Below are 71,683 nucleotides of genomic sequence, written 5' to 3'. Positions count from 1 at the left end.
TATATATATATATATATATATATATATATATATATATATAGCGCAATGATCCAATGCAACGGTTGTATTATAATGCACATTTCTAGAAAACCATGTTTGTGGTATTTGTATGACCCCAAATTTTATACACACTCTCTCTTCATCTCAATAATTAATCCCAAAAAAAATTTACAATTTGAACCCTAGATACGGTCAAAATGAGTCCCCACCAAAAACGAATCTAAACCATTCATTTTGTGAATTTCAAGTTCTTAGCCTTTATAAACTTAAAATCATTGTTTCCTTTTTAAAAATTGTTCATCTAATGATAATAAAGCCACCAAAAAAATTGGAAATGAAAAAATCCTTCTAAGGCCTAGATCTAAGCATCTCACCAAAATTAATGGCCTATGTTAATTAAGCTAAAAAAATACTTTCTAGGTTTTTTTTTCAATTTTTTCTATTTTTGTGATTGTTCATTAGAATGAAAAGAGTGTATATTTCAAATTTTGGATCAAACAAGTTTATATAAGGATGCAACCTTATAATGTAGAACTATGTATGGACCTCAAAAATCCATTGCAAAAGGTAGTTTTAATGTTGAAAAACCCTTTGATTGATTATGTCGACATCGAGATGTATGACTATGAAAAATAAAAAGATTTTAAGTCTCAGAAAGAGTGCATTTTACAACATATTATCTACACCATCCAGTTTCAATATTTTTATATGTTTATAGATCGACTTGATTTTAACCATTTTTGAAATTTAAAATTTTATAATTAGATATAAAAATAGATTTTGAGATAATCCTAAGAACATTTTATATCAAAATTATATACCATGATAACATTTGAAGGTGCTCCTTACCTCTACAGCTACATGCATATGTATGCCAACTGGACCTATATATATATATATATATATATATATATATATATATATATATATATATATAATGCTTATATAGAGCTGCAGCCCAATGAAAACAAGTAGGGCTGCAGCCCTTAGCATCGCCCATTAATTTGGACGGTGTGGATTGCTCATAAAGGTCAACCCTCTTTTGCCTTTATCTTTTTTTTTGGAGGGAAAATTACAAACCCCCCAAGTATACTATCTATGCAACTTGCCCCAGCTAACCTTTTCTCTCACTTTTTCCCCAACAACCACCTTTCCTCATAAAACCCTCCAAGATAAAAAGTTGTTATTTTTTTAATGGAAATGCTCTCCTGACAAAAAAAAAAAGTCAATTGGCAGTCTCAAGTAGCGTATTGCCGGAGCTACCAATTCAACCGCCGGAGCGATGTGGCTCAAGAAGGTGTACTACCAGAGCATGTCTTGTCTTTGTACTGCTTGAGCGCTTGTTTTCGTTGCCGGAGCGACCTATTCAACTGCCGGAGCACTATGGTTCAAGAAGGTGTACTGCTAGTCCTTGCATTGCAAAAGCGCGTGTCTTCATTGCCGGAGTGACCCTCTGCATTGCTGAAGCGCGTGTCTTCATTGCTGGAGCGAACCTCTGCATTACTGGAGCACGTGTCTTCATTGTCGGAGCGACCCTCTACATTGCTGGAGCGCATGTCTTCATTGTCGGAGCGGCCCTCTGCATTTTGTCTTCATTGCCGGAGCAACTCTCTGCATTGCTGGAGGGTGTGTCTTCATTGCCTGAACGAGTCTCCACATTGCTGGAGCGTGTGGGTAAAATGCACGGGGAGAGAGTCGTGGTTAAAAGCCATGAGGAGAGAGAGGGGGATAGTTTAGTCTCTTTTTTCTTTTTTTGGATTGGGGGTATTTGTAAGGAAAGGTGGTTGTGGAAAAAAAAAATGAAAGAAAACGTTGGCTGAGGTAAGTTGCATAGATAACATACTTGGGGGTTTTGTAATTTTCCTGTAATTTTCCCTTTTTTTTTACTCGTTATAAGTTTATTTCATCCTCATTTTCCAACTCTCTAACTTTCTATCTCCCTTAGAGCTTTGCTAAGGTTTAGATGGAGAGAATTTGGGGCGGGGGTTTGCCATTGAGGTGGGGTTTTGTGCTTTGTCCGTGGAATTTTTGAGGTGTTCAATATTTGGGGTAGGTCTTATTTTGTAGAGAAAGAAGTGATTGCGGGAGGGTTTAGATGTGGAAAAGATCTGCAAATTGAGGTGTGAGAGAAATGGATGTTTGGGAGAGGGTGAAGGTGATGATGATGGGTATCAAGTTTTGGACAGAGAGTCAAGGCTGCACTGCATTGAGACAGAGACTTGAAGGTTTTGCAAGGAATGCACAGCTAAGGAATAGGGCTTGTTCACAAATAACCTAAACAGTCTATCCCCATTAACTTCTGGTAGTATTTGTAATATTAATACCATTTGGGAGAATTCCATACAATGAATATACCTGCAAAAAGAAGGATGATAGAAATTACATAGAAAGAAGATAGTCTAATAGCCTAATCAGTTTTTCAAAAGAGCGGACATTTTCAACTTTTTTTTTTTTGTTCTCTCAATCAAAAGTAAATAGGATGCTCCAAATTTCAAGTCCCTCTCTCGAGGGCTATTGTTTCTTCCATATTCAATTGAAATTCGGATTATGCACTGGTCTTTGCATGTCCATCTCTCTAGGGCTATTGTTTCTTCGATAGTCGGTTTCTTCCACATTCAATTGAAACTCAGATTATGCAGTGGTCTTTGCAAGTTCATCTCTCCAGGGCTATTGTTTCTTCCATATTCAATTGAAAATTCAGATTATACAGTGGTTCTACCTTTTTCTCATGTCCATGTATCTTGATGTCAAGATGATCAATTTGAGGATATTTGGGCATCAAAATAACCTCTTCTAGTGAAATTTTTGAAGTGCGCTATGATTTGATTGTTTAGAGCCTCACACTTATATAAACTTTTTCTTTTTTTAAATTCCTCAAAATATAAAGAACATCTATATAAACTTCCCAGTGTCTACTACAAAACAAAACCTAACAACAGCACTTGTTTAGCATAATTTAATAGTGCTATAATGGTGTCACCATAAAAATATACGGCCTTATCATACCAATAAGCAAATAGATGCATCCACCTTGTGCACAACAGCCCTTGTTTAGCATAATTTAATAGTATGCTACAATGGTGTTACCATACAAAATACATGGTCTTATCATATTCTATAAGTAAATAGATGCATCCACCTTGTGCCATAGTGATCAGCCAACTTCACTTGAGAAGAAGGCATTTCTACAAAATTATATGAACACATGCGCACACAATACACACACAACACAGATGATTTGTGTGCTGTTGCTTTTCGCAAAGCAATAATGCATTCAATGGTCCGAACCGGCTGCGTTTTCGTCCTCGTGATGAGGGTGGGGCCCTCAACAGTGGGCAAGAACAGCACAGAGTCATTAGTGGAAAGAAGTTTTCATTGATTATAAGATGGGGACACTCCACTTACCAATGTTCGGAAGTGGGTATAGTTAAGGGCAATCTCAGACAAACCAACCTCACCCACATACCGCCTCCTTTAGCAATCAAATTGTGTAATATGTAAGCAATTACTTTATGCGGGGGCCAAATGATCCATGCGTGCCTTCACCATTTTGAATGCAAGGTACATTTCTCTGACCATCATTCACAGGATACATACATGCACACATACATACATATAGTTATACATATGTACATAAACATATATAACATTGTGTGTGCACGCACATGCCGCATGCATACAGGCACGCAAGTATGTGTCCATGTATGGATGAATGTATATATCATATGTGTGTCAGCCTGCACGCGTATCTGTATATAATAGGCTGATGCCTTATAGTGGGATGACACTTAAGCCAGACGAAGTGATGCTTTCCAGACACAAAGAAATATTTGAAATTGCCACCTCTCCTATACTAGTGACTTTTGTCATTACCTCCAAATCTTGACCTCTTGGTTCATTGTAGCCTCACCTTTTCCCTTTCATGAGAACTCCAATTTCTGACCTCACCTTTTCAGTCCATCAAGGCCTCAATAAGAGACCCACTTTCAGTGCATTTCATATATCTCAATGACTCATATGGCATGGACTGGAGCACTTGATCCATTGCCTTATCGCATGCAATCATGAAACTTGCAGAAAAGCCACCACAAGTGGTTGCTTTAAGATATCTAGAAAGATGACTTTAAGCATGGATTCCTATTTCTGAGGACCTAAAGATCCACTAGTACAGTTGGGTTTTATCACCAAGTGGTTTTCCTGTCTAATTTTACCAAGATTCCCTTTTGGCAAGAATTGTTAATCCGATGAAAAAGATTCAAACGTCACACATAAAAGGAAAGAATACCAAGATTCATACATTATTGCTTTTATCTGTACAACTGATAGTGATTCAAGAAGATATGGCACGTGTACAAAAAGAACGAAAGCAAGAGGCAAAAGGGAAAGCATACTATGGTACATTGGACTAAGAGACTCATGCTCCATTGGACTTCGAAGAGGGATAGATTACCAAAACCGGTCCTTGTTAACACTTACGTACCCAGCCATTACTTTCCCCCCAGTGCTCCTCATACCATCTATGAGAAAACACCAAGTCGAACCCAATGCTCCAATGAAGAAATCGGCTTCAGCTGCCATCAAAAAGTTAACAAATGGATAATCGGTGCTTGTTCTTCTGCCGATGCTTGCCTCATAGGTAGCCATTGTTATGTTCCCCACTTGGCGTGTCACATTAGTGTAGTGAAAATTCCACTGAGTATATGATTTCGATTTATCAATGACTTCCTGATGGGCATGTATCGAAAAACATGTAAGATAAATGTAGAAATTTTTCAGTTGGATGATGTTGAAAGTGTCATTGGGCCTCTATTTTACGAGATTTTATATTATAAAAACATTCTCAAACATCTTGAGTAACTCTAAAACTCACATTAATTGAATTAATACCCCATCAAATATACCCTGCCATTGATAGCCTCAATTTATCGACTTTGGGGTATGAATTGAAAAAATATAAGAAATTTTCTATGTGATACTGTAAAAAGTGCATTTGGTCCCTCAATCTTATAACATTTTGAATTGTAAAAGCATTCCAAACATCTAAAGTAATTCTACAAAGTACACATTAATTGAATTAGGGGACCGATCAAAATTTTCCTGTTTTTTGATGGGTGTTTTCATTCAACTAATATGAACTTGTAAGAGGTAAGCAAATATCTCACTATTTCGTCTATCCAAAAAAGAAGAAAAAAAAATGACCCCCCAATTTTTTGTGTGTTGGGTGGGCGGGGGGGGGGGGGGTTTGTGTTTTGGGAGGGAGGGGGGCAAGGGGAAGGGGGAAGAGAGAGAGAGAGACCTGCATTTCAGAGGAGAGCCATATGTCTTTTAGGTTTGGAAAGTAACTCCGGATGCGGTCTGCAAGTCTTATGTAAGCCTCAAAACCAAATACTTCCATTTCACATGCCTTGTCACCCATTCTTACATGTATGCTTAAGAGGGGTCTAGGGACCCAAGGTTTATAATTTGACCAAACATATTTTTCCATCTCAGATCGCAGTTTAGCTTCAGATACCTGCAGATATAGAACTCTTTGGTTTAATGAAATGCATAAGTAAAATAATTTTTTTGGGAGGAAACTGCATAAGTAAAAACTTATGGTTAAGTTCAAAATCAACAAGGAAACGGATACATAAGAATACAAAACACAGTGAAAAAAGCTTTGGTAATGATACATGTTCCAATTTGAATTTTTACATCCTGTTCTCCAAGTATATGATGCAGATAAGGTACACTTAACTTTCCCATGATTCTTTTGAGGTGTCAAAGCAGGTAAAGTTCCTAGGGAGTAAACAACTAACAACAGTTCCACATGACAATTAGTAGCTGTTTTTGTGGGAAATTCTCTTAAAATAGGTTTACATCCTAGACCTTGGCCCTCATTTCTTATCTCAAACTCTGTAAAATTGTGGACAAGAGCAAACTACATGTTTCGCATTCCTCTCCTCTTTCTCTCTCTCTATCTCTCTCCCCGTTCCCCCTCCCTCCCCCCCAAAATTTTGCAATCAACAAGTAATCAATCGTTCTCTATTGAACCACCTAATCAATCGTTCTCTATGGACCCACCTTTCTATCTCTCACTTGCAAATGATACTTCTAAAACCAAATGTACGAGGTATGTCAAATTAATGTTAAAAAACTCAGCAAAAGACAATCGGGACTTGGCACCTTGCCGAGCTGGGAAACCCCCAACAGTTAGGTATTGAACTACTGTAGTACTCAAGCGACAACAACTTTGCGAGTTCTAGACGGACTCGATGAGTCTATTGGAACTCACTGATTTGGGCTGTTTGAGGATGCTTTGACAAATAGTGGAGGCATTGATTCTTGCAGACCGCATAAATTGGAGGATCAGCCTCAAAATTTTAGGTAACTTTACACTAGCGCATGCATGAGAGGAGTAAATTCTTAACATTCTCATCTTACTGTTTGAGGATGTTTTGTGATGTTAATACAAACAATTTGTGAAAGGACTACAGTCCTCAGATAGAAAGTCCATGAAAATAAACTCCAAATGGTTGAAAACTTTGATAAAGCACTTGCAAGGCGAAATACAGCTGTGTGCCAAGAATCACGTGAATTGGGGATCAGGACTGGGATTATTCAGGTCCACTGTGAGGCTATATTGCCCTGAACAGCCCCAGACGATGAATTTGGCATTGTGGATCAAATAGCGTCCAATCTGAAAGTTGGTGGAAGATTTGGAAACCATATTTCAACAATGCTTCTTAGAGTTTTAGAAGGTTTGGAGGTGACTATAGAGGGGAAGTCGAGTTCGCCATGGATCCAAAGGATACACATGCATCCTCGTGGTAAACTTGACATGAGAGGCCAGATGGAACCGAAATGGCTCAAACTTGACGTGGGGGTGAAAGATGATGCTTTAGAAAGGTTTTTTGAGGAATCAGGAAGATTGGAGAGGCTTATGAAGGTCAAACCAAGTTCACCGCAAGCTATTCAGAGGTCATATGCAGTACTCTATAGTCAACTTGAAGAGGTTCTTAATTGGTTAGTGCTGGATGGTTTGCAACACGGTGTCTTAGGTTCAATTCCTACCAAGGGTAGGGGCCCTCTCTCCACTGACTTTCCCAAAAAAAAACAGTTCCAAGAGGTGAGCTAAATGTAATCCTAATGGAATCAAAATTGCCGTAGGCAGTGTTAACCTTGTGATTCAGCCTTCCATTGACAAATCATGGGAAAGACGAGGGTCAACGTCATGTTCACTGCAAGATCAGCATGTGGGCAAATCGCCCCTCGCGATGAATTTGCATCTGGGGCCTAGCTGGAATCCAAATGGAGGACAGTTAGGTGTGCAGTCTTTGAATAATAAACTAAGAATGTGAGGAAAGTTTGCACCATTCGGTTGGAGTATTGGGTGTTCACCAAGGAGTTTGCTTTGCTAAATTCTTGCGGTGAACATGCACATCTGAGATTCTTAAGTAGATGCTATGGATTGATCAAGAACCATTTGAATTTCTATTTCCAAGATCTAACAGGATTATGACCAGATGAGCCTGAAATGCTAAGTGATTGAGGTAGGAAAAAAGGTTCTGCCTTGGGATCTTGATTTGAATATTCTTTCAAGAGAAAATTACATAAAAATCTGTTATATTTTGCGTTATTACCGATATACCAAATAGTTTCCGTTACGACATGTATGTCTGTTTTTTACTTTTTATAACGCAATTTTTTAAAAAATACCACTTTACCCTATTTCGGATGTTGAACATCCAAATTAGTGGGATTTTCGAATGTTCATCATCTGAAAATAGGCCTAAAGTTAAACATTAAATTTCTTATTTTCGAATGCTGAATATCCGAAATTAAAGAATTTTAGGATGTTCAACATCCGAAAATACCCCGATAGTGTAGTTATAACATTTTCGGATGTTGAACATCCGAATTTAAGAGACTTTCGAATGTTCAACATCCGAAAACAGAGAAAACGAAGGTTTATTTAACTATCAGGGTATTTTCGGATATTGAACATCCGAAAATCTCTTAAATTCGGATGTTCAACATCCAAAAATGTTATACTTGACGTTAAACTATCAGGGTATTTTCGGATGTTGAACATCCAAAAATCTCTTAATTTCGGATGTTCAACATCCGAAAATAGAAATTTTAACATTTAACTTTCGGCCTATTTTCGGATGTTGAACATCCGAAAAAGGGTAAAATGGTCTTTTTAAAAAATTGCATTATAAAAGATAAAAAACAAACATGTAATAACATAAACTATTTGGTATATCCGTAATAACGCAAAGTATAACGGATTTTTAAGTAATTTTCCCCTGTTTCAAAAACAAAGGAAGGTCCCGATTGAGATTTCACTAATAATCATGGAATATTGTCAGAATTCAGAAGAAGAATCTATTGCAGAATACAGCAAGTATAGTAGAGATTAAATCGCCAATCCAAAAAGTTCCTGAAGTTTTGAAAACCTCTTTGGGAAAATATTTGATTCTATTATCTTGAGAAACACAATATGAATTTGGAAGCAATCAGAACCATTGGATGAACCCTTTGGACAGGAAATCAAGTGGGATCCTTCATTAAGGACTATAAACTTACTAAATGGAAAAATATTTGTTCTCTATTATCTTGAGAAATGCAATATGAATTTGGAAGCAATCAGAGCCATTGGATGAACCATTGGACAGGAATCGAGTGGGGTCCATCATAAGGACTATAAACTTACTAAATCAGGCTGATGGTGAGCTCGACAATGCCGTGATTCCAAACCTCAAGTCACGGGTTGGGCCCAAATACGCAGGAAATCCCATGGGATGGTTTTTGGAAGTTTTCATAAGGACATTATTCAGAAACATCAGTCTAGAAGAGTTAAACTTGCCAATATTAAAGATTTGGCTTGCTCATCAAGTTTCAACCTCTATATAAGGGTCAACTTTGAGAGGCAAGGATCCTTTCTGAACAACCCTAGAGAGAGAGAGTTTGAGCCATAGTTACTAGGATCTGGAGAGAGGGAAGACCCTAGAGCAGAAGCAGGAGCGTGGGATGGAGCAATGCTTGAAAATCCATAGTTGAGGAGCGTGGGATGGAGTAATGCTTGAAAAACTGTAGTTGAGGGATCGAGATCCGAAAATTTTTTGGTAAAGGTATCAAGATCCTGTCAATTTAAATTTTCTAGGATTTAATGATAAAGTATATGGGATTGGGGTTGTGCGAAGCATAGAATCAAGGCTCCAAAAGATCACTTAACTGGGGCACTCTAGTTCCGGAATGACTTCCAATACATGGACTCAAACTAAGTGTCCTTGACCTTATTTTAACTCCTTTGGATTTTTCACTTAGATGCCATTGGGCAATATGGTTGACGAGAGGGCAGAGGCCTCTTATCTTCCATGCTCTCTCCCTCTCCTCCCTTACATGTTAATGCTTAAAATTAAAATTTTTTGTATTCTGACTATCCTTGTGCTTTCTCTCCAAAAGTGGTGGGCAATGCCATCACTGCTTCGCATTCACAATCCTAGCAACTTCTCTCTCTCAAGTGGTGAAAATCTCTTCTCTCTCTCTAACCCCCCGCCCCACCCCATCCCACCAAAAACAAAAAGAAAATGAGAGGTGGACAGGACACAGTGAATTACACTCTAGGTGGGTATCAAAACAACCTCTTCTAGTGAAAGCTTTGAAGTAGGCTCGAATTTGATTGTTTAGAGCCTCGGCTCTGTATAAACTTTTCCCTTACATAAATTATAGGTTATGAAAAGATAAAGAAGCTCCCCAAGTAGGGATGTGTCAAATTGTCTATAGCTCATAGATTAGACAAGAATTGTCATTCACAACAACTAAAATATGCTGGTGACCTATGCTCCCATTGTAAATGATCGCCTCGCTCCCAATGTAGAAGAAGCTCGATTCCAAGTTCATTGAGGATCTACTAATTATACATGGATCCAAATTTTGGATAAGAGAGATGTGAATCCCATTAACCAGGGATCTAGATGCCCAAATTTCTGGATTGCGATCCCCAAAGGCAAAAAACACCTGGAATCGAGATCTCTACCTTCGAAGCAAGGTATCGAGCTTCTGGAGCTAAATCGACCACGTACTTGGGAGGTTCCAATAACTATGGCTTGAGCATGAATTTGAGGTCATGTCTCGAAGGATAGCCGCTGAAACTGATACAAAGCTTCAAAATACAGATATTTATGATATTTCTTCGAGCTCTTGAGAGCAAAAATCAGGAAATTGAAGAGCAAAGCTAGAAGAGTTCTAGAAAGAGAGTCACATTTTTTATGCCCTTGCTTCTATAAGCAAGGTATACAGGGTTTATATCGATCCTAGAGTCTCATATATGTAAATTTTCTTATTTCTTGAGTTCTCGACTGTCTTTTGTAACCACAGACAAATTTCTTATAAGCAGTTAGAACTCTTACCGACCCCATGTTTAAATGAAAACTCTAGATTGTTATATGACCTTGCGTGAGTTTGTGTGCGTTCTCTAGTTTACGTGTCTAGAGTCACATCTTTCTAAAAATTTAGTACACTTGTTTGCCTAAAACTTATATTCCTTTTTGAGTTTCAGTGCAATGGATTTGTGGCTAGGCACCGAAGGGAGACCATAACATACTCTAGTGCGTGCAGGTAAGACCATAACATACTCAAGTTCGTTTTCTAGTTTCAATGCAATGGAGTCACGGCTAGGCTTATATTATTGGGGTCATGGGGGGTGCAGGCGCCTAGAGACATAAACTGGGGGATTGGCTCTAGGATCCTACTGTGTGCCATGCATAGAGAAAGAATGCATCTTACTTAAAAGTGAAGCTGCAAATGTAGTCGCATAAACCTGGCAACTATTGATAGAATTCTCAATCTGGAAATCCAATATTTGAGATTTTGAAATGGTTACTCCTAGGAATTGCATTATTCAAGAAGAATGAATCACATTATCACCACTCATGATGATGAGCCACATGCTTCCAAGATCATGTTTGTCAGTTTCAAGCTGTGAGAGCTCGAGGGAGAAGTCCAAAACATTGGAATGAATAGTGATATTTACAAAAAAATTTAACTAGGAGTCTGTGGCCAGTAGATCTACGTCAGATTCTAGGTCAGATATGGACTTTGTGGTCCGAAAGAAATACAAGAGTATTTGAGGATAGGGAGGCCAACCCCAACACTCATGCTGCTCACACCCGGGCCATAGTGATCCATTGGGCACAGCACCACAGAAGCTTCAAAGACCTGGCAACTGCCGACCTCCTCAATGGTTGGCTCAATGTTTTGGAGACTAGGCCAGATCGCATCTCCCGTTCTTCACTGTGGAAGCCCCCAAAGGTCAACCAGATTAAGCTCAACTTCAAAAGCTGCTCCCATGGCAACACAGGCCTTGTGGGCATCAGTGGTCAATTTAGAGGCCATAGCTACAACACCATTCTCAATTATTCCGGTCACATTGGTCATGCGGACTAGAGAGGGAGCAATTCACTCCTAGACAGCATCAAGAAATACAGTCACAGGTGGAAGGGGACTCAAAAAATGTCATTGCATGGGCCTCAGGTGCCTCCACCTGCCCATGGCGGCTTCAAAGCATCTTCGAGAATATTTTCTTTCTATGCAAACATCTCCTTTTGACATACCTGGCAAAAGGCGAATGCTAGAGTGGATGTACTCCCAAAGAAGGGGGTTATTTGACCTGTCATCAGCTGAACCTAATCAGCAATTCTTCGAGTCCACAGTATTGACCATTTACCTTTTTTTCCCCCCTTTTATGCATAATTTGCTTTCTCTAGCACCATTTTTAGAATGGTGTGCTTTCTCAAGTTTTTTGTACACGACCAAAAGGTGGCCCATTGGATGCGTTCACTTTATATCATGTAACTATATGAAAATTTAATAGAAATAAATTGTCAGCAATTCAATAAAAAAAAAAAAAGAACAAGAGAAGAAAACTGAGATAGTCAGTATCCCTATGCACAATTATTTTTTTTATTTTTTTTTTACCAAATACAATTTGAACTTGGGATGTAGCGTTACAGTCGTCAACACCTTCTCCAATCAAGCACCTTCTCCAATCAAGCACAAGGACCAATCCTAAACAGGGTACATCTGCTTGTTTGGAGTTTTGGACTTTTGGGACAACTTCAAACAGGTCAAACCATGGACCTTTTTCACCATACTGGGATGTCTACCTCTAAGCCAAAGCTTAAGGCGGAACATTGACTTTTGGGACAACTTCAAACGAGTCAAACCATGGAACTTTTTCACCATACTGGGATGTCTACCTCTAAGCCAAACCTTAAGGGGGAACATTCCTTCTCTGTGTGTCTGTGGCTACATGCAGCTTTTCCATAGATGGTCCAAACACTGAGTCACTTTGAAAATTACCCGCTTCAAATTCCAAAAAACTATGACGAAAATAGAGTAGAGGGCTACAAGTTCTTCATAGTTTGAGATATACAATAAATAAAAAACTACTATTTTGACTCGATATACTTAAGATATTCATGGACATACCAAAGTAGGAAAAGATAAAATCTGCTTATTTTCCTAAGAAAGTAAGATCTTATTTTCTAGGACAGCAAGACCTCATTTTCATATTGTATGAAACAGATTTGCAAGAGCTCGTGATGTTATAGATAGACAGAAGAGTTTGGGGCTAAGTGCACAAACGTTTCAGCAATTTTAAAGAACAAAGAGCAGATTTCTTGCATCAAACATTGTCAGTTTCTCGAGATGGTTAACACTTAACAGTATACAATACATGGGCAAGAAAGCAGTAGGGAAATTCTTCTGTACGAAGCACATGGTGGACTTGCAATTATTCATGTTACAAGCCAAAAAACTAAGGGAATGCATATTATAATCAAAGAACTATATCTGTTGGGGCCATCACAGTCCAGTGAAATGATGGATGGTGATGGAGTGAGGCCCCACATTGGCTCATGCTCTTTCCTGGTGGGTCCCACTCTCTCAATCACAGTCCATTCCATCAAATGGTCGTGACCACAATTGTCTATTGTTCTGTATAATTTATAGGATTATACTAGCTCTTTGTTAGTAACAAGTTATTGTTTCCAGAACTTGAAAATCATTCTCAGTACCTTGGGCCATTCTGCAGGTAAAGTTTCAAGAACCAGTTTCGCAGCCTGAGTTCCAAAAGCCTCATGGCGAGCAATGTTGAGCAGCTCGCATGTGTACTCACTTTGAAATCTCATGAGATAACGCACTGCCTGAACAAAAGGAAATGAAGTTCCCCTTGAAATATCAACAAAGAGATCTTTATATACTTAGTGCTTATTATAAAACGTACTAGATTTTCAAATGAAAATATTAGAGCCTTCTTTCACGTGTTTAATTATGGAATAGAAATGGGAGATGCATAAAGTTTTAGGAATCAGTTGGCTCTAGCAAAAATACCTGGGCACGCCACCACCTTCTATCCATTTTGCGGTGATTCTTAACCAAATTTCCACTAATTTCTGTTGTCGGTTGCATCTCATCCCAAGGATTACCCCATACTCTGCGATGATAGAATATAATTTGATTGCATGGATTGATGAAACATAGTTTCCAAGCACAAGACTATTAGAGTACACTACAACTTGTAATTTGGAAAAAGGGTTCCAGTGGATCATCACCATCCAATGAAATGATGGATGATAATGGGCAGAGGGTGGGACCCACACTGGGGTCATGACTAACTGATTGTGGGTCCCACACTCTTCATCACCATGCAACATTTCATTGGATGGTGATGACCCAACAGAATGCTTTCTCATGGACCATTGAATTATAATACATATTTTCCCAAATGGTTTGCCTTTTTGTATTCAATGACCAAAAGATTACTGCAAGAATAGTCTAACAAGTTGCACAGAAGGTACAATAACACCACCTTGGGACCCTTCCAGCCCATATTTCCTTGGATGTGTAATTCTCTTTGCTGGTTATAGTACCATTCTTCCAAGCATCCTGCATCTTTGCAAGTTCAAAGGCCTGTTCCTGACATTCAGCCGATGTCTCAGGAAAGAAGTAACAAGACCAGTGAGAGCGTGACATACCTACAGAACAAATCCATAGTCTAAGGAGATGCAAATTAAAAGTTCATCATTATTGTTTGATGAATCATGAACAACTAGTTGAAAAATCTGTTGATATTTAGCATTAGGCAAATGTCTACTACAAGCATATGGACTATGACATACTAAGTCCAATGAGATCACAACAGTTCAATAAAACCGTGGACAGTGACTAAGAACAGACAGGAACCTGCCACAATAACATTTGTGCCCAATGGTGAGCCCAACTCTCTCTCCATCACCATACATCTTCATTATATGCTGATGACCCCAGTGGACAATGATTTCCAACTGTCCACAAGATTATAGTACAGTTTCCTTACTATATACTGAACTAGAAACATCACCAAAGAAATGCTATTACTACCGTGAAAGCTTTCATGGTCCCACTCTCTCTCCATCACCATCCATCATTCCATAAGATGGTGATGATCCCAATGACCTACGAATTTCTTTTATCCATTGGATAATAGTATACTTTCACCTAGCATATACTAAAATAGGAACATCACCTGAGAAAGCCTAATACTACCTTGACAGCCTTCATGGTCAGCTCTATTGAAATATTTCGTAACAAGAACCCTCTTTTCACCGATTGCAATAGAAAGAAGCCCAACCATTCCAGCAATTTGAGCACCGATACCAAATCCAGGCTCCCTTTCCCAATCAGCAAGGAGAAACCGTGTTTGAGGGTCTCTACAATTGCGTGGATGCTGATGCATCCACAGATCACGTTGAACTGTCCTAGTTGAAGGAAGATTATCTACATCAGAACCTTCGACCTGCAATGAACAAATAGCTAAACAATAAGGTAATAAATAAATAAAAAACAACAATAGCATTAATAATACATAATAAATAGTGCCAATCGAGTGACCCTCATTCGAAATAAAACCATCTCCCATGCGTGTTTCAATGACTCATAATAAGTGGTTTTGGGTTAATAGAAGTACCTTGCAACCTAGTTTGCAATGCGTCTCTGTTATATTTGGTAATTGAATAGTCCAGACTCCAGGCCAAAAAAAGAAGAAGCAATGTTTAAGAAAAGGGATCAGCCATTCCGATCCGAGTCGGCAGTTTTGAAAATTAAAAAATAATAATAAATAAATTAAAAACAAGTGGGAATTGGAGATTCCAAGGCTCCCAAGACCTGGATCATCCACCCATCAGTCCGGATCAGAATCGGCCAATTCCAATCTGGTTTATTTTTTTCTCCAACCATGAAAAAAGTACTATTTTATCAGCTTTTGCTTCTTCTTTTTTTCCCTTTATTTTGTATATGTTTGCTCAATTTTCTCAAGTTTCTCAATTTAGTTATACAAGTTGAGTTCATACTCAACTTCATGTATTTAATTAATACATCAATACACAAGTCATTTACATTTTTTATGACATTTTTAAGTCAATATACAACTCTCTGGGTGCTGCCGTATAGTGCTCCAAGACACCATAAGCAAAATACGCAGCAAGTCACCAATAGTTTCTCGAATAAAATGAAAAATCCTATATACGGTGATTTTGAATGGCTGCCCAAAGTTCACATGTCAAAGATGTTGCCTCACATTAGGATTAGAGTTGGTGAAGGAACAAACACATAATTAAAAGGAATATAAATGAATACGGGCGAAATTTCTAACAAAATGACAACTAAACCTAGAAATTGACTATTATAACTAAAGATCGAGGTAAGACTGATGGAACAATGCTAGAACTAGAGTGGCCCACTCTAAAAAGAAAACCATCATGAGCGAAGTCCAAATCTTCATAACTGTATAATTGCAGTAGGGGCTGGTCTAAAGGCAGCATACCGCACAAAAGACAATTAAGGCAGATCATCTGGGAAAACACCACCACTATCCACCCTAAAAGTATTCAAAGGAAGATTTAGGCCTCATGAAAAGAAAGCTGAAAGCAGGGAGTAGAAAGTACATTTAAAAGAGCTAAAATGATTAGAATGTGGGAATATCAAACCAGAAAATCAAAATCAAAATAAGAATAAAAAGGTGAGAATGTTGAGATGTTAAGAAGGACTATCACTAAAACATGTAATTTGATGTTTTACATACCATGAAAAATACAATGAGCAAGACAAGAATGAAACATTATCTGCTTGATGATTGGAATGGAGCAGATGCAGCCAGATAATTGATGATGATGGCTAGCTGTCTGGTTGTTCACTAGTTGTTACTACATAAATACAATAAGACCCCTACATAAACTAAGTGGGAATCCAAGTTCATAAGATATACAGAACTATGAATCATAAATTCAGTAAATAATGGGAGAATCACTTGCAAGAAGTAATGGATAAGATGCATGAAATTTCAACAGCATATTTTTTATTCATCCACTTCCACGACTCCATCTTGTAATGGCTTTTGATCGGCCATCCATTATACCTCCAAAACAACAAGCCTATGACTGCTTCAAACTTCCGTATTCTAACTTATTAAACAGATTTGTCACTGGCGGACAAACACACATTAAGCACACAAACCAAACACAACATACACGATGCACGAGTGCACATGCTCATGCACCAACAAATTCCACAATCCACAAGATCACCAATCCTAGTATTTGTGTATGCATGCATATCTTAAGCTAAAATGTAATGCACACACGAAGATTCATAATCATACATATTGAAACGAAATAGATGGGTCTATGAATGCCTACACATCAGCAGACGTGCATGGACATGCCCTGCATGCATATAACAAGTCACACGATACTACTCTATAAACACACAAATAAGCAATACAGAAATAATTTTTCAACAGAGACATGATCTCTTGAAGGAGTTCATGAAAAAACTTGTAAAAACATACCCACGGTGGAAATACAGGTTCAGATCCTCCATGATGCCCCAACTGCCTCCCCCCACCCAATTGTAAAGTTGGTGGGTGCAGTTCAAGACCTAAATACCCTTTCCAAAGACTCCAATGAGGAAATGTTCCATTTTCTCCATAGCTGTCAAGTTTCTTATTCTTGATTATGCTCAATTTGCAGTTCTCGATATGAGGAGCTTTGGGTATATCAGACTGGTTCAATCCCTGTTTACTCCAAAAGGTATAGTCCTTGCTTGGTGCTTGGTGTAACTGTGAGCTCCACATCGAATACAACAGAGAGAGTTTCTGATCAGTGCTTCTATCACTATCTGCCCCATTTTCCGCCTCTTTTGGCAATGAATTGCAGCCTATTGGTAAAGCAAAGCACCTTCAATTCTCCAAATCCATTAAGAAAAATCCCAAGTATTCCAACAAGTTATGTAACAGAAGAAATCAACAAAAAAGCCCTGCAATTTAGAGGTACGTAACGGAATGCCATGAAACATAAATGCGGTTACTATATTAGTCATTTTAACTGAAAAACTCCCAAGAAAATAGAAAGTTCTTTACAATGACATGCAATCAAAAAGAATATAAGTTACCCTTCAAAGAGAAAAAGTAACTAAAAAATGGAAAGAACGCCTTAAATTCATTTTGATCTATGCTGGTACTCTGCAATTCTATCTTGATATCATCTAGTGAGACCACTTATCAAATGCAATAATGGAATTCAAGTGTTTTTCATAAATTGTGAACTTCTTTTATGGGAATTGATCTTTAATTGGGTAATTGTCTGACAACTTTCATAAAGATAAAAATTATATGACAATAATTACTGGAAAATAGACAAATTTTCAATTCACAGTAGTTCACCAACTGAGAGACATGAAAGGGAAAAAAAATCTTCATATGGGCTTTCCTATTAGAGAAAACAATCTTTATGTGGGCTTTCCTATTCTTGGATAAACTGATAAAGAATGAAAGAGCTGCATGATACCAAACAATTAACATATGCAATTGAATCAAAAGATGGACCCACTTACCCATTTCCTTGGGTATCTGATTTCTCCTGAATTTAACGTCCTGTGTTGTTGCAGGAACAGAAAAAGAAAGCCCAACCTCCATGGATTTGTCACTAGTTCTGTAAGTACTTGCAGCAAGTAACAGAAAACTGACTAAGGCCCCAGATAAAAAGGCCATTACCCCTGTGCATGAACAAGAGGAGCTCATTTGCAGAGCCTTCTGAGAAAATCCTCTCAAAAGCTTCTTTTGAATGTCACCTTCCATCTCTCTCTCAAAGACCGATGATAGTTTCTTTATACATCTCCTCCACGGATTTTCTCTGTTCTGATCTTTTCTTCCGCACTGTCATGGAGCAGAGATGCTCACTCGCTTCATGCCTCTGTAGACTTCTCTCTTCGGAATGCAGTCTCTCTCAAAGTAATCATTATCTCTTCTTCTAATCCTGAGTTTTCCTATGCCTTCTTTTCTTGGACATTAAATTTACAGACCCACAAAGCTGTCTCTGTCTTCATCTGCACTTTACCCATGCTTCAAAAGCAAGTCACGAGCACAAAGATTCTCTCTCTCTCTTTCCTTCCTGGTTTCTTCCTCTCCCACGTTTGGCTCACTTCCCAACTAATCACAACGTTCTCTCTCTCTCTCGTTCTCTCTCTACTTCCAAACTAAACAAAACTCTCTCTAACAAAAAAACACGCACTCTCTCACTTCCCAACTAATAAAATAACCCTCTCTCTCTCTCTAAAACTTTCCCTCTCCTGCCAGGCTCCAGGCTAATCTCTCTCTCATCAGACTGGATATACTCCTCTTTCTGCCTCTTTAAAGCTTAAACTGAACACATGTTCTTTCTAAATATCCTCCTTCCAAAATTCGCAGATTCCCATCAAACCAAAAAACACACACTCTCTCTCTCTCTCACTAAAACTCTCTATTTACAGTAACTAAGCTCTCCCTCTCTACATCCAGATTGGATATACCCTGTTTACGCACTCTTCATTTTTAAACCGAACACATTTTCGTTTCAAGTTTTCTCTTCCAAAATTTGTCAGATGTAGAGAGAGAGAGAGTTAGAGAGAGAAAGAAAGCCATTAAAGCCCAGCAACCACACAATCATTCGCAGGTGACTGCATTCCACCTGCAAATTTCTGGAGAGAGAGAGAGAGAATATATTCCGCTGTAAGCATCTCTTACACGGACCCGTGCCCGCTGATCTAAGCCGTCAATGCGATGATTTTAATCATGATCATACGGTGGTGAATTGGAGTAAGATTGAAGAAAAGGATGGATGATAACTGGGGTGGGTATGAAAATTGTATCGGGATTTGGAGTGCCGAGAACCCCACAAAAAGCCTGCACAATCTGATATTGTGATTTTAATGAAATGTCCATTTTCTTAGTTTATATATCAAAACTGCCCTTGCACATGTTAAAAAGGCATTGTATGTTATTAAAGTGGCGCCATTATTGGGTTTTACGTAAAGAAATTTATAGGGAAATTAATAGAGGTATACATACATTTCAACTATTTAATATATTGTAGTCTTTTATTTTTTTTAAATACAATCACGAATCATAATAGTTGAAAAAGGGAACAATTAAATTGTTGGAAAGTTAGGTTTACTTTTATTAGTTTTTTTTCTTATATAAAAGGAAAAATGTTTGATGAATTGGGCGACCCAATGCCCCAGCCCTGGTTTTTGAAAGATTTGGGATTCGAAATATATTCTAAACCACTTTAGTTGAGTTTGATGGTATTCGATTAACTAAAGCGAGAGGTATAAATAAATTACAAAATAGACATCTTTAAAGATCAATTTTTTGTTTTTTAGATTTGGAAAAGTACATAATAAAATCATTTATGTTTTGGTAAAAAGTGGTCACAATTAGATGTGAAATTGGGTGGTTGCATTTATTTCATTGACCATGCTCGAAGTTCAAAAGAAATTTTTTCAAACTTTATGATGCACTCGGTCTATCAGATTTTACTTCGGATGATTGTAAACAATTATGACCTCCCTGTACCAAAGATAAATGGTCTCCGTATATACAATCACGACAGATTTATAATTATGGTGATCTATACAATAAACATATAAAGTTTTATATTCAAAAACCATATCCAATATAGACATTAGGAGGGTGAACACACTAGGACAATGTACTCGCATTTCCCAAGATCTACTTAAACCCAACTTAAAGGAAAGTAGTAAAACTTTAACTTTTAATAAATCAAATGTAAATACAAAAAAATTATCTACAAAATTATCAAGGCGGTCAAATGATCCCATTTGACATTGGGATTGAGATGGTTAGTTTCATTGCAATCAAGTGCCCCTCTAGAAAATGTGTTACCAATCTACCCGCATTTAAGATTGGGAACACTAAATAAGTAGGACATTATGGTAATTTAATCACACTTAGGTTATCTAAGTTAAACGAAAATGGTTTGATCGAGTTGCAGCACCATCAAAATAAGTAAAGCCTATGTTCATAACTCATTAAAAATCTCAAGTAAAGCATTGAAAAACCTTTACATCAATCATCTTGACTTGAACATTATAGTTGTGAAAAAAATTAAGATTTCAAGCTCTAAATATAATGTATATTATAATTATTTTTTTACACCGTCCATTTCACACTAAAAATAAGTTTTCACAAATCCACAAGATCTGTACCATTTTTAAAGTTTCAAATTTTATTTGTCGGTGTTGAAAATTGATACTATCATTGACACTTCTGTGTTTCGAAAAGGCCAATTACCTTTGAATCTATTACTACAAAAAATGAATAATAATTTTAGATATTTTTTGTTCTATTTGCAAGAGGATCTAAATTAGGATTCCTTTTTTTAAAAAAAGACGTCCTATTTTTAAAATATTTGGAGCTTGAACTCAAAGTACTATTTAATTGAGAATTTATTATTGTAAATTTGCCCATTCATGTTACTATCCCATGATGCTAAACACAAATGTAACAATCCTAAAATTTCAAAAAAAAAAAGAAAAAAAGGAGAAAATATGTTTATAAATAGGTGATGTTCTGTTTGAGTATGATGGTCCTTGGGGACCATCACTGTTTTCAAAAACTTTTGCTTTGAATTAACATTTGCTTGCCTTTACTTTTTCCTTTCCCCGCTTTTGCCTCCTGCTGCTTGCAGCTGGCAGCGTCCTTTAGCGGACGTGGTTTTCGTACGATAAACGTTCGCTTTTAACGCGACACCTCAGGTATGAGGTAGAGCGTAAGAAAATAATATAATAATACGTTATAAGAATTTAAATAGGGGATGTGAGCACTCCCACCCTAAAACAAAACTTTGAGATCTCTCTCTGGTCGAAACACAGTGAACTTCTCTCTCGAACCGAAAATTTTTATCGGAAGCTCCCTCTCAAATAATTGTGGGTAAGTGACATCGTCTTCCTGAAAAATAGTCTATTTTTAATAAATAGTGATATTTCCGTCTAGGATCTTTATTTTATCAGTTTTATGTGTAAGTGACCTTATTATCTCGAAAAATAATCCATTCTTTTTAAAAATTAAATGAAATAATTATTTCTGCTTATTATCATGAATTTTAGGCGCGATAAATTTTATGCGCACGTGACCTCATTATCTTGAAAAATAATCTTTTTAATAAAAATTGTGATATTTTATCTATGTTAGAAATTTTGAATGCTGTAAATTAGAAAAATAAATTTATTTATTTTTCTTGTCTATTGTTAGAAATAAATGTGATATTTCTGCTTTTAGTAAAATTGTGATATTTCTTTCTACTGTTTTGAATATTTAGACATTGTAAAATTCATGTGCAAATGACTGCCTTATTATTTAAAAATTGACATTTTTTCAATTGATTATAGTATAATTGTGAAATGTTTATTTGTGAATTGATATTCCATAAATTGTGATAATTCCGTATTCTTGAATTTTTATAAGAGTTTTTCTATACATATTAAATTGGCAATTATGCTAGAATGCCTTTACAAACTGCTACCTTTCTAAATTTGAGCCCAAAATATTTGATTGGATATTTTTGAAATGTTATAGAGAGTGACTGTTATTAATGGTTTAAGTGAAATTCATATTAATGGTTTCAGTGATATGTTGAGTACATGATATTGCTGCTTTCGAATGTTTAAAGAGATTTAGAAATAATTTAAGTATGCAAGTGGACTCATCCGGTTCGCCGGTGAGATATAAGTGGACCTATCTGGGACGCCGGTAGGGTTTAAGTGGACTCATCCGGTACGTCGGTGAGGTATAAGTGGACCTGCAGGGATTAAGTGGACCTATCTGGGACGCCGATAGGGATTAAGTGGACCCATCAGGACGCTGATGGGGTATATATGTGACCTACTTGGGACGCCAGTAGGGTATTTTGTGAAATCCTTTGAATTATGCATTGACGCGTTAAAGTGTTATGTGCATTTCAATTATTCAGATTATACTTAATTATGTATTTATTGAAAGTGAAACTGTTGATGCATTTCTATTAATAGATCTCATTTTGGAAAATATTGATATCTTTCAACCATGCTTATTTTTAGGATTATGATGATCACTTACTGAGTAGCCAAACTCATCAAACTATGGTAAAATTTTTCAGGATAACTGCGGCTTCATTTTGAGTGCTAGTCAAGATCAACTTTGGGAAGATATTGTAGTTTTGCTTAAACTTTCTTTATTTACTTTGTAAGACCTCGCCACTGTAAATTTATCCTATCAATAGATGTATATATGTTTTGTCTGCACATCTCAGGAATAACAGTACTGTAAATTCTTGGGGTGTGACAATTATGGTATTAGAGTAATAGGTTTAAGATCATTAGGAAATTTAAAAAAAAAAAAGAATATACTTAAAAATCACATTTATTGTGTGTACAGACCGGGATAAAGTCAAAATCCAGAATAGCTGAAGCCAATATGGAAGGAATTCATAAAGCCTTGGAAAATATGGTTGCTTTAATACAACATCAGATGGAAAACAACAATCCACCCAAGCAGTTAGTTACAAGAAATGGTGGGAGCAATATCGAACAATTTAAGAAATTAAACCCACCTTCTTTTAAGGGTGCTGTAAACCCACTGGAAGCCGAGGGATGGATTATGCAATTGGAAAAAATATTCGAGGTTATGGAATGTCCTAATGATAGGAAGGTGGCCTTGGCAGTTTTTATGTTAGAAGGTGAGGCACAACACTGATGGCGAATGGCAAAAGGAGTATTGGTCAAAGAAAATAAAACCTTGACTTGGGAAGTATTTCTAAAGGCATTTAATGAAAAGTATTTCCCAGATTTTATTCGAGACCAAAAAGAAATGGAATTTCTAGAATTAATCCAAGGAAATAAGACAGTAGCACAGTACGAGGCCAAGTTTACCGAATTGGCCAGGTTTGCACCGCATATGATTAATAATGAGGCAAGAAAGGTGAAGAAATTTGAAAGGGGTCTCAGGCCAGCTATTAGAAGCAGAATATCAGTCTTGAAATTAAGAACTTATGCTGAAATAGTGGATCGTGCCCAAATTGTCGAAAAAGATTTTGAAGATTACCAAAAGACAAAAAATCAGAACAGTCATGTTAGACCTACATCATCTAATCGACAACAGTTTGAAAGGCCAAACAAGAAGCCAAGGCCCTCGCCATTTCAAAACCCAATAGAACCATGTAGAAAATGTGGGAAAAATCATGGATCAAGCCCTTGTTATTGGAATACCAGAGCCTGTTTTAAATGTAGAAAATTGGGACATCAGATTAAATAATGTCCTAGCTTATAGACACAACAGCTTCCAAAGCAGGGAGAGATAGCTCCGAAGCCTCAGATGAAGGGAAGAGTATTTACGATTACCGAGCAAGACGCTCAGGCCTCAAAATCAGTGATCCAAGGTACTCTTACTATCTTCCAAAAAGTAGCTCATGTTTTGATTGATCCTGGATCTACTCATTCATTTGTGTCACAACACTTTACATGTCACTTAAAGGTAGAACCAGAACAATTAGAACACATTCTAGAGGTAGCCACACCGATGGGAGATTCAATTAACACCAATATAATGTACAAATCATGTGTAATAAAGATAGAAGAAAAAGAACTGTTGGTTGATTTAATACTCCTGGAAATTCAAGATTTTGATGTAATCTTAGGCATGGATTGGCTCTCTGCATACCATGCAAGTATTGATTGTTATAAGAAAATTGTTACCTTTAGTATTCCGAATCAACCAGTATTTTACTTCAATGGTGTCAAAGAAGACTCCCCATCATATTTAATCTCTTGTATTCGAGCTAATCGCCTCCTTCGAAAAGGGTGTCAAGGCTTTCTTGCCTATATCAAAGAAGATAGGAAGGAAGAAATAAATTTGGATACCACTCCGGTTATCCGAGAATTTCCCGACGTTTTTCTTGAAGAATTGCCAGGATTACCGCCTGACAGGGAAATTGAATTCTCCATTGAATTATTGCCAGGGGTAGCACCAATTTCTAAGGCACCTTACAGAATGGCTCCTGCAGAACTTAAAGAACTGAAGCAACAATTGGAAGAATTATTAGATAAAGGTTTTATCAGGCCCAGTGTGTCACCTTGGGGTGCTCCAGTACTGTTTGTCAAAAAGAGAGATGGGACTATGAGATTGTGTATTGATTATAGACAGTTGAACCAAGTGACAGTGAAAAATAAGTATCCATTACCTAGGATTGATGATTTATTTGATCAATTACAAGGATCACAAGTGTTTTAAAAAATTGATCTTAGATCTGGATACCATCAGCTTAAGATTAAAGGTGAAGATATACTCAAGACAGCTTTCAGAATAAGGTATGGCCATTATGAATTTTTAGTTATGCCTTTTGGATTAACTAATGCACCGGCTGCATTTATGGATTTGATGAATCGAATCTTTAAGCCCTTTTTGGATAAATTTATTGTGGTATTCATCGATGATATTTTAATTTATTCCAAGAATCAGAAGGAACATGAGCAGCATGTAAGAATGGTATTGCAAATATTAAGAGAAAATAAATTGTATGCTAAACTTAGTAAATGTGAGTTTTGGCTTGAACAAGTGACATTTTTAGGACATGTCATATCAAAGGAAGGTCTATCAGTTGATCCTTCAAAGGTTGAAGCCGTTGTTAATTGGAAACAACCAAGTAATGTGACTGAAGTTCGAAGCTTTTTGGGATTGGCAGGATATTACAGAAAATTTGTAGAAGGATTTTCTCGAATCGCAATCCCATTGACTCGATTGACACAGAAAAATGTCAAATTTGAGTGGACTAGTGAATGTGAGGAGAGTTTTCAAGAACTAAAAGTTCGATTAACTTCAGCACCTATTTTAACTATTCCTGAGGGGAGTGGGGGATTTGTGATTTATAGTGATGCTTCACATAAAGGTTTGGGTTGTCTATTAATGCAATATGGGAAAGTAGTGGCATATGCATCCAGACAGTTGAAAGAATATAAGAAAAAATATCCAATTCATGATTTGGAGCTAGCTGCAATAGTATTCGCTTTGAAAATATGGAGGCATTATCTATATGGTGAGCAATTCGTAATATACACGGATCATAAGAGTTTGAAATACCTTTTCTCTCAGAAGGATTTAAATATGCGGCAGATAAGATGGATGGATTTCTTAAAAGATTATGATTGTACAATCCATTATCATTCAGGAAAAGCTAACGTTGTGGCCGACGCTCTAAGTAGAAAATCTACGGGAGTCTTAGCTCATCTAATGATCCAAGAAATGCGATTGTTAGAGGAAATAGTGGATTGGCATCCAACTCCGTCCATTAATGGTGTGGTAAGTATGATTGCCAACATTAAGGCGGAACCCCAATTAATCCAACAGATTCGATTGGCGCAAAAGAAAGACTCTCAGCTTATAACAATTATAGAAGAGGTGAAGCAAGGAAAGAGAGATGAATTCTCTATATGTAGTGAAGATTTGCTAAGATTCAAAAGTCGGGTTTGTGTCCCAAATGATGAGAGTGTAAAGAAAGCTATCTTAGAAGAAGCACATCATTCTCGTTATACGATACGTCCCGGAAGTATTAAAATGTATCAGGACCTGAAGAAAACCTTTTGGTGGAATAATATAAAAAAAGAGGTAGCATTATTTGTGTCTAAATGCCTAACATGCCAGCAAGTAAAAGCTGAACATCAAAGGCCCGCTGGGTTGTTGCAGCCTTTACCGGTGCCAGAATGGAAATGGGAGCACATCTCTATGGATTTTGGCTCTCGCTTGCCTAGAACAAATTCAGGACATGATAGCATTTGGGTCATTGTGGACCGGTTAACCAAAGCTGCCCACTTTCTATCGATTCGCACGACGTACACTTTGGATCGACTGGCTCAGTTGTACATTAAGGAAATAGTGCGGTTGCATGGAGTTCCTGTCAGTATTGTATCGGACAGGGATACTCGGTTTACTTCTAAATTTTGGGCTAGACTACAGTCAGCCATGGGGACGAGACTCACCTTTAGTACTGCCTTTCACCCCCAAACTGATGGACAATCGGAGAGGACCATCCAAACCTTGGAAGATATGCTGAGGGCCTGTGTTATTGACCTTACAGGAAGCTGGGATGACCATTTACCCCTGATTGAGTTTGCTTATAATAATAGCTTCCAAGCCAGTATTCAGATGGCACCATATGAAGCCCTGTATGGAAGAAAATGCAGGTCACCCATATGTTGGGACGAGGTTGGTGAAAGAAAGCTTTTGGGGCCAGAAATTGTCCAGATAACTACAGATAAAATAGCATTAATTCGTGAAAGGCTCAGGACAGCTCAGTGTCGGCAAAAGAGTTATGCCGATAACCGAAGGAGAGATCTTGAATTTGAGGAAGGTGATCGAGTTAAAAATCTCACCAATAAAGGGCATTATGAGATTCGGCAAGAAAGGAAAGTTGAGCCCACGTTACATCGGACCATTTGAAATCCTGGAAAGAATTGGAGGTGTCGCTTATAGACTTGCCTTACCACCCGAATTGGCAAATGTCCATAATGTCTTTCATGTATCTTCACTACGAAAATATCAGCCCGACCCGTCCCATATCTTAAAATATGAACCTTTACCGATCAGGAAGGACCTATCCTTCATTGAGCAGCCAATTTTGATACTGGATAGAAGGGTGCAAGTGTTGCGTAACAAGGAGATTCCTTTAGTCCGTGTATTATGGCAGTACCATTCAAGAGAAGAGTCGACTTGGGAACGAGAAAACGAAATCAGAGAAAAATACCCCTATCTTTTCAGTAATCAGGTACACAAATTTAGAGGACTAAATTTCTTTAAGGAGGGAAGAATGTAACAATCCTAAAATTTCAAAAAAAAAAGAAAAAAAGGAGAAAATATGTTTATAAATAGGTGATGTTCTGTTTGAGTATGATGGTCCTTGGGGACCATCACTGTTTTCAAAAAATTTTGCTTTGAATTAACATTTGCTTGCCTTTACTTTTTCCTTTCCCCGCTTTTGCCTCCTGCTGCTTGCAGCTGGCAGCGTCCTTTAGCGGACGTGGTTTTCGTACGATAAACGTTCGCTTTTAACGCGACACCTCAGGTATGAGGTAGAGCGTAAGAAAATAATATAATAATACGTTATAAGAATTTAAATAGGGGATGTGAGCACTCCCACCCTAAAACAAAACTTTGAGATCTCTCTCTGGTCGAAACACAGTGAACTTCTCTCTCGAACCGAAAATTTTTATCGGAAGCTCCCTCTCAAATAATTGTGGGTAAGTGACATCGTCTTCCTGAAAAATAGTCTATTTTTAATAAATAGTGATATTTCCGTCTAGGATCTTTATTTTATCAGTTTTATGTGTAAGTGACCTTATTGTCTCGAAAAATAATCCATTCTTTTTAAAAATTAAATGAAATAATTATTTCTGCTTATTATCATGAATTTTAGGCGCGATAAATTTTATGCGCACGTGACCTCATTATCTTGAAAAATAATCTTTTTAATAAAAATTGTGATATTTTATCTATGTTAGAAATTTTGAATGCTGTAAATTAGAAAAATAAATTTATTTATTTTTCTTGTCTATTGTTAATAATAAATGTGATATTTCTGCTTTTAGTAAAATTGTGATATTTCTTTCTACTGTTTTGAATATTTAGACATTGTAAAATTCATGTGCAAATGACTGCCTTATTATTTAAAAATTGACATTTTTTCAATTGATTATAGTATAATTGTGAAATGTTTATTTGTGAATTGATATTCCATAAATTGTGATAATTCCGTATTCTTGAATTTTTATAAGAGTTTTTCTATACATATTTAATTGGCAATTATGCTAGAATGCCTTTACAAACTGTTACCTTTCTAAATTTGAGCCCAAAATATTTGATTGGTTATTTTTGAAATGTTATAGAGAGTGACTGTTATTAATGGTTTAAGTGAAATTCATATTAATGGTTTCAGTGATACGTTGAGTACATGATATTGCTGCTTTCGAATGTTTAAAGAGATTTAGAAATAATTTAAGTATGCAAGTGGACTCATCCGGTTCGCCGGTGAGATATAAGTGGACCTATCTGGGACGCCGGTAGGGTTTAAGTGGACTCATCCGGTACGCCGGTGAGGTATAAGTGGACCTGCAGGGATTAAGTGGATCTATCTGGGACGCCGATAGGGATTAAGTGGACCCATCAGGACGCTGATGGGGTATATATGTGACCTACTTGGGACGCCAGTAGGGTATTTTGTGAAATCCTTTGAATTATGCATTGACGCGTTAAAGTGTTATGTGCATTTCAATTATTCAGATTATACTTAATTATGCATTTATTGAAAGTGAAACTGTTGATGCATTTCTGTTAATAGATCTCATTTTGGAAAATATTGATATCTTTCAACCATGATTATTTTTAGGATTATGATGATCACTTACTGAGTAGCCAAACTCATCAAACTATGGTAAAATTTTTCAGGATAACTGCGGCTTCATTTTGAGTGCTAGTCAAGATCAACTTTGGGAAGATATTGTAGTTTTGCTTAAACTTTCTTTATTTACTTTGTAAGACCTCGCCATTGTAAATTTATCCTATCAATAGATGTATATATGTTTTGTCTGTCACATCTCAGGAATAACAGTACTGTAAATTCTTGGGGTGTGACAACAAATCAACTCCAATGGTTCTTAGTATTAAAATAAGGGATTGTATACAATGAGAGCATTTACCTTTGATACAAGGAGGTCACATTTCCTTACAACCATTTGATGTGAAATTTGATAGCTTGGATGTGTCATGAAGTTTGAGAAAATTTATTTTGAAGTTTGAGCATGGTATTGGAATAATTGTAGCCACCCAATTTCACATCCAATTGTCAAGATTAATGTGACCACCTTGTATCAAAGGTAAATGGTCTCATTACATACTTTCCCTTAAAATAAACCCAACTTGGGTACAATGGATAAGAATGTCAACTGTGGTGAGATCAATTCTCATCGGAAAAATCACTCTTGAAACCCTAACATTTGCAAAGGGATTGTATATTATGAGACCATTGACACGTTCTCAACCACCCGATTTCAAATTTAATTATCGGTGATGATTGTGACCTCCTCATTATGAGAAATCTAATAAATAAATATTTTTTTGTATATAGAATTGTGTACAAGGTCCCCAACTTATAGGGTGATAAATCGTGTATGACTGAATGCACCTTCGTAATGTGGTTACACAGAAAATGAAAGAAGATATTACACAGTAAATATATACAAGTTTCTATTAATTCACACTCCCCCTCAAACTCGAGATGGTTTGGTTGAAATCGTGGAGAGTTTGGAGAGAAACTGAGAGTATTGAGCTGCAGTATGTGTTTTGGTGAAGAAGTCACCCAGTTGCTCAGAGGAGGCAATACATGGAAGAGAAAGTGCACATGCCAAGAATTCTTGCCGGACAAGGTGACAGTCAACTTCAATATGCTTGGTGCATTCACGGAACTCTGAATTTTTTGAAATGTAAATGTCACTCTTATTATCACAATAAAGTGGTGTGGGAGTAGCAACAATAACACCTATATCCGCAAGTAACCATCGAAGCCAAACAATTCCAGTTGTAGTTTGTGTCATAGCTCTATATTCGGCTTCTGTTGTCGATAGGGCAATACGTTTTTGTTTCTTACGTTTCGAGGACAAAAGTGAGTCACACAAAAAAATGCAAAATCTTGTAGTTGATTTGCGATCACTTGGGGTTCCCTGCAAAATCCGAGTTTGTATATGCCCACAGTTCAAGTGAGGAAGAAGAGGAGAAAAACAAAACCTAGTGTCGAGTATCCCTGACATGACGAATGATGCGTAATACTGCAGCTAAATGAATAGACCGAGGGGCACTCAAGAATTGGCTAACTAGATGTACAACTTATCGAGACGAGAAATTGTCAAGTATAACAATTTCCCAACCAACTGACAGTAAAAGGTTGGATCTAGAAGTAATTCACCATCTGTTGCTTGAAGTTTGACAATCAATTCAGTTGGAGTGTCAACTCTCTTAGTATCATCCATGAGGCGGGAGACAAATTCAAAGGCATACTTGTGTTGAGATAATAGATAACCATGGGGAGAATGAACAACTTCTAAGCCAAAAATGTAGCACAAGAACCCCAAGTCTTTCATTTCAAATATTTAATTGAGTTTTTGTTTGATCTTTTGAGTAGTGCCTTGATCATCATCAGATATTATTATATCATCTGCATAAAGTAACAAATGTGCCCTCAGGAGAAGTATCAGACACAAATAGGGTTGGATCATGATGGCTCTATCGAAAACCTGCTGACACGACTACATTACAAAAATTTTCAAATCAAGCACGAGACACTTGTTTGAGTCCATATAGAGCATATCGAAGCCTACATACCATATTCTAAGAATCTATAACTCCAGGAGGTAACTATATACTTCCTCGTCAAGATCATCATTGATAAATGCATTTTGGATATCTAACTTATATAAAGGCCATTTGTCGTAGAAAATGCGATTGTCTACAAGGACATTATTTATCTCCTTATGGGATTGTATGCAATGAGACCATTTACCTTTCGTATAGGCATCCCACAATTACTTACCATCATTCAATGTGAAATATGATAACTTATGTGTCAAATTTGATGGCTTGGGGTGAGTCATGAAAATCAAAGTGTTTTATTATTTTTTTGGAACTTTGTGTCTATTCAATGTCAATCTTACAACTATCTATTTTGAAATTTAAGAGACAAAAATGATTGTGACCTCTATGTACAAAATATAAATAGTTTATTTGTAAACAATCCTGTATGAATCTCACAAAAAAGCATCTTAAAAAGCTTTTGATATTATCATTATTTTATGGTTTAAGTACTTTGTAAAGTTGCTGTTGTACTTCAAATCCCACAAAAAGTGTAGTTCGAAAAACATGTAAACCATATACTTGAAAAGAGGCGTGCACTTCGTATAGAACCGAGGCTCTAACTAATCAAGGTAGAGCACACCTTCAATAGTATAGAGAAATGTGGTTTTAATATCGAAAATCTTTGTGATAGCCGTAAAATATAATTTCATATCTAATTATAATATTTAAAACTTCAAAAATGATCGAGCATATCTATGAAAACTTGAAAATCTTAAAAATTAAAGGTCCAAAAATATATCACAAGATGCACTATTTCCAAAACTTGAAATTCATTTATTTGTCCTGTCCATGTATCTTGATGTCGAGATGATCAATTTGACGATATTTGAACATCAAAACAACCTCTTCTAATGAAATTTTTGAGATACGCTCTAATTTGATTGTCTAGAGCCTCGGCTTGGCTCCATATAAACTTTTTCTTGAAAAGATTCATCTCTCCACCTTGATGGTTATGAATCTAAAAAAGAAAAGAACGAGAATTCTATTAAACCATAAAAATACTTCATCTTGCAATACATTTTTTAGACCTTTTATTTCATTATCTACACAACTGGACAATTTTTAGAGCTTCAAATTCTACACTCACGAGTAGAAATGGATTTGCATGTCATTACAACTTTTTAAGCATCAGATATGGTTTTATCTAGTCTAGTTTGAGATGCAGCCTTATTGAATTTCATAAAACCACAGTCTCAACAAAACCCCATCCATATTTTATTTAATTTAGGATTAACAAGGAAGTGTAACCACGCTCAATAAGGGATTAATAAACACCAAACCTCTAGGAGGGCTTACAAAAAATAGATGGTGGAGATTAGACATGACCTTGACCAATAAAATAGAACTCACAAATTTTTTTCTTTTTCCTTTTTTTGATTGGAATGGAAACATGCACATTGTTTGCCTTCCTAGTCGAATCTCGATCGTCCAACACTTGTTGGATGGTCGATTGTCAATCGAGAGCATAACTACCATACACTCCCTATTACCCAATGTTCAAACGTGAGAGTTCAATCCCCTAACCTCAACTCTTTATCCACCCTAGAATGTTGAGATAATACCTCAACTCTTTATCCACCCTAGAATGCTGAGGTAATACGCATGCGGGAAGTTTTAAAAAGGGAACATATAAAAAAAGGGTTGAAATCTTTTGCTAGGGGTCAAAATATTATAAATAACACTTGAAGGTGTATACTTTTAAATATTTATAAAAATAAAGCTTTAAAATAAAATTGAAATTTCTTTAAATTGCCAATATTTGGTGTTGGGAAGCCTAAGCAATTAGAGGTAATTTGATAATTTTACTCTAAAGTGATCTTAAACAAATGATATTTGGGGTTAAAATTACCAAATTACCTTTATTTATTCTAGCTTCCCAACATCGAGCACGAGCAATTTAGAAGTATTGCAACTTTTTTTGAGAATCTACCCGATTGATATAAAAATTTTAGAGCATATCCTCAAATGTAGTCGGTAATCTTTTGACATAGTGATATTGTAAAAGGTTTCAACCTCTTATTCGATATTTTCCCGTTTAAACATCTAGATTTGGGTTTTGCATAGTAGATGAATAAAAAGATATTTACAAAAATAAAAAATAAAAAGAAAAATAATTCTTTGGGGTATCTTGCCCTAGGCCATTCAATGGAGAGATATGTATCCCATCTATTGAATCTAATCAGCGGATCTTGATCTTCGTTTTATACGAACAATGTCAATCAAAGTAAGACACACCTTGAAATAGTGTTGAAAGATGTCATCTCACTACTGGAAATCTTTGTGATGGCCTGAAAATTTATTTTCATCTCTAATTATAAAATCTAAAGCATAAAGAATAACGAAGATTGACCAAATCTATGAACACTTGATAATCTTGAAAATTGACAATCCAAAAAATGTATAAGATACACTACTTTAAAGTCTTGAAATCTAATATTTCTTATGTTCATATATATTAAGGTCGAAAATATTGATTCAATTATTTTTTAGCATCGAAACTTCTTCTAGTGAATTTTTGAGGTGTGCCGTAATTTGATTGTTTAAGGCCTCGCCTTTATATAAACTTTTTCCCCCATGCGAAGTTTTTTTGACACCAACATTGTCTTGTGGTCTTTATTAATTTTGTAATGCTAGTTTAGGAATTTCTCAAGGACAAGAAGGCTATTTTAGGTACTAAAGTATTAGGGATGAATTATAAAGGTAGTAGGCACACTTTCCAACTCTCTACAGCTGGCCTTATTGTCACTTCATGTCGTTCCCATGTTCCCCATAGGACCACAAGCTCTTTTCTGAAGCAAAAAAAACCAAAGTGTTATTTTTATACTGAGACCACAAACCAAAAATGCCAGAAATATCCTCACATTTGGATAATATATTCCTAGTTCCTTTTCTATAAAGAGTTAAAGACAAGGTAAGTAAATAATATTATTCTCTTCCTTAACTATAATAAGCCCAGTGGTATTTCTTAAAATGCAACCCATGAAATTTGAAACTTTGTGGGTCGTGAATCTCCACAAAAATCATTTTTTTTCTCATATAAGATACCAAATGTTTCCAAAATAAAATAAGTACTTAGTACTCATATTTAGAAACATTACATGGCAACTATACTTTGTTCTTCAGGTTTTTGCGTTTTTAGTTTGGGACTCTCTAAGGAGATACTGGAGAGTTCCTCCCTCGCTCAAAACTTCGACTTACGAGAATTTTTTTAATCGAAAATTTTAGGAAACACGTAAGAATTACTAGATGATTATTTTAAATGAAAAAATAAAAATAAAAAATTTAAATTTTGTTTCACTTAGATCTAGCCATTAAAAAATTGGATAGTTTCTAACACATAGACAGTTTATTTCAAAAAAAAAAATTTGCAGAGATTATTCTATAGATTGTAAAGATTAGAATCCCAAAAATTTAAGGTCTAAAAAAAATCTAGAGCATGTGTTTTGTCTGAGGGAGGAAATGGATAGTACCCTCATTGGGAGGAAGAGATCTTCTAACGACTAGCTAGACTAGGGCCCTTAGTGTGTCGGGTTTGGGCAAGGCCCAACAGTGCCCGAAACTGGTGTCACAATCATGTAAGATAGGCCTGGCCCATGCTCACAAAATTAAATTTTGGGCCCGGCACGTACAAGGTCTGAACCCAGCCTGAACCCGAGAAAATTGGGCCCGACTAAACCGGGCCCTTTAAAAATACAGGAAATTTTTTATATTAAAATATTATAGAAAGTCTTGGGGGCATGGGCCTGGTTCAGGCTATCGAAGGCTTGGTCTGAAAATATAAAGGGCCTACCAAAACCTAGGTAGAAACCGAGCCTGGCCCCGATTGGACCCCTCCTGAACCCAACCCCAACTGGGCAGGCCCGAAAGTCTGCGGTCTGACCCGACCCGTTAAACACCCCTATAGGATGCTTTCCAAGCTAATTCTAGGAACGTACGAGAAGAAGAGATCCATTGATGTCCTTCAAGGAGAAATGTAGCCGTTGAGGTTGGAAGAGAGGATTATGGGCCAAGCTATAGGGTGTGGCCATCACCAAATGCTTTGCCTTGATGCATCACTGGTGATTTCAATGTCCCCGAGAGCTGTAACATTAGGATACAAGAGGAGGAGGACTGTGGGTGTCGAGGGATCGAGAACTTCATCTCTAGCCACGAGTTGATTGATATACTTTCGATCGAGCCTAGTTTTACTTGGTCTAATCATAGCTCAGAAAAGATGATTATGTCTAATCTCCACAAAGTCCTGGTCTCCTTGGTTTGGGCTTCCCAATTTCTGGGGGCTGCTGCAATGCTGATCATATGTTAGTTATGTTTGACATAGATGTCCATATTCTGGCCCCTCAACCCTTAAATTCAAGTTTACTTTTCTAGAAGACACGAGTCTACCCGGGGTAATTCAAAGATAGTGTTCTTCCCTCCAAATAGAAGGACGGTGTGGCTACAAACCAAACAGAATGCTTGAAGTCCTCAAAGAAAAGCTTAGAATAGGGAACAACGAGCACTTTGGAAGCTTGCCAGCCAAGCTCTTAGAAATCTCCAAGAACATGCTCGATGCGGAGGTGATCAGGGCAACAGGTGCCGCAATGTGATATCTAAAATTTTCTCACCAAGACAAAAAATGAAAACATATCACACAAATCTGTAGAAACTTACAACACCTCAATGATATCTAACAGCATGCGAGGCATCTTTCCTCTAGGAGTAGAACGAAACGGTCAAAATGAGAGTGTCGCTATAAGACTGCTTCAGAGTAGAAGTAGAAGAAATATTTTGGTCGCAGAGATCAAGAATCAAATGGCTGAAAGAAATACGAAGTTTTTCTGAAATCAACTCCATATGTAAATTTAATAACATATACATTTCGAAACTCTCAAGAGGCTAGCTATGAGATTGGGCAGCTACAGAAGTGGTTGTCATTCGATATTTCCAGCAGTAAATCAAAGCAGAGGGGAGCACCAAACCATGCATAGACACCGTCCCTTTTACAATGCTCTATCATTGGAAAGTGTGAATTATCTTGAAAATTTGTTTGATTTGGAGGAGATTAAGTGTGCTATCTTCAGCCTGATCATACATTAATACATGACAAGTCGCCAATAACGTGGTCTTCCATGAGTTTGTAAACTGTTAAGGAGTTCTTGATGATGTTCCAAGTGTTTCATCAAAAGGCTAGAGTAAATGCTGCAATGAATGCTTCTGTCGTTGTTCTCGTGGCAAAAGAAGGAACTCCTCGAGTACATTGATGATATCAAACCAGTCAGCCTATTTGCAAAGACACAAAATACTAGCCAAATTTTTAGCTAAATTCTGCTTCTTGAGGTTATAACCCAACCAAAGCGTCATTCATAAAAGGAGAGGCATATCTTGAATAGGCCCAAATAGGACACGAGTACATCCATTCCATGTAAATACATAAAAAAAACCAGGGGTTATTTGTCAATGAGATATACAAAAGGCATATGTTGCAGTACATTCGGGCCGCTTATAAGAAATCATGAAGTTCATAGAATTGGAGAGTAAATGGTGCTACTGATCTTGGAATTTTTGTCAATGATACACTTATGAATATTAATTAGTCATAGTCTAAAGGGTTTCTTCAAGGTCTCCGAGGGAATATGACAAGGGGACCAGTCATCCGCTTCTTGTTCTCTATTGTTCTGAAGTCTCAGTAAGATAGTTTACGCAGCGCTTGATAGAGGGTTGTTGTCAGGTTGCTTGAGGAGTTTTTGGATCACCTTAAAATTGAAAATTTCTTGATCATGGTCAAAATACGGGATGCAAATTTGACTCGCAGAAAAATGAAAACACCAGTTAAGTTTTAGAAACCATGTTTAACCAAACAAGGGACCCTACAATCACTAGGAACTGAGACAGTTTATCAAACAAGGTGTTTTGTATATCCAAGTCTACCCCAAGGGCTATTTATCAATTAAAAAGTCTATCCCATGGGCTGGGATACCTCGAGTGCACTAATTTTTTATGTCCTTGAAGTAAACTGTATCCTTAGGGCACACTTTCACAATAGGGTATGTTAGGATCCTAGAGATCCTTGCATTCGTTGTTTGATTGAACTTGAGATTCTGGTAATCAGCCAATTTTAACAATTTATTGAACATTTAATTATTGAGAGGCTGATATTTGTTAAATAATAATGAGATTAAATCGTAGTCTATATATTATCTACTAACAAGATAGTTGGTTCATATCACCAAAATTGGATTTTTTTGCAATATATTATATTTGAATTATTTGTTTTCCTTTTATTGGTAAATTAGATTTCTTTAATAAAATGCTTGCTCAATTGCTCACTTAATAGTAACATAAATGTGATAGTAGTACATTTTTTTTTACATTTTTTATAAATTCCTAGTCATACAACTTGGTACAATTTCTCAAAGATCCTAATTCACATAACTTTGCTGGTACAACTTGGTTATGCGAATTTTTATAACTGAATTAGTTGGGAAAAGGCTCTAATGATGATTATGAATGGGAGATCGCAATTAAGAATAATTGATCAGAGACTCCTCATGGCACAATTGCAATTCCAACTCGCATAACTAACTAGTGTAACTGATGAGTGACATTCCAACTTAAATGCATAAACATGATCTCAACTCACACAAATGACTGGTGTAACTTATAGGTTACAGTCCGATTGACACAATGCCTCACATCAAATCTCTTATTGTTATATATTCTTTCTTCACAATTCAAGAGAATGTGATTCCCATCCACTTAACAGGGATCCCCAATTGCTCAATGGTGCAGTCTAATAGTGTTCAAAGATTATAACTTATCGAGGCGGCCATGATTTCAAGTAGTGCCTCAGAATTCCAGTATCCTCAATGCGCCTACATCTCTTAAAATTATATACCCTTTCTTCACAACTTGACAACTTTTTCATAGTTCATAAAAAGCAAAACGTAACTAAGATGAGAAAGTTGGCTAGGGCAGTCAAGAAACAACATACCTATAGAATACATATAGTTGCGATGAAGATGTTGAGATGAACAAGTGGCAAGACAAAAAGGGATAGATTTCGAAATGAATACATTCAAGAGAATTTAGGTGTGGCACTAATAGGCGATAAGATGAGAAAAAATAGACTTAAGTGGGCTGGCTATTCTGTGCATACCCAGTATAACACCTGTTAGGAGGTGCAAGTTAGTTCAAGTATAAAGCTAAAAAAGGCAAGGCATAAGCTCAAAAGGACATCGTTAAAAGTAGTGCAAAAAGATATTGAGACTTATGGCCTTGTTGAGGGTATGACCCTTAATACAGCAAAATGTTAGACCATGATTCATGTAGCCGACTCCAATGAGTTGAAAAAAGACTTTGATGATGTTGATGATGCATATATATTTGTTGACAAAAGAAAATTAGTAGGAAAGCTTCCACTTGAAAGAGACTAAATTCCGCAGAAAACCATAAAAATGCATTAACAAAAAAAATCAAAAAGGTATCAAAAGGCCACATTGAGCTGGAGTTTGAAATGAATAAATGGAAATTGTAAAATCTATAATGCACACTCAACAACGCTTGGAACTTAAAGCCCTTCTTAGTTCCTCATCAGTGTCACGCTTATCTGTGAAGCAAAATTCACCACCAAAAACTCAAATTTTCTCCCTTCAAATCCATCTCCTTATAAACTTCAATCTATCAAGGTAAATTCACCTAAAGAACCATCAAATTCTTTTCTTTTATATGAAAAACATCAAATTCCTACCCCAAAAACTATACGAGATGGCAGATTACGACCTCCATATGAACTCCAATCTATCACAATAAAAAACCCATATCCAAGCACAACACTAATGGCTCCACCAACACCAATTGAAAACAACAATATCCAGGGTTTCTTCTCCTAATTATGGCAGAAATTGAGGTTTACTCGCCCTCCCTAAACTTGGCCAATGTGGAGGTTAGCTTTCCCAAATCACACCATGAACCCTAGAACTGAAACCCCGGTTCATGGTTGATCACTGCACAGCTACTCCTGGTCAGATGAGCAAGCATCCAAATATGACCCATATGTACAGCATAAACAACAGCAGCAAGAACACCAAGATGAGGATGAAGATATTAAGGACAGAGGAGAAATAAACTAGATTTTGCTAGTTATGAGCAAGGAATTTTTTCTGAACATAAAGTGCTCAAACAAAGAACCAGTCTTGATGGCTTTGAGGTGCAGAATCAGGAGATGATTCCTCTTCAAAACTTTAAACCAGACAGGAGCTAACAAACTTAAGGGAAGCAAGATGTGAGATCACTGCAGGATGAGAGAGAGAGAGATATCCCTGCAGGATGAGAGAGAGAGAGAGAGAGAGAGAGAGAGATAGAGAGAGAGAGAGAGAGAGAGGGGTCAGGTCTAATGCAATGAGGCAGAGAGAGATGTGTTGAGCCCTCACACATTTTGGAGATAAAAAAAGAGGATCAGACTCTTTTTTCTTTGTGGTTTTGCCATGTATTTGCAGGTGAAATTTTATTCCATATGACCATCCACATAATACAAAACTAAGTTTTTAACTTTAAATTTTTTAAAAACAAACTAATTGCCAAAATACCCCGAGACCATGGTTTGAAGTACCTCCACACACACAATTAACCTATAGAAGAGTCAAGGAGATGGTGGCCCTCACTAGGGTTGGTCTCCACAACCCAACATCATGAATGAAATATAAAGAAATTCAAATAATGAAATGACAAAATTAGCCCAATGACTATTCTAGGGTGTGTTTTGGTCATTCTATTTTTTCATAATTATTTTTTATATTTTTTTTATGTGTAAGATACTTAGAGATACACACACCTAAATTTTAGATAAATTTGATTTGTAAAAGATATTAAAATTCAAATATTATTGAATAATCATAAATATTTGATGGACTTTGAATAGTGACGAGTCAAATAAAATATTACATTTTTTTTTTTTTTTGAGAATGAAAGTATACTAGAAATTCACTCGTGGCTACTCCATTTTGGTTTTAGACACCTTCACATTTAAATATATGTAACTTTTGAAAGTTTTGCCACCACAGGAACTATCCATTGAGAAATGGAAGAACTACATAAATAATATCCCACTAATTTTCTTTCTACATTTTGGATAGATAAACTAAAAGTTAGATTCAAAAAAGAAAAAGATAAACTCAAAGTTACATATCTAAAGATCCACAAGAGGAAACATGCTCCAGACCTTCAATGCTAATACCATATTTGCAAATAAATACAACGTGTACAAAATCAGCATTTAAAACCAATACCAATATATGCCATGGGAATGTACAAGCAATTTAGAAAGGAAATGAATATTGCATTCTCAGCGAATTGAAGAAATGAAGACTAAGAAATGAGATACTGAGAAGATGGCCATTGGAAAGTAAAGTCAAGGCTGGATAAGCTTCCTTCCGTCACATGTGTCACAAACTGTGTATCCCAGGCCTTCACAGTAAGGGCATTTCGCTCCTTCGTCGACCCACTCCATAAACTGCAACACAGAATAAAACAGATGAGAGAGAGAGAGTATTCAGAGTAAAGATTAAGGCATTAAACATGAGAGAGAGAGAGAGAGAGTATTCAGAGTAAAGATTAAGATATTAAACATAAGGCTCCAATCAAAGGTGGGAAAACAAACGTCTCAAAATCAGATGGCTAGAGACTAACCTGTGGTTCAATATTAGGTTCACCTGTTCCATCACATTCTGCACCACCAGTAGAGAAAACCCTCATAAAACCATCCAGAATGAGAATACAAAAAAATAAAATACATAAAGAGAGCTTCTTAAATATAAAATTGGTCTCTCTTAACTTGGATGCATAAAATTATCATACTAATATTTTGGTAGAATTTTTTACACTGAAACGAATATCCACATTAGAAGATTGGCTGTTGCTATGTTCAAATTTGTACCTGTGCACATTAAGCGGCCATCGCCTCTACAAGTTAGGCATTTGATTAAAGCACTGGCCTTGTTACCCTTGCCCACACCAAGCTTTTCACTCCTAGCAGTGAGCCTGGAAGGTTCTTCCCATCTGTTTTCTCCTAAAAGGAAAACTCTATGTTCAGATATTTCTACATCTCCAACATCAGTTTCAGTAACAACTGTCTGCTTAATCTCTGCCACTTGTTTTACAGTACCAGCTGACGCTTGAGGCACACCATTCACATCAGCCTCCTAACAATATGAAGGAGTTCTTCGATCAATAATTGCAACTTAATTCCTACTGTTTGCTTATATTAACCAAGAAAGATTGAGAAAGAGTAATTGCAACTAATTCCCACTGTTTGTTTACATTGTAATCAGACAAGAAAGAATGCGACAGAGAGAGAAAGACTTTGTTCACATTTGTAAAATTTAACCAAGAGAGAGACTGTTTTCTTATATTAACCAATAAATATTGAGAGAGAGAGAGAGTAATTGCAACTAATTCTGAATTAGAGAGAGAGAGAGAGAGAGAGAGAGAGAGAGAGAGGCTTTGTTCACATTTGTAAAAATTTTAACCAATACTCATTGCTTCATAGCATGTCTGACATGGTATCCAACAAGGTGAACAATAGACAGGCGTTATTGGTTTGAACAATTAGAGAATGGGAACATGGCAGCATACCTCCCAAGTTGAGGAGCCTTGTCTTCCCGTCCTATCTAAGTTTTCTTGTTCACCAGTTTCCATCAATTCTTGATTGCTAAATAACATTTCCAGCAATTCAACAGTCATGATGCCATCTTCGTTAGAGCCCAATGTCGCCTAGAAAAACAGAGCACTTGAATTTACATCCAAAAGACAAATCACAAATTCAAAATTGAGACTCTAGCTGTTGATAATAGCAATTTACAATTGCATTACCACATCATTACTCGTTGACAGCTAAGTTCAAATTTCATAACTTCCCTCAAGTCTCAAGAATCTAGAATTCAAAGGCATATGTAGCTACTGTAAAATTTCCATGCACTTGAATTTAATGAAATGACACCATAACAGAGTGTTACCCATATCCGGCCAATCAGTTTTCTATATACATAGGACCTCACAGGATTACAGTTTACAATATCGAAATGTGATAAAGGTTTAGGAATTTATTTGCTTGCTTTTCAAAAGGGTGCATAAGGGAGGTGCATAGTGGTTCAACCTGCTGAATTCCTATTATTTTTCAATTACTCAGAAATGTGGTAATATTTTTGTAAGTTCGATAAATCAAAGGGGTGTCCACTGTTCCTCCTACTCTCAAAAAATGATCAACATACGTAATTGTGTGAAACCACAATTGCTCACACTCAGATCATTTTTCTTTTTTTTCTTCTTTTTGAGGAAATGGTTAACACCCTTACAGCATTTTTCGGTGTTATGATAATATCCAATCTGATAAATTTGATAAAAACAAAAGGAAAACCATGGAATAATTTTTCCCTTGATATATGGAAACAAGAATAATAAAAAATAAAGAACAACCAACAACAACAAAAAAGAAAAAAAAGAAAAAGGAAAAGAACAATTATCAAATTATAAGCATTTCTACTATACAAGCACTGTCATAATCATTGTCATTACTTAAGGACTCACTTGCCAAGTTTTGACAGCACGTTCAGTCCCGCTAGAGAAGCTGGAGTACTCCATGTCTTCCTCGCCTGAATAAAAACCCAATCTTTGCAATGCTTCCTGCCACCCACCATGAACAAAATCAACATATGATATTATGAAATCCCAAGTATGCATTCCAAAATTTGCAAATTTTCCAATGCTTCCTGACATATTCAATCCAAAGTTCAACATAAAATTCTACCTGCTAAACCACCTGAGAAAAAATCCAACTTTGCCATGATTCAAGCCACACCAACCCAAAATCAGCATATAATTTTACATAATAGACCACCCATGACTGCTTTTACAATGTCCACAAGGCTTCACGCAAAACTGATACCAAAATCAATGTGTACTTTGATAATTAACCAACCTAAAAAATGCAATTAGAAAAACCCCAGCCCTGCATTGCCTCTACCATGTCAACCCCAAAAGAAACTCATAATTTGAGTAACAGACTGCCAAATACTGAATTTCCATAAACCGAATCCTTGCAATGTTCAATGAACAAACGAAAACAAAAACTCAAATAATCATATATTATCTGATACAACCTCCATTTTTTGGCATAAGTCACAAAAGGAAAAACGTTCAAAGTGCAAGAACAGGTCGATGATATTTAACCGCTTTACCTAAGAGGCAAACAATATAAAAGAAAAGCACGACAGTGATTTAGTATTTACTATTTCCTATTTTTTCTCTTTTCTCCTCTCTCTCTCTAGAAATATCAAATGCAATGAGAAGAGAACCAAAAAAAACTCGCCTTTGGTATCCTAGCAAACCTGCATGTCTCTAACGTCCTCCCCTTCTGCCCCTTTTCTCAGCAACCTCCTCTCCTTCTTGCTTGCCCTAATTTCAACCTCCCCTTTCAATGCCCTGATTTCTTCATACACAGTCTCCTTCATCTCCTCCACCTCATCTTTTCCGACCACCAAATCACCTATACCGGTTTCTGCCTCAGTTTTTCCAGCTACCACTCCAGCTTTTCCGGCGACCAGGCCCGAGCGACTCAGAGACTTGATATTCATCTCTTTTAGGGTTTGCAAAAGAGCAGTGAGGCTTGAGATAAGGTCAGCAATGGAGGCTTCTTGAGAGACCCGCTGTTGATTCAGCGTTTCAATCCGAAGTTGCAGAGACTCAATCTCGAGCTTTAGGGCTTGGCGCTCTGCATTCCAGCGAGCCTCTTCCCTGAGCCATCGGCGCTCTTCTCTGAGCCACCGCTCCTCTTCTCTGAGCCATCGCTGCTCGTCTCTGTCGCCAGAAAAGCAATGGGCTCGACCAGTGCGAAAGGCGGACTTGGAGAGCGAGAAAAACTTGTTCTGGATTTGGTGGACAGAGAGAGAGCGGAGCTTGGGCCTGTGGACGAGAGGGGGAGAGCAGTGAAGTTGCAGGGTGCAAGCCATGGGAAGATAGAGAGAGAATGATGCGTGACTAAAGAGATAAAGAAAAGAGAAACAGAACCTCTCCTTTGTGAGTGTGAGATTTCTAGAGAGAGAAACAGGACCTCTCCGATGCAGTAAATGTGTGACTTCTAGAGAGAGAAACAAGTGCTCTCCACTGTAAATGTGCGACCTCTCAAGTGTAAATGTGGGATATCTAGAGAAAGGAACAAGAACTCTCCTGTGTAAAATATTTTTGGACAGAGAAGAGGTGAGGAAAACTTAATTAGGGATAAAGTGACTTTATTAAGTGCTTTCATCTCACGCTTTTCTACTTTTTTTTTTAAGAGAGAAAAAGATATATATTTCATCTTGTAAGCCATTTAATTGGCTAAAATTTTGAGATTTCTTAATTAACCATAACAACTTTTGTTTCTATAATTTAGTACTTTAAAACTTGGCAATCCTGGTTTGTCGCATGGAACATCCAGGTTTCCTTCTGACCTTTAAAGAAATCTTAAAGGGAATGGAAGTTTTTTTTTTAAAAAAAGAGTCAGCTTTTTAAGTAGGACCCAGTTTCTATGCGGCCAAGCCCGCATATGTCAAAATGCACAGCTATTAATAAATCTATTTTTTAGATAGATTTTTTTACTTAATTTTTAAAGATATGTAATTTCTAACATGAAGATCATGAATATAAAAAAATAAATAAATTTTAAAACCTAAAAATAATAATTCTAATAAAAAAACAATTGAACAGTTAGTTTCCACTGTTTTTAGATGGAACACTTACTTACCTCGATGGATGCGTTATACATTTTGGCCCGTATATACAGTTATGTTTCCACTGTTTTTAGATGGAACACTTACTTACCTCGATGGATGCGTTATACATTTTGGCCCGTATATACAGTTTTGCGGTCCAACCTGCAGGAAACAATTTTCCTTTTAAATGTAGTACTTTTAGAGAGAGAAGGACTTGTGTGAGAGCTTTAGGGGGTATTTGACTTAGATATAATTTTGAAAACCGCATATTCAAGATATAGTTTTGATAACCGCATCTTCTATAAAAGTAGATATCTCAAGTTTCGTGGTCCCCTGTAGAACCGGAAGCTATAACAAGGGTAGATGTGGTGATTAATTCGTGAAATTTGATCAATCAGAATGTCATTAACGTGAGATTGAAAGAAAAGATGGGAATCACCAGCACGAGGTTGTGTTTACCTTAATTTTGATGGAAAATCTTTAGAGAATCCAGGACCACTAGGATTTGGGGTAGTGAGATACTATCATGGTCATGTTATTCTCTCTCATGCAAGGCCTTGTGTATGTGTCTCCCCAAATCAAGCTGAATTACCAACTGTTTTACTGGGGTTAAATTGGATTTGAAGAGGCCGACATATGTATATTGTATAGTTGAAAGGAATTCTCTAAATATAATTAACTGGTATGATAAGGAGTTTAGGCCGCCTCGGAAGTTAAGATCTTCATCGATGGGAATCATAGACGTTTGTAATTCATTGGTTGTTTCTTTCAAGTACGTATATATATCTGGCAGATGGATTAGCAAGGTCCGGAGTAAGTCTATAAAATCTTGTTATTAGTGAGAGCTTGTTAGCTTGATTCTATTCTAACTGCCGTTTATCGCAATTAAAATAGGTAATATTAACATTCACATGAAAAAAAAAAATACTTAATGCTCCAAAAAAAAAAAAAAAAAGCCAAATAGCATTTTTTTTTTGCTCCGGCGGGACCATGGTCATACTTTCATGATGATGTGTTTGTTCCCAGTAAACTCGGAATGGACGTTAAGATGACCGTTGCATGTAAACTAACACCCGCCAAGATTTCCTCTTTTCTTTTCTTCCATTGAATTGAGAGAGAGAAGTTAGAGAGAGAAACTCATAACAATTTAGAGAGAGAAACTCATAATCGTTAGAAATAGCATTACTTAGTTTGAAGTTTGAACCAGTTAATTCAGGGGCTTTCCAACTTTCTTTGCCAGATCAGTTGTTCTGGCAATGCAAGAGAAATAACACCAAAAGCCCCCACATAGATAGAGAGAGAGGGGATGCACTAGATTTTTGAGAGAGAGACCCGTGTGATTTCTTTTCTAGGAAAAAAAAGAGACCCATCTGATTTCTGGAGTAATTCGTATCTAAAATCAGTCGTCAGGCCATAAATCGACATGAACGACCTCCTAACGGTAACATCTGCGATCCAATGTCTTGCATTTCTCATTTTTTGTCTGAATTCTCTGGAATATTAGAATTCATGATTTAATACCTCTTTTTTTTTTTTACCTATCTTTCTTGAGCTTCCCTTTTTGTATGTGCTCTTGTGAATGATTTCTGTTGTAATGTAGCTGAAATACTTAATACTTATGCATTTGCAAAATTGCTTCTTCTTTTTTGTGCGCGGGAGCGTGCGTTTGTTGAATTGGGATTTGATGGAATACCATTTTCCTATGGAAATATTTTAAAGCTGTGGAATTAACCCTCTGAAATGAGGCTGAACTTCCAATTCATTTATGATATAAAGTTTCACTTATCATATATTTGTCATTATTTTTTATTGTTCCCTTACCCCCAAATGTTATTGATTATTGAATTTTCGTGTGAAATGGAGCACAGATTTGGAAAGAATTTGCCTTATATTATTGTTATTTTGATTATCATTTCTTACTTGGATCGATAGGAGTCAGCCTTCAACAGACACCCATCCCCTATTACATAGTGATTTTGACATTCCATCTGCACATTGGGAAATACATAATTCATTTATATCATTAATCTTCCCACTATCATGGGCATGTTCTTTTTTTTGGTATATAAGAAACTTAGGATTATTCAAGATAGTTCCATATAAGTCTGTGATTGATTTTGTCTTTCTTTTCTTTTTGTGACCAATATGAGACCAACCGTTTGATACTGTTGCTCCCAACTTCTGCCTCTTACAGTTTTCTGGTAATATCTAGTAGAATTTGAGTTCGATTTCCCTACGTGTGGATAAGAATATAAGATATAGTTTTGCATTTTTAGGTTTTAACTATTTGTTTAATGCATTACTTTGCTATAATTTTCCTTGTATTGTGGCTGCAGGACTCCTTTGAGAAGGCTAGAGGTCCTAGAATGAGAGACGTAGAATTTGGAAATGGATTTTCTCCTGATGCCTCTGAGATTGGGATGGTTGGCTTCTTTGAGAAGGTCATATTTCTTACATTTTCTTTCTTTATCCCTTTCTCCATGGGTTTAAGAAGAAGACTGTGCTAGACATGGAACAACTTCGTTTAGTCCACAATGATTAGTGTTCCGTTAATCAGAAGCTAATTAACAAAACTACTTTAAGCCTATTTACAAGAATCGCTCATCCTAATATAAGTTTCAAATATCTGGCTGCTTTGACCCTAAGCATTGTAGACGTTTTTATTGATGTCTTATATGCACTGACTGATGCCTCTTGCTATTATAGAGGTCAATATTCCAGCCTGGTTGATATAGGATAATGAATTGCCTTACATGTTGGCTAATTGTTTCTTCGTTTGATAATGTCGTTGTAATCAAAATAACACTTTAGACTTATGCCTGGCTACAACTAGGAACCTTATGCATTGAGCATATGCAGCCTGCATCAATCTCTCTCCATAGATTTTACTAAGAGAAACGAGAAAACATTGGGATGCTTACGATTACTTTGAGCCTGCAAATTCATGAGTTTCCATGGCCTCTTGAGCTTCCAAAAAATACCAAGATTTACATCCTCAAAAGTCTCCACAAACCATGTTTACTAAATCATTTTAGCTCAGCAGGTTGGGGAGATCGAGATTCAAATCGACAGAATATCAAGTCTATTACAAAAGCTTCAAGTATGTGTGCATCACTGCATCTTAGATCCTTTGCCACTTCAATACTTTATATGCGCTTCCTCTCTCATCACTTTCAAAGTTTTCTGATGATTCAGGATGCCAATGAGGAGTCCAAATCTGTTTTGAAAGCCTCAATCATGAAAGGTTAGATGAATTAGACTTCAATGTTCTGTTTGCAAAAACATGTTTCTCCACCATCAGTAGTTTCATGTAGTACAAACAACATGCTTTGTTTCTATTCTAGTTATTTTATCTGGTGGATGACTAAAGAATATGCTATCATTTATTTCAGAAATCAAAGAGAGAATGGAGAAGGATGTGGATCAGGTTGGAGGGATTGCTCGAAGCACCAAAGTTAATCTCGAAGGACTTGATAGAGACGTAAGGTTCTTGTTTCTTTATTTTCTTGTTTAATTTCTCCTTTTGTTTTCAATTAATTTTCCTCCTTTATATCATTTCAGTCCAAGCATGAAAATGACCAATTTGTATCTTTGGAATGAATTCTAATGTATTGAAACATTGTTGCTCCATACATGGGCATCGATATGCAGAACTTGGAAAACAGACAGAAGCCAGGATGTGGAAGGGGAACGAGTGTTGATCGTTCTAGAATGTCCATGGCCGTGTAAGCTAGCTAATTATCCATGTTTAAAGGCTTGAGCTTTTTCCCCTTTATATCTAATATGAATCTATCTTGCTTTTATGTTTTATCTCCTTTTCCCTTCATTAGTAAGACAAGGCATTATCCCCCTCAGTTTTCATCATTGATTAAAGAATGTCCATTTTATTTTAAGTGGTACAAAAAAAGTATGAGTTTTTAAAGTTTCCAGAAAAATGAAGGCAAACCTCTCATAACAAGGGAAGAATTTTACTTTGTGCATTTGAAATATCTGATAAACTGCAAGCTTAGTTATGTGATGCATTTCTTCTCTATCACGCTTGTGTTTTGAGTTGAAATTTCTTCATATTCAAAAGGTGGTGTTTTCTTTAATTCATATTTAAACAATCAAAGTAAAGAAAGTCTGAATCCAATCTTCTAGGATATACTCAAGACACATTCATATAGGAAATGAAATGATGCCAATGCTTCTCTAGAGAAACTTGTTTCTAGCCAAAGGCTTGTTTTCTCTTACTATAGATTTTGATCAATTATTTCTCTTGATTTCTTTTTTATGGAATGCATATTTAGCAAAAGCACCTGAATAAATGTAATTTCTGTTTTCTCTAGTGCAGCTTCTTGTTAACATTTTGGTGGCCATTCCATGTAACTATTACCAAGCACCTTCGTTTGGCAAATTCATTCTATACACCATTGTTTATAGCCAAATCTATACACCATTGTTTACAGCCAAATCAGAGAGGGTTATTGTGCGCAGAAGCTCTAAACCCGATGGGATGATTTTTTGCAAATAAAGTACAAGAAATAAAGCATGAAACACATACCACAAGAATACTAAGATTTACGTGGTTCACCCCAGAAAGACATCCAAGGGTATGGCAAACATAAATCTAGTATACTAATGAAAGTTATATCATAAATTTTGGGACATATATTTACGTCCTAAACCTCGGCAAAAAACCCAAGTTGAGCAAATCCTTTTAAACCATTCTCCCAAACAGCACCATTGTCAATCTCTCATCTCTATTTCATAATTAGACCATTGTCTAGGAAAAGACTATAACTAGACCATTGTCTAGGAAGAGACTATAATTAGACCATTGTCTAGGAAGAGATTATTACTAGACTACTATCTAAGAAGAGACTTTGAGAGCAAACGATACTTTATCTCACTGAAAGGGAAACCACACAAAATCTCTATGAGAAGCGTTTCTCTACAAGAAACCACCTTTTCATTCTGCAAGAGGCACCATCACAATGTTTCTCTCCATAAGAAGCTCTCTTCTCTCTAAGAGGAAACCTTACATCCTATGCACAGGAGGCATAGTGACCGAAATAGGGTACACAAATTCTCTGCACTGTCATCTCATATATATAATTTTAAGAATCTACACCAAATAGGAAACTTCATATAGATCTTACATATATCTCAAAACCAAGAGATATACCCAAGAGTTCTAATCTTTTTTGGATTTCTATCTCCTTTAGTAAACTTGTCAATATCGATCTCAATCCCACATAATATGGGATTTCTTAATGTGGATGATTTTGGATAGCACCAAATCCAACAATCTCCACCTTGATATCAAAATCACATGCTCACCATGCCAACACCTATTTAATAGTTTTATAGATTTTTTATCTTTTGTCAAATAAATTTTTTCATACTGCCATAACAAAAACCCCAAATCAAGATCTGATACCACTGGTTGTGCGTAGAACTTCTAAACCCAATGGATTGATTTTTGGTAAATAAAGTACAAGAAATAAATGATGAAATACATACCACAAGAATACTACGATTTACGGGTTCACCCTAGAAGGGCTACATCCACGGGCACAACAAAGGTCTCTCCATTGGAAACTCTCTCAAATTTGGCAAAACTCTCTCGGATTTGGCTGTAAACAACCATGCATCAATTGATTCATCATTTGCTTTCTCAACTTCTGAAATATCATCTCTCTCTCTTTATCTCTCTTTATTTCTCTCTCTCTCTTTCATTTGTGTTTTCAATGCATAACTTGAAATGCAGGGCACTGAAAAAGAAGCTGAAGGATAAGATGACCGACTTCCAGACTCTAAGGCAAACAATCCAGGATGAGTATCGAGAGGTAGTTGAGCGAAGAGTATTCACAGGTAAACCTATGATACCAAACAACTCCAAATTTGACTTATCCTGCCAGCTAATTTCTTCGGTTAATGAGTTTGTAACAGATGCTTTATTTTCGTTTCTTTCCAATTTGATATGAGCAGTGACGGGAGCCTCGACTGACGAAGAGGTAAATCAATATCTTAAGCGTCATGTAACATTTTCAAGGTTCTGTGTGGACTCTCTCTCTCTCTCTCTGTTGTTTTTTGTGAGTGCATATTACATGTTTTGAGAGAGAGCGAGCGAGATGATATAACTGGTTTTATTGAAAATGAACTCCATCTTTTTTCCTTGAATGCATTCAAGCTTGCAAGACAGTCATACTCATTGATTGCTGAATTTTAGATTCATATGTTGTTTAATTTTGGTACTCTGACTTCTAGACAATTGATCACTTGATAGAGACGGGGCATGTCGAGCAGATATTCCAGAAGGCAATTAATAACCAAGGCCGGGGAATGGTATGTACATCTCTCTCTCTCTCTCTCTCTCTCTCTCTCTCTCAAAAGAGATCGCATTCATAAGTCAATGTAACTTTGAGTATTTCATTGCCTAAATTTTCACAGATAATGGACACTTTGGACGAAATCCAAGAGCGACAGGATGCAGTTAGAGAGTTAGATAAAAGGCTTCTTCACTTACAACAGGTACCAAGGTCCCAAGTATAAAAAATATCCACTTCATTTTCTTTGTTGGAGGGTTTTCCTGGTGATAATGAGTTTCTTTTGTTTCACGTATGAAATGAATGCTTTGTTGTTGTCAGATGTTTTTGGACATGGCAGTTCTAGTGGAGGCACAAGGTGACATGGTTGACGACATTGAAGCTCAGGTTTAATATCTCTCTCTCTCCCCCTCTCTCTCTCTCACAATGTGCAGAACAGATAAAACTTGTGTGATTTCAACAGTGTCGCTTTAGCTCCAAGAGGTGTGACCCCTAGTTTGCAAACAAACCAATTTTCGCAAACACAAAAGAAATACCATATTAAGAACCCCCTTCTATCTTTCTCTTGATTATTGGCTTGGCATAGGTCTCAAGGGCAGTGGATCATGTGCAAACTGCAACTGCAGTTATCCACAAAGCCAAACGGCAGCAAAGGAACACACGCAAGTGGACATGCATTGCCATTTCCATTCTTCTGTTCATCATAATTATAGCATTGGTTCCAATACTCAATGAGTTCAAGCCATGGCTTGAAAAGAGTAAGAATCCTTAATGTCTATGCTTCTGATATGGGTTCTCCACTATTTTGATGGGTGGGTTTGTATTATTAATGTTTAAATTCTTATATTCTTTTGTAATATTGATGATTATAGGTAATAATAAGGTCTTTTCTCTCTCTCCTTCTCTCTCTGTCTCTCTCTCTCTCACAGAGCATCCTGCCAAACAAATATACATAGAGAGAAATCTGGTTAAAATGGAAACTAATTTTTCAAGAAAAGGAGTTCATATAATTTTTTAAACTTTATTGCATACTTATTGTGTTATTTGCCAAAGAGCTCCTGTTTCTGCAACTTCTAAATTCACAACTCATTAAGAAGTGAACACAGGGTGCCGAATTGTTAAAACCCAAACCAAACTTAACTACACTCTCAACAATGTGTGAGAGAGAGAGATCTACCATAGTCCCTTCATCTCCATATCAGAAGTATTTTTCATAGCTGCTTCAAAGAACCAACCCTCCTTCTCGATTCGCAGAAGCTCCACCAGGTTATCAGAAACACAGCTTTGCAAGGGACAGAATTGTGATAGTGGGGTGCACATCAAGGGCAGCGGTCCCACCACACACAAACAGCCCCTCTGCCTCCCAACTCTCTCATCTCTCGTCAACCCCTCCTCTCTCCTTATCCACCCCTATCCTCTAACTCCCCACATGATGAGCCAAAGTACACAAATTCCACTCTCTCTTCTGAATTTGGCCCTCCAACCCATCTAAAAGCTCGTCAAGTCTTCATCTCTCATCCCCTCACTCGTAATTCACTGACCATTTCTAAATGATATCAAATCCTCTCTCCAATAACCTCTCCTGACTCTGTATCTTTCATTAGAAGAAAGTGATGGACACTTGGAAAGTACCTTGAACCTTCTGATCGCCTCTTTCATCTCACTAGGTGAAAGCCATGGGAACAAAGCAGCATAAAAGGCAGGACCCAGATGGGCGCTCTTGATTGTTCTCCCTAAAACATGACCTTGGCTTCTGAGATCAGTTTGTACATAGAAATGACTATTCCACCTACAAATTCACCGGAATCATGCTTTGGAATGTAACACCCATGCTAGCAAAAGCTGTTGTACCCTCAAATTTGGGCTAATATTTGGATTTTTTGGCCTGATCTAAGAAGGGTGAGGATCGTAAACTTTTTCTTAACCCGTCACGTATAGAATTAGAGTTGGGTGGACGAAGTAGAGGTATGCAATGAATATGTCACATAGAATTAGAGCTGCGTAGGAGTTATGTGATCGCCTACCAATAAAGTTGAAGCGGAGGTCCAATAAGACATTTGTGATACCAGCTTTGCTTTATGTGGTGGAATGTTAAGCGGTTAAGAAACACCACAACCCTAGGATGAATGTAGCTGAGATATGGATATTGAGATAAATGAGTGGCAAGACAAGAAAAGATAGAATTCGAAATAAATATATTCAAGTTAGGTGAGAGAAGTTAGGTGTAGCTACAATAGGTAATAAGATGAAAGAAAGTAGACACAGTTAGGCTGGTCATATGCAATGCAGACAGAATACAACAAGTGTTTCTCTTACATAGCATTTGAGGGAATTCCACCATCAAGTTACCCCATGTTATAGCCTACTCCTGAATTACATAGCCTCTTCTAAGAAAAAGAGCATTTCAGTAGGCTCAAAAATTTGAATGTATTACTCCTTGTGCTCCCTAATAGAAACAATTTCTTTAAAATCTTCTTGTTATGTTGTGTTCCCTCCGTTGTGAGAATCTTGAGCCAGTGAGTTTCATGTTTTGGAAGCCATAAAGGACGATTGTAGAATGCATGCAGGCACAGAGAACTGTTCAGGGGCTGAAAGGGTGTTAAGATTTTCTTGACACCTTTAAACGAAACAACCAAAGTCTTCAGCTCTAGGGATGGCAATGGGCCAGCTAGTCGTGGCCCTTGCCTAATCCTAGTCCATACAGGGCCGGCTTGAGCCTTGTTCTAGCCCAGCCCTGACAAGGCCAAAGAGATCCTAGCCCAAGACCGGCCTTGCCTTCCGGCCCTGGTCCTATCAAGGCAAGGCCAAGACGAGCCAAGTCTAATAAACGTAAACGGGAGAAAAACAATAGGAGAAAAAGGCTCAGGCCGGACCGAACTAGACAGGCCCTACCACGGACCTGGACTAGACCTGGCTTGGCCTGACCCTGTTCTCCGTCAACGATGGCCTAACCCCGGCCTGACCATTAGTCCACATTTTGTGGCCTAGGACCTAGTCTTTTACCAGTGCATTGCCAGCCCTATTGAGCTCCAATCCTCAACCATATTATCCAGATAAAGTTGAATATATCGGTCAATTTTTTAAAAAAACTTATTATAGTAAAAGTAATCCTCAGTATACAAAATTTTGAAAAAGTATCTCCATAATATTCAAAATTTTATAAATTATACCAGTCCTAATAAAAACTAAAAAATTCCTAGTTATACGTAGTTTTTCACTTTATTTTTATCCAGTAGAACCGAATATTTTCCCCTAAGAAGCATTTCCCTTTCATCCAAAATAAAGAGCCCTTGCAAGCGAATATGATAACATTGGTGGTTCTTTAATTGATTTTTCCTTTAATGCAGTTCAGGGTAGAGTTCCAATCTGAGATATTCGTGTTCTTTTTCTTTGGGTCCCAAGACGAAGATTTAATAAAAATTTGGTTGTATACAGTGGCCTGTAACATCAATATGAGTAGTGATTCAAAATCACACAGTCCAAACTTGGCCATTCTCGAGTGGGGCCATGTTATATCTAGCAAAAATGAAGAGAAAAAAAATAGAAAAAAAATTGGGAAACTCAAGCAATTTTGGGTTTTTCAGCTCTAAATCGACAGCCCTCCATCTATTCTGACTAGGGTGAATTTGAAGTTGAACTGGCAGTTTCCGATTTACTGTTTTGAACAAATTCTCTAGAGCACATTCAATCACTCACTTTTTTTATGCTAATTTCCCAGAAACCATGGTGATCAATTAGTAGTCAAAACAATCTTTTATACTAATTTCCCTGAAACCATGGAGATCAATTAGTAGTCAAAACAATCATTCATCAATCACTCATCAATATGGCCACCATTTATTGAGAATGGAATAAAACAATGAATGGATACTTGAAATATGGGAAAATATCATTAAGAGTTGAAACCCTTACTCCAATAATTTTAAATAACATTTGAGAGGTTACTTTTTCATTCGCATTTCACTAAGGCACCTCTTCACAAAAAATTAGAAGGTTTCCCGATTGCCCTAGTTTTAGATTGAGAATTGCCCTTGTTTTAGATTGAGAAGGTTGAACAACCAATTAATTTTTTTTATCCCTAGGAGATCCCAACCAAATAATGAAAATACCCCTTCATGTTGAGGGTCAAAAATAAAAAATGCGGGTTCGAAGAAGAAATATGGGTATTTATGCTATTTGACTCCTAAATTTCTTGCATGTATCAAATGACAATGTAGTCCTTAGTGCCTCTAGGAGGTCAAATTATTGAAATGTGCTTAATTTTTCTAGCTTCCCAACTTTGAACAATGGCAATTTAGAAAATTCTAAAATTCTTTTTTTAGGAGGTTCCTAAATAGAATAACAGTCCCTCAAATGTTAATTAGATTATGGACCCCGTTTCTATGCGGCGAAGCCCACATATGTAAATATGCAAACCTCTTAATAAATATATTTTTGAGATGGATTCTAAGACTTAATTTTTAAATACATGTAATCTATAACCTAGAGATCATTAACTCAAATGAAGTGGGATTGAGTTGATCTGCATAAATAATCTGATATAATATATAATATGGAAGAAGTGGGATTGAGTTCGTAAAGAAATAATATATATTAAGATGAAAGATTTTTATGATTAGATTTTAACAAATCAAGGAGGTTTCATGTGGGATTGAATATTAATATTAATTTCTGATTCTGTGGAATGAAACATTTATTTTTATGATTGAATTTCGCTAATAGCTTTTCAATATTAAAATATTAATTTTTTATCAATAATAGCAAATCACATCCAATATGCAACCTTCAATAGGTTAGAGCAATGGTTTAAAAACCGAATCGGTGACCCGGATCGGGCTTTCAAAAAACCGATCCGGATCGGCGAATCGGCGATTCGGATCGGGAATCGGGTGAATCGGTCAGAATAAAGCTTCAAAAAAATCCGAAAAAATTATTAAAATTCATTATAAATATTGTTTTTTAGGAATTCAATAAGAAATGAGGGTACTCCATTAAGAATTTTCATGTTTTTGAATGAATATGTGAATATTGATATGTTCTTTCCCTGCATGAACCGCCATTCAACATTTAATTTACATCACACAAAAGAATAAACATAGAATTATCATGGAATAAGTATATCAACATACATGGACTACAATAAAGCATAAAATTAGTAACATACGATCTAAAAATAAAATGATAGACGATGTTGTTGTTCTTCTTGGTCACGCTGGTGCCATTGATTGAATTCGTTTGACAATTCATTGATTCGATCTAAAAACGAATCATCGATATTAGCGGGCGTCTGACTATTCCCAAATCCCTGAGTGTTAGTGTTTTGTTGTGCTCCCAATCCAAAATCCCCGAAGCTTGTCCATCCTTCATGCTCACCTGCACTGTCGTGCTCATCCCTACACTGTTGCTGTTGGGACTCGATATGTGAATAATATGGCTGGGATAGGGTGGCCTCAGAATCATCATCTCTCTCATTTTCTCTTAGACCCCCTTCCCACTCTCCCTCATTAGGTGCAATATCACCGACATATTGTGGATACATTGGCTGGCTGCTTCTTCTTTCATGCTGCTCATCACTTTCTTCAATATCTTCATCACCGATAGCCTCAAGGAACGCTCTCTTGTGCAACACTGGCTCCTCTCTTCTACTACCCATTGGTCTGCTGTGTATGTGACAAATATTGTGTCTAAGTCTATCGGCCCATAATCTTCAAGCTTCCTTCTTATTTGTCGCTCTCTGAGGTTTAAATTATAATGAACGTAGACTAGTTTATGAAGCTTCTCAGAAGCGAGTCGATTCCTCCTAGTAGTGTGCAACCATTGGAACGTACTCCAGTTGCGCTCACAGCCAGTAGCAGAACATGTCTGGGAGAGCACCTTGATTGCTATCCTCTTTAGGTGAGGTGCATCAGTACCATATATCTCCCACCATTCAGCTGGATTAAAATGTAAAAAGCATTGTAAGGGCAAGAACAATTCATAAGATTAAATATATGAATAAGCAAAATATTAACGAGGGGATAACCTGGATCCATCATAGTTCGAGAATTTCTGGCAAGTCTAGTTCCGAAGGATCCTATAGCATCCCTATACATAGCAAGCTAAAACAAATATATTACGTTTTAGTGCATTATTCCTCACAAATATAACAACTCAATGAAGTTCTTACCCAAACATTAAATAATACCTCTTGTATTGCTGCTACTTGGTTTCGATGGCTTCTCTCCAACCTTGCAATAATGTATCTGACCCCTTCCATAATCTTGTGGGGTTGTTCAGGTGTCAAATAGAAAAATTTTGAGTTGAAGTAGTAACCTAAAAAATATATTGGTAGAAAAATGTCATTTACAATTTCATAAAAAAATGATTTAAACTGAAACATTGTAATGATATAAATATATATTTACCAGCATAATGAATTGGACGTCCAAATTTGGTGTTCGACCTCTTTTCTATAATCTCGATCACTTTGCTAGCAAAATTACACTTCTCCCCAATAGCTGATTTCGCCTTCTCAATACCTTCATAAAGGATACCCATGGTAGCTTTCTTATCAGCATCCACCATTCTTAACACCGTGACCAAAGGGGCAGTGGCCTCTACAACACTGGAACATCGAAACCAGAACAGCCTATTAGAGATTATGTTATCCACTTTTATACCGGTACTGGACTTCGAGAGGCGGTCATTTAACCACTCTTCACAAGTAAAAAACGCCGAGTCGAACCGGACTCGCCCGGTTCGACTCGGACTCGCCCGGCGTTGTTTACTTGTGAAGAGTGGTTAAATGACCGCCTCTCGAAGTCCAGTACCGGTATAAAAGTGGATAACATAATCTCTAATAGGCTGTTCTGGTCTCGATGTTCCAGTGTTGTAGAGGCCACTGCCCCTTTGGTCACGGTGTTAAGAATGGTGGATGCTGATAAGAAAGCTACCATGGGTATCCTTTATGAAGGTATTGAGAGGGCGAAATCAGCTATTGGGGAGAAGTGTAATTTTGCTAGCAAAGTGATCGAGATTATAGAAAAGAGGTCGAACACCAAATTTGGACGTCCAATTCATTATGCTGGTAAATATATATTTATATCATTACAATGTTTCAGTTTAAATCATTTTTTTATGAAATTGTAAATGACATTTTTCTACCTATATATTTTTTAAGTTACTACTTCACCCAAAATATTTCTATTTGACACCTGAACAACCCCACAAGATTATGGAAGGGGTCAGATACATTATTGCAAGGTTGGAGAGAAGCCATTGAAACCAAGTAGCAGCAATACAAGAGGTATTATTTAATGTTTGGGTAAGAACTTCATTGAGTTGTTATATTTGTGAGGAATAATGCACTAAAACGTAATATATTTGTTTTAGCTTGCTATGTATAGGGATGCTATAGGATCCTTCGAAACTAGACTTGCCAGAAATTCTCGAACTATGATAGATCCAGGTTGTCCCCTCGCTAATATTTTGTTTATTCATATATTTAATCTTATGAATTGTTCTTGCCCTTACAATGCTTTTTACATTTTAATCAAGCTGAATGGTGGGAGATATATGGTACTGATGCACCTCACCTAAAGAGGATAGCAATCAAGGTGCTCTCCCAAACATGTTCTGCTACTGGCTGTGAGCGCAACTGGAGTACGTTCCAATGGTTGCACACTACTAGGAGGAATCGACTCGCTTCTGAGAAGCTTCATAAACTAGTCTACGTTCATTATAATTTAAACCTCAGAGAGCGACAAATAAGAAGGAAGCTTGAAGACTATGGGCCGATAGACTTAGACACAATATTTGTCACAGACACAGCAGACCAATGGGTAGTAGAAGAGAGGAGCCAGTGTTGCACAAGAGAGCGTTCCTTGAGGCTATCGGTGATGAAGATATTGAAGAAAGTGATGAGCAGCATGAAAGAAGAAGCAGCCAGCCAATGTATCCACAATATGTCGGTGATATTGCACCTAATGAGGGAGAGTGGGAAGGGGGTCTAAGAGAAAATGAGAGAGATGATGATTCTGAGGCCACCCTATCCCAGCCATATTATTCATATATCGAGTCCCAACAGCAACAGTGTAGGGATGAGCACAACAGTGCAGGTGAGCATGAAGGATGGACAAGCTTCGGGGATTTTGGATTGGGAGCACAACAAAACACTAACACTCAGGGATTTGGGAATAGTCAGACGCCCGCTAATATCGATGATTCGTTTTTAAATCGAATCAATGAATTGTCAAACAAATTCAATCAATGGCACCAGCGTGACCAAGAAGAACAACAACGTCGTCTATCATTTTATTTGTAGATCGTATGTTACTAATTTTATGCTTTATTGTAGTCCATGTATGTTGATATACTTATTCCATGATAATTCTATGTTTATCCTTTTGTGTGATGTAAATTAAATGTTGAATGGCGATTCATGCAGGGAAAGAACATATCAATATTCGCATATTCATTCAAAAACATGAAAATTCTTAATGGAGTACCCTCATTTCTTATTGAATTCCTAAAAAACAATATTGATAATGAATTTTAATAATTTTTTCGGATTTTTTTGAAGCTTTATTCTGACCGATTCACCCGATTCCCGATCCGAATCGCCGATTCGCCGATCCGGATCGGTTTTTTGAAAGCCCGATCCGGGTCACCGATTCGGTTTTTAAACCATTGCTCTAACCTATTGAAGGTTGCATATTGGATGTGATTTGCTATTATTGATAAAAAATTAATATTTTAATATTGAAAAGCTATTAGCGAAATTCAATCATAAAAATAAATATTTCATTCCACAGAAACAGAAATTAATATTAATATTCAATCCCACATGAAACCTCCTTGATTTGTTAAAATCTAATCATAAAAATCTTTCATCTTAATATATATTATTTCTTTACCAACTCAATCCCACTTCTTCCATATTATATATTATATCAGATTATTTATGCAGATCAACTCAATCCCACTTCATTTGAGTTAATGATCTCTAGGTTACAGATTACATGTATTTAAAAATTAGGTCTTAGAATCCATCTCAAAAATATATTTATTAAGAGGTTTGCATATTTACATATGTGGGCTTCGCCGCATAGAAACGGGGTCCACAATCTAATTAACATTTGAGGGACTGTTATTCTATTTAGGAACCTCCTAAAAAAAGAATTTTAGAATTTTCTAAATTGCCATTGTTCAAAGTTGGGAAGCTAGAAAAATTACCCTCATTTCTATTGAATTCCTAAAAAACAATATTTATAATGAATTTTAATAATTTTTTCGGATTTTTTTGAAGCTTTAGTCTGACCGATTCACCCGATTCCCGATCCGGATCGCCGATTCGCCGATCCGGATCAATTTTTTGAAAGCCCGATCCGAGTCACCGATTTGGTTTTTAAACCATTGGATTAGAGTAATTTTGGGATTCAATATTAAAATATTAATTTCTTATCGATAGTCAAATATCACAACATTCACTAAGTTAAGAGTTTGGGATTCAATATTAAAATATTAATTCCGATCAATAGTCGCAAATGACATTCAATTCAATATTAAAATATTAGTTTTTGATCAATAGTTGCAAATGACATTCAATATGTAACCTTCAATATTTTAGAGTTTGGGATTAAATATTAAAATATTGACTTTGGGATTCAATATTTTAATTCTGATCAATAGTCGCAAATGACATTCAATATTTAACATTCATTCAATATTTTAGAGTTTTGTTCGAGTTTGCGGTAACATTCAATAGGTTAAGAGTTTGGGATTCAAGGTGAATAGCATTTAATATGTTAAGAGTACGGGATTCAATATTAAATATCAATTTCTGGTCAATAGTCTGCAAATCACATTCAATATGTAACCTTCATTGAATCGTTTGCAAATCACCTTCAATACGTAACATTCATTCATTACTAAAATAAAGGGATACAAATAATCATAATAAAGAATATGAATATATATATATATATATATATATATATATATATATATATATATATATATGGTTGCAACCTTAAAACGTAGAATTACAGATACACCTAAAAATTCATCGGAAAAGGTTGTTTTAATGTTGAAAAAATCTCTAATTGATATTGAGATGTATGAATATGAAAGAAAAAAAATATTTTGAGACTAAAAAATAGTGCATGTTGCAATACATTATCTAGACTGTCTATTTTCAAGATTTTCATATGTTTATAGATTTGCTTGATTTTAACCATTTTTTGAGTTTAAAACTCTATAAAACCTTATAGAAACCACACCCTATATAAAATGGACACAAATAGGATACCAAATCATGCGTACACAAATAATCATAATAAATGAAAGGAAAATGGACACAAATAGAGACACAAATACAATACCAGATCATACGTAGTGTGTACATGCCAGAGTTGGCTAGATCAAGGGCCGGGGTTCGGGATGACGAAAGAGTTGTGCCAAATCAGACACTATGGTTCCGGGACAAAGAAAACCTAGATAATGACGAACTCTTTCTGTATTTTTCATAAATGTAAAACTCTTATTAAAAAGAGCTGGGCCAGATCTGGGATAGAGGGCAAACTTCTGCAAATCTCTAACTCTCCTGTTTTTCATAAATTTTAAATTTTTATTAAATATCATCGTGACTCAGACTGGCTCAAATTTGTTCTAATTAGCATAAATTTTGATTTTTTATTAAAAATTGTCCTATCCGACTCAAAGTTGGATAAATTGGGCCTGTATGTAGTGAGTAGGAGCCGAGTCCGATTCGACTTTTGAAAGACTGCTCCTAAGAGATTTGCATGACCAAATCTCTCTACTTGTTTTAAGGTATCATTTAACTGTATCTTCCAAAACCAGCTAAACCCCTCAGTCATTAAGGTGTTATGTGAGTGGAGGAAATCGTCCATCTTTCAGCAATTTTCATAAATATTTGTTCCCCGTTCAAAAATTTATCATTAACTTTTTCTTCAAAATAAAATGGTATTTTTCTATTTTCAAGTGAAAGGCCAAGGCCAAAGCCTCTAAAACAACTCAACCAAATTTTTGTTATCCTCCTCCCATTATTGCTTAAAGCCTTAAAACAAATTCTGGTTAAAGCTTTGAACCTAAATTATTGAAAAATTGTTCAAATCTGCCAAAAAAATCTCCATTAATTTTTGACAAGGACTTTCTTTTCTAGCAGAACAAATGGAGCTCCTTTAATTACTTCTCCATCAGGAAACAAATATGATAGGGATCTATATTATCATCTTAATCATAATGATACTGCTAGAGCCCAAACCAAATCTTTACTTATACTCCAAGCTAAAATTCCAACTCAAAAGCATGTTGAGAGAGAGAGCCCCATCCAAATCTTTACCTATACTCCAAGCTAATTCCAACTCAAAAGCATGTTGGGAGAGAGAGAGCCCAAACCAAATCTTTACCTATACTACAAGCTAAAATTCCAACTCAAAAGCATGATGAGAGAGAGAGAGAGAGAGAGAGAGAGAGAATTTTCTATATTTCTTTCCTCACCATCTCAGAAGCATGTTTCATGGCTGCTTCAGAGACCCCACCTTCTCCGTCTCTCAAAAACTCCACCATATTATCAGAAATGCAGTGTGCGATAGACTGAACTGTGATCATGGGGTTCACACCAAGTGCAGTGGGCATCAAGCTCCCGTCACAAACGAACAGTCCCTCAGCCTCCCAACTCTCTCCTCTCTCATCAACTGCACTTTTCTCCTCATCCGCTCCCATCCTGCAACTCCCCATTTGATGAGCTGAGGTATATAAATTCCATTTTTCCTCTCCTGAGTATGCCCCCCCAAAGACCTCAATCCCATCTAAAAACTCCTCAAAATCTTCATCTCTCATCCCCTTAGTCTTAATTCTCTGCCCATCACTCCTATGTGTTCCCACCTCTACAGCCCCAGCTGCAACAAGAATCCTCAAAGCAGTCCTCAACCCCTTCTTGAATTTCTCTCTATCTGTCCTGTGTAAATTATAGGTAATCTTTCTCTCTTTCATCACCTCTCCTGACCCTGTATCTCTGACTAGAACAAAGATATGAACAGTTCGTGCGTACCTCCTCATCGCCTCTTTCATCTCACTACCCGAAAGCCATGGAAATATTGCAGAAAAACTGGCAGGTCCAAGAAAGGGTGTCTCGATTATTACACCTGAATCATGATCTTGGTTCTCTAAGACCAGTTTGTGTATAGAAGTGATAATACCACCTTGGTAACATTTTCCTCTCAAGGATTCACCACAATCTTGCTCTGGAAAGTAACCCCATGCCATTGAAACAGGGTGAAGCCTCAAATTCCGACCAATATTTGGATTTCTCAGGCCACTAGAGATCAATAAGGGAGGTGTTAACAAAGACCCACATGCTGAAACAGAGAGCTTTGCTTTTATCATCAATCTCAAAGAGCTCTTCTTTCCTTTCTGGTTCACTTTGCATCCCGTGACTGCCATTACACCCACACATCTTTGGTCTCTCTCTCGCGACCAAGGTTTCCCACTCTCTTTCCTCTCCAAACCATCATTCTCTCTCATCACAAATTTCTTGGCCTTGACGCCAGTGAAAATCAAAGCACCAGCCTCCGCTGCATCAACCAGCCATGTGCATTGAGTCCCTTGTTTCTCTCCAGTTCGGCAACCATAGCCACATTGTCCACAATAATGGCCTTCTGGTGAATTTCTTGGCACGAACTCTACCTTGAGCCCAAGCCTCTCACACCCAGATCTGAAAACTTCATTTTGGAAGTTCTCTTTCTCACACTTCTCTGTCACACCCAACCTCTTGCACACAGCTTCCATGGCTGCCCTGTAATTGTGGCTTCCAAAGAGAGAGAGAGAGAAATCTTCAGACCATTGTTTTAAAACTTTATCCGGTGTTTTTATACAGGCCGACCAATTAATAGCAGAGCCCCCACCAACAGTTGAACCAGCAGTAATCAATACTTTGGCATCAGTTGTCGATAAAATGCCCCCTGATTCATACATTTGATCCATAGAGGGACCTTCTAAGAGAGAGTAGTCTTGAGGGGTAAAGTAAAGGCCTTTCTCTAAAACTAAAACTTGATAGCCTGATTTTGCGAGCTTCGCTGCTGCTACTGAACCACCAGGGCCTGAACCCACAACCACTGCATCGCATTCGAGAGTTAAGAGATCTGCAGAAGGGTCCTCAGTGACAGTGATCCCTTTGGTTTTAATGGTAGAAACAAGGGATTCTTTAGTGAGAGTTGTAGTGCTTATAATGGAGTCTTTGAAGGATTTTGGAGGAGGGTTCTTGGGTGGCTTAAGGGGCCCTGGGCTGTAGTCAATTGCTTCCCATGATGGGTTTTTGGAGTTTACATCTGTCTGCAACAGTTGAGATAAACAATGGGGGGGGGGGGGGGGTGGTTGGTTAGTGAAGTCATAGATAGATGGAGGGAAGAGGTTAAGTAATGGTTATCTCTCTCTTTTATTGATTTTTAATCATAAAAATTAACTCAAAAAAATCATTTTACACCATTGCAACACAAACTTTTTCAATCGATGGAAAGGGAAAAAGAGGGTTAAAATTTTTTTTGGGTTGAAATAGTATAAAAAGATTTGCTGTGGCTAATTTTTATAGTCAAAATCAATAAAAGAGGGAGATAAGAGATGAGGGGCTACGGTGAAATGTTCAGAATAATACAAGGAATTAAGGTTCTGTATGAAATTTTCCCATTATCAAAATACTCATAAATTCTCAACAGTTTAACAGCTTTTTACCCTTTTCCAACAATTCGTCTCTTGTGTATATTATGAGAAAAAGCTGTTTCAATGCATGATCATGTATATTTAGGTAGGTATTTTGAAATTAAATAAAAAATATGAGAAAATTGTTAAGGGAAAAGTTCAAGAAAGGTGTTGACCTTACACTATTGAAGTAATGTGCATCTCAAAAATCCCCAAAAGAGAGGGTTTCGACATTGAAAAACCCTCCAATCTGATCATCTTGTCCTCAAATGAATGGGTACGAAGAAAAACTGAATTTTAGATCCTAAAAATAGATATCTAGTAACAAATCATCGGGAGTCTATTTTCAAGTGTTTATAGAATTGTTTTATCTATACCATTTTTGGTATTTTAAATAGTTGAAAATATATTTTCAAGTCATTATATGGCTTCGGACACCGAAACTACATCCAAGCAAAATCAAGAAGTGCTCCTTACTTGTACAATATAAGGATGGTTAAACAGTTGATATCTTGTGTATATTTTTATAAGGAAAAAGTTTAATCCGTAGCTCTACATTATAAGATTGGTTGCAACCTTATAAGTAGACCTACGGATGCACCTCAAAAATCCATCGGAAAAGGTAGTTTTAATATTGAAAAACCCTTTGATTGATCATCTCGACATCGAGATGTATGACCATGAAAAATAAAAAGATTTTAAGTCTCAAAAATACTGCATTTTACAATGTCTATTTTCAAGATTTGCATATGTATATAGATCTACTTGATTTTAACCATTTTTAAAATTTAAAATTTTATAATTAAATATAAAAATAGATTTTGAGATAATCTTCATAGCATTTTACATCAAAATTATATATCATGATAAAATTTGAAGGCGCACCTTACCTCTACATCGCCTGATGCATCGGTATGCCAACTGCACCATTTTTTAAAATCTCTTTAAAAAAGAATCATCCGGAGTAACTCTTTTGCGCGAGGAAGTAAGTGTACAGTGTACTCTACTATACCAGCGGAAAACATGATAGGTGCATCATACGGTGTAAAGACTTTTGATGGACTCATATGGAAAGACTATTGAGCTCAAAAACATTTACGTTGATCACGAGATGAATCAAATACTATTTACACTTTCTCAAAGATTCATGACAAAGAAAAACCAATTAGACGTTCTGGATGCAAGACCACACTTACAGTTTGCTTCCCTGGGCCACTAAAACACCTTAGACGTAAACTAAGAAAATTATTAAAAATATCTCGTTTCTTTAGGTTATTGGAAGCAAACTCTAAATTTTCCGAAACCTAAATCATGCTCCTTTGCATTTTCATCAACCCATTATTTTTATTTATTTAATTTTTTTTTTTTTTTTTTTTTTTTTTTTTTTTTAAAATACCCTTCACATAAGTGTTAAAGTCCTGCTGATGTGGGGCTTAACCTACTGGGACAATGACGGATGGGGGTAGCATTAGAACCACCCATGATGATCACCTTGGCTATCACGCACCACGGTGATACCATCACGGTTCAATTAGAACTTTAATAGTTAAACAACCCATGACCCTATCACGGTTCAATTAGAACTATGACGTGCTTTAAGTTCCGTGATTCTTTGTGGTTCTAGCCTTAAACCCAACACAAAATCACTTGAACCCATCATGGTTCAGGGTCAACTGTGATGCCCTACACTACCATGAAAAAAAATCACTTAAACCCATCATGGTTCAGGGTCAAAATCACTTAAACCCATCATGGTTCAGGGTCAAAATCACTTAAACCAATGATGGTTCACGGTCAAAATTACTTAAACCCATCATGGTTCGGGGTAAACTGTGATGCCCTACACTACCATGAAAAAATATACAAAAAATCGGCTACAAATGAAGTTTTGAAAAATTTGGGTTCTATTTCTAATAATCTAAAAAAGAGATATTTTTTATAATTTTCCTAACAACTACAAATAAAAAATAAAAAAATATTGAAACAAAAAAAAAAACTTACCCAGGAGTAGAAGACATACACGCAGAAAATCTTGAAGAGCGCAAAGCTAAGTCTGAGTGCAGAAAAGAAGCTTCTCTCTCTAGACCAGGCCATCAACACTTTCTCTCTCTTCTCCACTGGCATCTCAGAAAAGCTTCTAATGAAAGGGAAATTGAGAGAAAGGCAAGTGGACCCACAAAGAAGTAATGTCCCAAGCCTTGTGGACAAGGCCCACAATACCCATGAAACCAAAGTCACAGCATCTGGTAGTCCTCTTTTCACCATCAATTCTGCAACCTAAAAAGGCGCCCACAAAGATTTATGAAAAAAAGTGAAGCACAACAAATAAAATTGACCAAAAATAGGATAAGAAAATATTAGATGGTCTAAGAATAGGAAAAGAATTTCCTAAATTTAATAGGAATAAACAACATAAAACCCACAGAAGACAATGAAATGCAAAAAAAGAAATTACATAAAATCCACAAATCCTTGTCCAAAAATAAACCAATTAAAAAGATTAGTAAACGAAACAAGGTCGTTTTTTTTTTTTACTGAAATTTGGCTGTGGAGTACCAAAATTTTGGGAAACCAAAAAAGCAAAAAGAATAAACTGAAAGCATGAGAAGATGCAAATATTCCTTTGACTCCTATATTATAATAAATAAAAAATGTCAAATACCCAAAAATCCATTTTTTGGGAAGTAATTACATGACAAATCCACAGAATTAGTAACCATGATAAAACCAACATGTACCCAAAATTTGGGTTGAACCATTATAAAAAAAAAAACAGAAAAGAAAAGGGAACTGCAAACACCAAAAAGGAAGAAATATTTCTATGTTTTGTATTAAAAAAAGTGCAGTATTTTGGGTGTTGTTTGACGGTAAGTTTCGATGATAAAGTGATTGCAGAAGATGGAATTTCGTATGGAGAAGACGAAAGTTTCAGAGTTTCGGGACCGAAATAATGCCTGGTCAGGGACTTGGTAATCGGAGCCTGAAGCTTTGTAGAAGGAGACGAGGCTTGGGCTTGGTGGCGGATCCCGCTGGGAGCTGACGTGGAGGGCTGTGATTGGCATTGAGGGTATCAAGGCCTCACAGATGGCCGTCAGTGATTGGATCTGAGCTTTGGTGAAGCCATGACTGAAGCTCTTCTCCTTTCTTCCTCCTCTGAGCAATGGGTGAGCGGTATTTTGGTCATCTTCCATGGTTTTCGCCTTTTGGGTTTCTCTCTTCTCTTGTGTTTGGGGCTTCGATCTCTCTTTATCTCTCTAAATATATATAATAATATCTATCTCCTTGTTTTGAGTTTTTCTCTCTCTTCCCCTGAACTTCTCTTCTCTCTGTTTCCTCTGTGTTTGTCTCTCTTCTCTCTCTGGGTTTTTTCTTGCGTTTGGGTTTCTCTCTCTTAGGCGTTTTATCTCTTCTCTCTCTTAGGTGTTTATCTGTCCTCTCTCTTGGGTTTCTCTTCCCTTCGGGTTTCTCTCTTCTCTCTGAGGCTTTGGAATTCTCTCTGTAAAATATCTCTCCAAAGTATTCTCTCCTCTCTCTCTCTCTCTCTAAATTTTGGGGCTTTAGAACCTCTCGCTCCAAAGTATTCTCTCTCCCTCTCTCTCTCTAAAAAAATTTTGCGGTTTTAGATTTTCTCTCTAGCTTTGGTTATTGGGTTGGATTGGATTGGGGAGTAGTATTTATAGGGGAAATTGGTTGGGGCTGTGCAGTTAATTGATCTCTTTCGTCATTATTGCTCATTTAAGTTTGATTATCCAAACGGATAACCATTTTTTGCCCCGGATATGGGTAATTCTCTCCCCCCTCTCTCTATGAATTTCTCTCTCTAAACCCATCAGACGGCTAACACATCTCTCTCTCCATGAATCTCTCTCTCTAAAACTATTAGGTGGCTAACAGAGCCTCTTTCTCTCTCTATAACCATCACCACCCTCTCTCTCTCTCTTTTGAACAGCGTACACACTCTCTCAAAAGCCCTAAGACGACTTACACCCCGTCTTTGTCTATTATTTTTCTCTCTCTAAAACCAGGAGTCTTTTACAGCTATTTCTAAAACCCCGTCCTCTCTCTCTAAACACCACATTCATATCGGTCTGTCTTGCCATGTTTTGCTTTCACTTATTTTATACTACGACAATAACCTTCAACTGCTTTACTTAATTTAACCTTTTTTATGCCAAACATATTTAAAGAGACGCACTTTTGTTTTTAAAAGCCACATCCCAAACTCCTTGAAAGATAAGGGATTCATGGAATCGAGAGGTGTTTGAAAAACACAAGAGGAGAAGGGTTCGGAGAGGTGTTTGAAAAACACAAGAGGAGAAGGGTTTCATGGAATCGAGAGGTGTTTTCAAAAAACAAGAGGGGAGAGTGAGATATGCTTAAAAAAAAAAAATGTGAAGTTTAGGATATATATAAGTGAAGTGAGAGAAATAATTGGAAAAAAAATGTGCAGTTTAGGATATATATAAGTGAAGTTTGAGAAATAATTGGTTTTAAAAAAGCATGTTTTTTCACATTTATTTAAGTTAAAAAATAAATTTAAAATGACTAGGTGTTAGAAGATATCTTTTGTAGCCTTATTAATAAATGAAACCTAAAATAAAGGGATAAGGAGATATTTCTTTTTTTATATAAGGGTTTGAGGTAATTTTTAGAGAAAAGAAAAAAGAAAAAAAAGTAAAGTTTTTAAAAAGAAAGTTTATATAGAGTCGAGCCTCTAAACTATCAAATTAAAGCCCACCTCAAAAAATTCACTAGAAGAGGTTGTTTTGATATTAAATCTTTAAATTGATCATTTCGACATTAAGATGGATGGACATAATAAAATAAATAAATTCCAAGTTTTGGAAATAATGGATCTTGTAATGCATTTTTGGATTGTCAATTTTTATAATTTTTAAGTTTTCATAGATCAACTCGATCTACACTATTTTTTAAGCTTGACATTTTTTATTTAGATATGGAAATATATTTTAGGGTATCACACTCGGTTCTATACAAATGTCACCCAAGTTTAAAATGGAAGAAATGATGTTGTAAAAAAGTGGGTTTTTTAAGCAGTTCGCCCCTTCATAGAGGTTTTTTAGACGTGAATGAGAACCCAAGAGAGAGAAGGTTTTTTTAGACTTGAATAAGAAGCCGAGAGAGAGAACTTTTTATGCTTTTTTAAGGAAATTATCACAAATATATCTTAATTTTTTTTTATTTAAAAAAAAAACTCTAACTTTCATAAACCTCGTCTACACCTTTGTTCTTCAATTTTAGGTGTTTTGTGACTAAAATAACCTTCATGGTAGTCATATTACAGTAAAGAATATTATGGTACTTTAAGTACCTTAATGAATACCCAATTTTATACGATACTTATAATGCCATAAAAAAACCTGTTTTTATTACAGTACCCGAATTACCGTAATACTATTAAAACATATTACGGTACTTAAAGTATTGTAACCCTATTGATACTTTATACAATAGGAAAACAACCGTGAGTTTTTCTAAGCTTTCACGCCCTATTTCACAATTTCTTTAGGCCTAAAAACCCCATTTCCCTCTAACCCCTCCTAAAAACACTAAAATATTATTTTCCCATCTCATTCGCACTCTAACCCCACACATCTCTTCCTTATCCTCCTCCATCTCTAATATCTCATCTATTTTCTGTCATCTCCTTCTATTTCTCAATCTGTGATACACACCAATACCATTTTATAGGTATGTCATGAAAATCATCAAGCTTTGAATTATATTTCCTTGGATGTGCAAATATTATGTTTTAACAAATATTATGCTCTTTTTTTTTTGGTATTTGATGTAGTTGGGTTGGCCATTTGTAATTTTTTTGTTTGAAATATTGCATAAATAAATTTTAGATCTATATTTGTATTAATGCATATGTATTGACATCTAATATCCCTCTGTAATGCTACCTCGTCATTATATCTAAATATTTTAAAAACTTTATACATGCATTGCTTTCTTCCGTTATTGATACCAAAAATTTCCATTTTATATTTGTTTCTATCTTAAATTGGAGATCTCAGTAGTGATTGGGCTTGCACGCACCAAAAATGGGTGACGACAAAGTGAAAATCGCTTTACACTTTGGTGGTTCTTTCAAGAGGAATTCTAATAGTGGACGTGTTTTCTATAATGGTGGGGACCTGAAGATTACTTATTTTAGGCGAATCTCATCCTTCGACCAAATAAAAGCTCACCGATGAAAAGTAACAAATTGTGCTCCAAGTACCATGTCTATTAGGTATATTGATTCAGGGTTACTAGGTAACATGAATATGGTATGTATTGACGATGATGACGACATTGCAAATATGATGGAAGGGTCTTCTCCCATTGCTAAGTATGTATCAAACAGACCTATTGAGTCGGACTCCACCGAATCTTGACCACCAACAGTGGTCGATAATGGTCCATTAAGATTGATCATGTAACAAGTTTGTAATAAAATTTATTTTTTTATTTAATAAATTTTTTAGTGCAGATGTTATGGGTTAGGATAATTCTCACTTGCTCTTCTAATATTTTTTCGACAGCGATACCCGACAAGAGTAAGTCGTTCAGAGTGAAGATGAGCATGATTTAGAAATCAAGCACCATATTGACGACATCGATATGATAGAAAGCTATATCATGATTGACAGTTATGAAGTTGTACTTCAACAGGGTCAGGATTTTGATGACGTACAAGCATATCGTAATCATCTTATTGATTATGCCATATCACAAAACTTCAATATGAAGTTTGTAAAAGTGAGGAGAGACAAGTATGAGTGAGGTGTGTTGCAGATGAGTGTCCATGGCAAGTGCGTCGTTGGATGGTTAATACTACAATCTTCTTCTAGGTGAAGAACTTTGTAAATGTGCACTCTTGTGTCGGTACAATAGGCATGGTTCATCAGCCCCTTGCTCGAAGCCATGGGGTGGTAACCAAGATCAAAGACTGTTTGAATGATATACCCAATTTGACATCTGGAGATGTTATTAATGATGTACAACGTGATCACGATATATGTGAATGAAAATATATTTTCATAGCATATGCAGTAGTTGAGAGTGAAAATACACAAAGTTGGACTTGGTTTCTATAGCTTCTCAATGAGCAGTTTCAAGAAAGGCATGATCTGCCAGCTTTGTCTATTATATCAAATCGT

At 36.5% G+C, this 71,683-nt stretch overlaps 4 protein-coding genes and 1 long non-coding RNA gene across 13 annotated transcripts; 2 read left to right on the top strand and 3 right to left on the bottom strand.

The window, feature by feature from the left end:
- Window positions 1-4,274: 4,274 nt before the first annotated feature.
- On the bottom strand, window positions 4,275-19,030 carry LOC18447197 (uncharacterized). 3 transcript variants are annotated; one of them, XM_006857298.4, is made up of 8 exons: window positions 17,917-19,030; window positions 16,874-17,241; window positions 14,575-14,824; window positions 13,859-14,024; window positions 13,381-13,483; window positions 13,065-13,193; window positions 5,297-5,512; window positions 4,275-4,725 (listed from the first exon to the last, which is right to left on the bottom strand). In XM_006857298.4, the coding sequence occupies exons 1-8, from the start codon at window positions 18,158-18,160 to the stop codon at window positions 4,447-4,449; spliced, it is 1,755 nt and encodes a 584-aa protein (XP_006857360.1). In that variant the 5' UTR covers window positions 18,161-19,030; the 3' UTR covers window positions 4,275-4,446. The 3 variants fall into 3 exon arrangements, with proteins under 3 accessions (XP_006857360.1, XP_088728465.1, XP_088728466.1); XM_088872339.1 differs by having other exon boundaries at window positions 4,275-4,571; XM_088872340.1 differs by lacking the exons at window positions 4,275-4,725; window positions 5,297-5,512; window positions 13,065-13,193; window positions 13,381-13,483; window positions 13,859-14,024 and adding an exon at window positions 14,103-14,333.
- A 20,950-nt stretch (window positions 19,031-39,980) lies between these two features.
- PTAC5 (plastid transcriptionally active 5) lies at window positions 39,981-44,011 on the bottom strand. Of its 2 annotated transcripts, none has more exons than XR_016059494.1 (6): window positions 43,147-44,007; window positions 42,347-42,442; window positions 41,396-41,533; window positions 40,698-40,829; window positions 40,451-40,488; window positions 39,981-40,274 (listed from the first exon to the last, which is right to left on the bottom strand). XR_016059494.1 is itself a non-coding variant. In XM_006857297.4 (6 exons), the coding sequence occupies exons 1-6, from the start codon at window positions 43,765-43,767 to the stop codon at window positions 40,173-40,175; spliced, it is 1,260 nt and encodes a 419-aa protein (XP_006857359.1). In that variant the 5' UTR covers window positions 43,768-44,011; the 3' UTR covers window positions 39,981-40,172. The 2 variants fall into 2 exon arrangements, 1 of the variants encoding a protein (XP_006857359.1); XM_006857297.4 differs by having other exon boundaries at window positions 40,698-40,962; window positions 43,147-44,011.
- Window positions 44,012-45,811: 1,800 nt separating this feature from the next.
- Window positions 45,812-51,714, top strand: LOC105421660 (syntaxin-132-like). 6 transcript variants are annotated; one of them, XR_016059490.1, is made up of 12 exons: window positions 45,812-45,949; window positions 46,845-46,949; window positions 47,552-47,608; window positions 47,704-47,752; window positions 47,901-47,989; window positions 48,160-48,233; window positions 50,261-50,364; window positions 50,482-50,507; window positions 50,780-50,838; window positions 50,944-51,024; window positions 51,141-51,206; window positions 51,406-51,714. XR_016059490.1 is itself a non-coding variant. In XM_020675444.2 (12 exons), exons 1-12 carry the CDS (start codon window positions 45,932-45,934, stop codon window positions 51,589-51,591), a joined length of 933 nt encoding a protein of 310 aa, XP_020531103.1. In that variant the 5' UTR covers window positions 45,812-45,931; the 3' UTR covers window positions 51,592-51,714. The 6 variants fall into 6 exon arrangements, 2 of the variants coding, with proteins under 2 accessions (XP_020531103.1, XP_020531104.1); XR_016059492.1 differs by having other exon boundaries at window positions 50,443-50,507; XR_016059491.1 differs by having other exon boundaries at window positions 50,443-50,507; window positions 50,761-50,838.
- Window positions 51,715-61,933: 10,219 nt separating this feature from the next.
- On the bottom strand, window positions 61,934-67,857 carry LOC18447195 (long-chain-alcohol oxidase FAO2). Its single transcript, XM_011629827.3, has 3 exons — window positions 67,469-67,857; window positions 66,516-66,791; window positions 61,934-64,151 (listed from the first exon to the last, which is right to left on the bottom strand). Exons 1-3 carry the CDS (start codon window positions 67,703-67,705, stop codon window positions 62,301-62,303), a joined length of 2,364 nt encoding a protein of 787 aa, XP_011628129.1. The 5' UTR covers window positions 67,706-67,857; the 3' UTR covers window positions 61,934-62,300.
- Window positions 67,198-71,000, top strand: LOC148781187 (uncharacterized). Its single transcript, XR_016059489.1, has 2 exons — window positions 67,198-67,678; window positions 70,556-71,000. It is a non-coding gene; the product is annotated as an uncharacterized LOC148781187 (long non-coding RNA).
- Window positions 71,001-71,683: the final 683 nt, after the last annotated feature.

This window comes from Amborella trichopoda, chromosome 7 (assembly GCF_054954075.1).
Source record: "Amborella trichopoda isolate Santa Cruz 75 chromosome 7, AtrichopodaSantaCruz75HAP2 v2.0, whole genome shotgun sequence".
Classification (NCBI taxonomy): Eukaryota; Viridiplantae; Streptophyta; class Magnoliopsida; order Amborellales; family Amborellaceae; genus Amborella; species Amborella trichopoda.
This window is presented reverse-complemented; position numbering and strand designations above follow the sequence as displayed.

Bases quoted from the DNA above. Each gene is read 5' to 3' on its own strand.
- LOC18447197 (XM_006857298.4), bottom strand. From the start codon at position 18,160: ATGGAAGGTGACATTCAAAAGAAGCTTTTGAGAGGATTTTCTCAGAAG. The intron at 17,242-17,916 runs GTAAGTGGGTCC...CTTTACCAATAG, and splicing joins TCAGATACCCAAGGAAATGG to GCTGCAATTCATTGCCAAAA. The intron at 13,194-13,380 runs GTATTTTTGCTA...CCTTTTGTTCAG, and splicing joins GAAGGTGGTGGCGTGCCCAG to GCAGTGCGTTATCTCATGAG.
- PTAC5 (XM_006857297.4), bottom strand. From the start codon at position 43,767: ATGGCTTGCACCCTGCAACTTCACTGCTCTCCCCCTCTCGTCCACAGG. The intron at 41,534-42,346 runs GTGAGTCCTTAA...CTGTTTTTCTAG, and splicing joins GTGCTGTCAAAACTTGGCAA to GCGACATTGGGCTCTAACGA. The intron at 40,489-40,697 runs GTACAAATTTGA...CTGGTGGTGCAG, and splicing joins TGGCCGCTTAATGTGCACAG to AATGTGATGGAACAGGTGAA.
- LOC105421660 (XM_020675444.2), top strand. The intron at 50,365-50,481 runs GTAAACCTATGA...TGATATGAGCAG, and splicing joins TGAGCGAAGAGTATTCACAG to TGACGGGAGCCTCGACTGAC. The intron at 50,839-50,943 runs GTATGTACATCT...AAATTTTCACAG, and splicing joins ATAACCAAGGCCGGGGAATG to ATAATGGACACTTTGGACGA.
- LOC18447195 (XM_011629827.3), bottom strand. From the start codon at position 67,705: ATGGAAGATGACCAAAATACCGCTCACCCATTGCTCAGAGGAGGAAGA. The intron at 66,792-67,468 runs GCATTATTTCGG...GCGCCTTTTTAG, and splicing joins ATTACCAAGTCCCTGACCAG to GTTGCAGAATTGATGGTGAA. The intron at 64,152-66,515 runs GTAAGTTTTTTT...CAACTGTTGCAG, and splicing joins TGTATGTCTTCTACTCCTGG to ACAGATGTAAACTCCAAAAA.